The sequence below is a fragment of the Moschus berezovskii genome, chromosome 10, assembly GCF_049115385.1.
Source record: "Moschus berezovskii isolate FMDL1 chromosome 10, NW_MosBer_1.0, whole genome shotgun sequence".
Classification (NCBI taxonomy): domain Eukaryota; kingdom Metazoa; phylum Chordata; class Mammalia; order Artiodactyla; family Moschidae; genus Moschus; species Moschus berezovskii.
Window position 1 is genome coordinate 71,145,415 of NC_142469.1, and position 72,089 is coordinate 71,217,503.

At 40.4% G+C, this 72,089-nt stretch overlaps 1 protein-coding gene across 1 annotated transcript; it reads left to right on the plus strand.

Annotated features, from left to right (window-relative positions):
• Positions 1-11,466: 11,466 nt before the first annotated feature.
• Positions 11,467-41,975, plus strand: TBX18 (T-box transcription factor 18). The gene is made up of 8 exons (XM_055433518.2): positions 11,467-12,040; positions 13,184-13,388; positions 15,680-15,781; positions 18,852-19,023; positions 25,115-25,282; positions 29,923-29,987; positions 36,721-36,815; positions 38,376-41,975. Exons 1-8 carry the CDS (start codon positions 11,734-11,736, stop codon positions 39,098-39,100), a joined length of 1,839 nt encoding a protein of 612 aa, XP_055289493.1. The 5' UTR covers positions 11,467-11,733; the 3' UTR covers positions 39,101-41,975.
• Positions 41,976-72,089: the final 30,114 nt, after the last annotated feature.

Below are 72,089 nucleotides of genomic sequence, written 5' to 3' on the forward strand. Positions count from 1 at the left end.
TCCCAGAGCCCATAGTCATCTTAGCTTACTACCCCATATACAGGTTATTTTGTATTCATTGATTGGTGTGTTATGTGATTCAAGACGGGACAGTTTGAAACAATCTAACCTACTTTTAAACTAGTGAAATGTGCCTTTTTAAACAACAGAACAACAACAACAACAAAACCCAAGAAAACCTCACTAATGAGAGAAGTCAAGAAAGTTCATCAGTGGAGTGCCCTGAAGTTTTAAACGTAAATGACAATGAGAAGCTCATTCCTTGACCATCTGTATCTAGGGTACTGATAATGGTAACAGGTCACTGCAACTGGCCTGGGAACTATGCTAGCAGGCCCAGGGCCTGGTTGGACATATTTAAGTCTTTTGTCAGAGGATTCTTTGGTTTATACCATTAAAACTATGGGGTTAACCTAAACTCAGGTGCAAAGAAAATACATATTAATATTCCTTTTAAGTTCCTCCTTCTATTTACCTTGTAATTCTCAACTGTCTCCCTCCATCCATGTAGCTGTTTTTTCTTCTAAACAGTTTTATAGCTTTGTAAAAAGTATGGGGATGTCTTCAACTGAGACTCTCCCAGGAGGTTTGATCATCAGAAGCGAATCTCTTCTCTGGGCTTGATCTTTCGATGAAACCCGGGGTCTCCTTCACCGTGTCCACAGTTCAGGACAATCTAGAAGGGTTCCCTTTCAACCTGGGTTTTGGATGACACTCAGCTTCTGCTCCAGCCAGGAGTTTCAGAGTCTCTCGCTGCGGCAGCTGCCCATGGTGAGATGGTGAGGTCGACCAAGAGCCTAGTACAGGGTTCCAGGAAGGCTGCTCTGCTCTAGGCAGGGCTCAGGGACAGTGCGGCCCGACGGTCCCCAAGGGCATCATGTGTCCTGGCCTGAAGCGTGACGGGCTTCGTGGTACCTAAAAGACCACTAGCCCCCTTCCACTGAGAGGTAGCAGGCCGGGACCTGAAACCCCCTCACTTCACCACCCTTCAATCTGGGAGGGCTGTGAACTGCAACCCGGCGGGATAGTTGACAAGTCTCTGCCAGCCGGAATATATATCATCCCACCACCACATGGTGGGTGAGCCGGCAAAGACTATTATCCCCGTTGTATGGTGCTGGAGAAGACTCTTGAGAGTACCTTGGACTGCAAGGAGATCCAGCCAGTTCATTCTAGAGGAGATCAAGCCTGGGTGTTCATTGGAATGACTGATGCTAAAGCTGAAACTCCAATACTTTGGCCACCTCATGCGACGAGTTGACTCACTGGAAGAGTCTGATGCTAGGAGGGATTGGGGGTGGGAGGAGACGGGGACCTCAGAGAATGAGATGGCTGGATAACATCACCGACTCGATGGACATGATTTTGAGTGAACTCCGGGAGTCGGTGATGGCCAGGGAGGCCTGGCGTGCTGTGATTCATAGGGTCGTGGAGAGTCGGACACGACTGAGCGACTGAACTGAACTGAAAGCTGAGGAGGTTAAGGCCGGGGTCCCGAAACAAATGCGTGCGGAATCACTTCAGGAGACGAGCTCGGTCCGCTTGACCCCGCCCTGAAACTTCGGAGCCTGGCGGGCCGCGGGCCAGGGAGCTGGCCGAGGCCCGAGTGAATTAGGGTTTACGCCCTTGGGGAAGGAAGCGGTGGGCGGCGCGGCTGGCGAGGTCAGGGGCCCGGAACCGCCGAGCCAAGGGCGAAGAGGAGGCCTGCGCCGCGGAGCCCAGATGCCACAGAGGCCCAGGCTCCCCAGGACGCAGCCGCCCGACCTCAGCAGCGGACGCGGTGGGCGCCCAACTCCCACGCGCTGTCCCGGAACCAGAGCTCTCCGCCGGGCGTGTATGTGTGTCGGGGGGGAGGGCTTAGGTTTCCGCTCACTTCGCTCTTTAAGCCTTTTTTAAAAGGTGAGGCTTCACTGGCAGCTACAAGGGACGAACACAGCTTCCGCTCCCCGCTCCAGAGCCTCGCAGTCTCCCGCAGCCACCGGGCCTAACGGCCCGCGCCGTCACCGCACGCACACGCACGCACACGCACGCACACATGCGCACACCCCGCGCACGCCAGGTCTGGGCTCTGCGGCGCCAGTCTAGGGGCTCCCGCCGATTGGGCGGAAGCCCGGGAAATCGGCGGCCGTGCGGTTGTGGGTGTTTCTGAGGGTTTTGAGGATCCTTAGTATTAGTTTCCCTCGGAGGAGCCAGCGCCGCGCTAGGCAAGGGGCGCGCGGCGGCCGGGGCAGCACTCCCTTTCAACCTATGAGCGGAGGCGCAAGCGCGTCGCGGGCGCCCCCGCTAATCAATAACCCTGGGCTGGCTCCGAACGGCAGGGGGCTGAGAGGCCTTTCCGAGAGAGCCGGCCCGGGAGATGATGTATTTATTCTTCGCATTTACTGTGCACTTAGCGCCAAGAGGGTTGTTCTTTGCTCTTCGCAACAGAAAGAAACCCTCGGCTCCGCATCCTTGACTCCCTGTGGCCGCTGAATGCGAGTCCACCTGGGGTCGTGGAATCATAGACTTGGTCTCTGCAACAGGTGGCGAGGGCTGGCGGCGACCGACCGGGACACCTTCCCCTCTGCCTGACCCACATCTCCTGGGTGTCGTGGCGGCCACTTGGCCCCGAAGAAGAGGCCGAGGACTCTTGTACACTGGGGAGTGAAAATACTGGCGGGCCACGGGCTCCAAGCAGTTCTAGCGCCGACGCAGAGAGCTTTCCAGGCTCCTTTGATTTTCCGTAAAATAGATTTACTTAATGGCTGAGACGAATCTCGCTTTCAAGTGACTTGAACAATCAGAGAAACTCCTCTGGGATTCAGAGAGACTCGAGGAATTGTTACTCCCTGCTCAGTCCCTCACCCCTGAGTTTGCCTCCCTAGTCCTCCTGACCATTCACAGACAACCCACTGGACAACTCTCAGTGATAAATTAGGGAGCCGCTTAGGCGTGGCCATGCTTTTTTACACTACATGCCCCTTCCGCGGATGACTCTGAACTCGATGGAGTCCGATTCCAGTTCAGATCCCCGGAGCCGAGCCTCACTCACTCCAACCAGGCGAGCCCAGCGGCTGCTGGAACATCGTGGCTGCCGCGGGCGCGCGGCTTCGAGCGCGCTGCTCCCCGAAGCCGCCGCGATGCTGATTTATGCTCCAGCCGCTCGCGAGAACCCCAACGCTTTGGCTGGGTTAATTTTTGTCAATTGTTCCTCATCACACTGAGATAGTTTGCAGCTTGAGGCGGGTTTTATTTATCACCCTGCACATTTGAAATACAGTCAGACATAAAAATAACTGACTCTGGGACTCTGGCGCAATATTGGAGCCGTCGGGGAATAATTTGGCTAACTGACTTGGACGTTTCACCTTCTAAACAGAAATGCAACTCTCAGTCAAACTGTAAATCAAATTGTCTTCGGCAATGGAGAAAAAAAAAAAAGCACCAAACCCAGAAGAGAACGGAAACAAAAATGAAAGAAAACGCAGATATTGACCGAAGCAAAACGAGCTTCAGAAACCCAGACTGGATTTTAATTTTAGGCGTGGAACCTCGTCGAGAATGTGAATTAGTAAATGTTTTACCAGTCGGATCCGCCTTGGGGATTCTAGGGTGCCCTGGAAACTGGACTGATTTCTTTCTTTTACTGCTACTGCTGTTTTTGTTATTAAATAATAAATGCTATTGGGGGGGCGGAGGTCCCTTGAAGAGTTCCAGTTGTAAATGTTAAGGACAATGATCTGGGTAGGAACTCTGGGAACCACCTAAAACTTGGAGAAAGAGGTCAGAAATTTCCTGGCACTTTCCTGTTCCCAAATTTCTTGTGAATAGGTAGAAAAGAATCTGATAATCTTTACGGCTATTCCAGCATTCCTCTCCCACCCCCAGCACCTGTCTGGAAGCCCCCAGTAATGAAAGCTCAATTTCTTACCGCTGCACTTGGACCGAATGGTCTAAACCTTGGCCAGGACTGGCTTTCAGTAAGGCAGGAACTGGAAGAGAAAACCCACCCAAGCGACCACTCAACAATTGATCAATTAGAGGAACTAAAAACGCAACCAAATAAAAATTCTGCCACGGTGGGGAGCATCTGCTATTATTTTTGTATTATTTCACACAGCCCGAACTCCAGCAAGTAGATTTCATTCCTGCACAGCAAGGCGGAGATCAGCCTCCCGCATTTCCCAGGCTTCTACAAGGGAAATCTGAAGACCGTTTTCTTGACATGAAGACACAGCGACCTTAAATGTAGACACCTGCCCCTGTCATAGGTTATTAAACAAGTATATATTTGTTTAAACTTCTTTTTAACCAAGACCATTGACATAACTTGCTTCTAACATTTCTCCAAATAAACTGGAACAGGAGAGCTGTGACTCTTAAACTCCACAAATTAAAATTAAATTTCAAGATACCAAAGGGGGCTTCAGGTAGAAATTTGGCGGGATTATTTTCAAGTAACTTTGAAAGTTTAAGATACTTTTATAGTTGATAGTCCTTGGTATCTCTTCTGAATATATAATACTAAATTGCTGTTGCAATCGGAACGTGGTCTCAAAGGGATTAAATGAAATAAAATTAAATCTAATATTTTATGGGGGAAAAGATCGGCAAGTAGTTGGAAATTTTTCTCAAAAACAAATTTAATTGGTGTGGTTTTGACATTTGCATGATCCAGTTCTTAACCTGGTGGTTTTTATATCAACCCCAAACTGGTTTTGCTCAAGTTGACATCTCTGCTTCTTCAGACTGGGAACTCAGTAAGCTCAGTGTGCTCTGCTGACAGGCAACTCCTGTGTTGTGAGTATTCCTTTGCCAATACATGGTGTGATGTCCTTTTCAGTGTAACGAGTGGGGGAAATAAAAGAAAAATTTGCCTCTCCACACATTTATTTTTATTTGTTGTTTTTTCTTTACTTCTAACACATCAAGATGAGTTCTTTCTCTTAGAATCTCAAACCACAAATATCTCCTAAAAATGTATATTTCAAAAAAAAAAATTAAATCTACAGATGTAATACATACTGTGAACCCTATAAAATGCGTTTACAATGCTGACTTAAAGAAATTTATAACTTTCATATGTACCTTCCTTTTCCAATAGGCAACTGCCATATGTTTCCGACTTCCATAATTCAGTTTTTCCTGGACATCTGTAGCAGGTAGTGAGTGCTTCTTAAAGTACATTTTATGTAATTTGAGAAGGAACCCGAACCAAAGACTAAAGGTTAACATAAAAAAGCACAAGTCTTTCTAGAAATGTTAGTTATTCAAAATTTACATCACCTATTGTGCATGGCCTGAGTTACTTTTTTTCCCTCTTATTCTTTCTTCTTGAGACTGAATTTGGAAATGCAGTATTCTGTATGCTGAGAATTTTTCAAATGCAGCTTTTCCAAAATGTCTAAATGTTTTGGTAGAGTTCCTTTTGTTTTTACTGTTCTTTAGCCTTTTGCTTGAAGATTCTCATTCGGTTCTTTCTGAAAAACCAGGTTGGAAGTGTTTTCCAGTAAGATTATTTTGAGACACATTGTAATATTTTTATATCAAAAGAGGGAAATCATAAACTCTTTCATTTTTCCTCTATCTTAGCTGTTAATCTTATACTTGTTAAAGGATGGAAGAGTTTACACGATTAAAAATGAAAACAAAACCAAAAGTAATGTAGAAAAGCCAAAGCTTGTTTTCAGGTTTTTTTGACCGTGTGTTTAAATTCAGAGTTCATTATTAATGCTAATACTATATTTCAATAGCTCACTTCTTGTTGTGAATTTCCAGTGCTAGACTTAATCTGTCAAAATACCCTTCATTCAGCTGAAACTGAAATGTTTCATCTGTCAGTACAAAAATATGAATAAATTCTAACCACATTCTTTATTGTTCATACTTTCAACATTATATAAATGCACACAAAATATTCACTGTTTAATAATTGTAGGTATCTATAGATGTGGAGAAGGCAATGGCAACCCACTCCAGTATTCTTGCCTGGAGAATCCTGTGGACAGAGGAGCCTTTCAGGCTGCTGTCCATGGGGTCGCACAGAGTTGGACACGACTGAAGCGACTTAGCAGCAGCAGCAGCATAGATGTGAAATAGAACAGGGTCCAATTTATAGCCAATTAGATGGTGTAATAATTTGTATAAAAAGCTAAAAACCTTACCTAGTGATTCTTACATGGAAACTAAATAGGGACTCAGTTTTCTTTTCAATTCATTTTATTAAACAAGCAGACTCAAGATAATCCTCATTCATGGGGGAAAATAGCATTAAATATTTGGTTCTAAGTATATGAAGCTGCATATTTAAAATATAAATTTAAACATGATTTTATGAAGTATAAACTATTAAAATGCTCATCAACTATTGAGGGAATATTGTTTAATTTCCCCATTCTTTGTCCCAATTTGGTTTATGTCCAAACTGACCTGTTGCAATATTGGTATCAGCAATGTCCAGTTACCCACCTTTGGGTATTCATTTACATCTAGCTGTTAATTTTATTACCGCCTTCAAATCAACTAATACCTGATTAGTGATAGAGACAGACTTTGCTTCTTGGACTTTTCTGTTACTAACCCCTTACTGTAGTAGGATTATCAGAGTGTGGGTTAATGAATGAGGAAGTGAAGGGGGTGGTTTTTCACGCACAGGGTGAAAAATAATTCCAGCATCGGCTGAAAACACAGCCGATAACTGCTGGAAATTGGACATGAGTAGGGAAGCTCATTCCCCCCCCCCCGCCCCCCCAGCAGAGTGAGTTTCCTTCCGGATTCATTACAGGTTCTTTCCCTCCTCACCATCCCTCAACTTGGTGGGTTAGAGGACCCCTTTCTCCCTTCCTTTCCTTCCTTAAACTGGAGAACTTGGACATGGGAGGGAGGGAATAATGATGACAAACTTGCCATCAGAGTACACTCCTTTTGCTCTCCCCAAACTGCGCACTTCCCCTAAACCTCACTGAGAAATGAGCATTGACTGAAAAACCAACACTAGAAGGCGTCTCTTCAGGCTCTAAATCGAGTCTGGGCGCCTGGGAGCCCCGAAGAGCGCTTCCGTGGGCTGCGGCACTTCTTTGCTAGCGAGACTCGCTCTTAACTGACGAGAATATTTGAGAAACTGGTTGTTGGAAGAAGAGAATGGTAATCAATTGTCAGTCTGTAGGATGTGCTGTCTGTGTGTGCAAATCCGCGACAGAAGCCTCGAGGAACTGCGGTTCTGGATCGCTTTCTCTACAGGGCCTGGGTTTGCAGTTGGAGACTCGGCAGGGAGGAGGCCCGCGAGAGCCGAGATTGAATTTACTCTCTTAGTCTTTGTAAATTTATACAGGTTACATTTTATTATTTTTATTAACCCAGATCGCAGGAAGAGGCGAAAAGAAGAGCAGAGCAGAGAAGAAAGGAAGGAAGTGGGGGAAAAAGGGAGCCCCGTCCTTGAGTAAGGTGCTGCTGAATGACTCTTGGGGGGCTCTGAAGTCCACGCCCCCAATTAGGATGCGGCTTCTTTCCAGATTCACTTACAAATTAGGGCAGCCAAATAACTACTCAACTACTCCCTTGGTGCCCTTGTCACCCCCTCTCTCGAGTCTATTTCTGTATTTCTCACTATGTTACTCCTCTAGCTGATAATAAACTTTTTTTTTTTTTTTTTAACGCGTGAGAAGGAAGTCAGGATCCTGCCTGTTCCGAAGGTCGGGGACCATCTGATGCAACTCCCATTCAAAAACCGAGAACAAATTCTTGTGTGCCAGGGCTCACCTCCTGTGTCAGGTCTTGGTTGGGGAAAATTATCACAAGGGTTAGAAACTCATGACCATCGTCAAGTGTAAAAGTTTTTTTTTTTTTTAATTCTATTTAGAGAAGGAAATCCTCGCTAGAATTTTTAAATTTAAAATTTAAAAATATGCTCTTTATAAATATAATACAAGTAGATATGTTAAGTAAGCGTAAATGGCAAGCTGTCTCCAAACATGTATGTGTGTGTGCTCGGTTGCTAAGTCGTGTCTGGCTCTTTGCAACACGACGTACTGTAGCCCACCAGGCTCCTCCGTCCATGGGATTACCCAGGCACGAATACTGGAGTAGATTGCCCTTTCTTTCTCCAGGGGATCGTCCCCACCCAGGGATGGAACCCATATTTCCTACACTGGAAGGTGGAATCTATATATATTACACTATAGTGTAAATAGGCTCTAGGCTGAGAAAGCACAGTGGGAACCTACAGAAAGAATGCATTAAAAAAATATCTCTCAGAACTGTGCAATTTTAAAATGCACTGAGAAAAATAAAGAAGAGGAACCAACTTGTTTTTCAACGCCCACCGTCCTTGCTGCGTTAGTTTTGCTATCTGGCTGGACTTGGATTCCACTAGGTACAGTTCACAGCGCTGTTGTGTTCTTTGCTCTCCGTGCCCTCCGACCCAAGTTCTGGAGACAAGCCCACTGACAACGTTCTTGCCTGGATGACTTTTACTTGAGCACTGCTATTCTTGTCAGAGGCTTGAAGGTTTAATTCCGTTTTAATCGTTTCCTTAACATAGCTCATACTGGGAACAGACATTTTCTCTCTTCAAGTGACGAGAGGCACACGCTCCCCAGTCACACGCCCCCCACCCATGTTTGCACGCGCGCAGGTGCACACACGCGCACCCATGCCAAAATGCAAACACAGACACGTGCACGCGCGCACCGGGTTAAGTTTTTCTCCCGCCCATTCGCTCCCCGTGCCTGCTTCTTTTGCTCTCTTGACTCGCAAAATGCAAGGCCCTGGCTTGGTTCTGGCACGCGCATACCGTGCTTTGAGAAAACACAGCAATAAGATGTTAGCTTCGCCAGCACTTCGAAGGCCGAGACTCCGATGGCATGCCAAGCCAGCCTTCTTTCCCTCCCGACCCCGGGAGAAGTTCGGCGCACCCTCTCTGGAGCGAAAGTCGGGGGTGCACTGAGGTCTGCGGTCTTCTGCTTCCCGGCGGTTGGGGGCACTGGTCCCGCTGGGTCCTTGGGTCCAGGAGTCTGAGCCGGATTCAGCGCGAGGCCAAAGTGGAGAGCGGTGGTGCGGCTCCATGACTGTGGTTCCCAAAGCCCAGCCAGGACTCGGACTAGGCAGACCAGAGCCGAGGTTCTGTCCCGGGCGCCAGGGCACACCTGGATTATTTCTATGGGTCACGTTCCATCTGACATCCTGGGTGTGTGTGGGCCCCGGCTTTCCGGCTTGTCTAGGTGGACACAAGTCCTAGGTGCCCGCGCGTCCGGAAGGCTGCGTCCATCGCCGCCGGGGATAAAGGAGAAAGTGGTGTAGGACTTTCTCGACTGGGTGAACCTCAGAGTGCCCTGTAGGCCCGTGCAGTTCTCTCTGAATCAGTTTGAGCTGCGAGGCTTGTAAACGGACAAGAATCCGTCTACAAAGCAGGTTTAGCCTGGAAAACCCCAGGAGACCTGGGGTTGCTCCTTCCCCTGCAGTGGGGCCAGAGTTGGCCTGAGGGCCCCGGGGACTCCATCTCTGGGCCTCAGCGCTTCCACATCCCCAAGGCCGCAAGGGCGGCTTGAAGGAGCATAGCGTCGCTTCTCCTTGGGGTCGCCGAGGGACGGGGCCTAGCGCAGGGCATTCGGTCCCCGCAGGCTGCGGATGCTGGCTCCAGATGCCCCAGCCGCGCGGAGCTCGGTGCGCAGCCTCCTGCCACGTCTGCGGCCCTCCCACCACCGCATCCCCCTCCCCACCGCTTGCCCGAGCCTTCCGGGCGGCCTCCTTGCTCTCCCAGGCTCGCGTCCGTCTTAGGGCAGGCTTCAGAAACCGGATTTGCGCTTACTTTTAAAGCTATACTACCCGCCCAGGGCGCCGCGGAGTTTGGAGGTCCTCCGAAGATCGACCCGCTCCGGACTTTGCGCACAGCCTTCTTTTGCAAATGCAAAACACCTCCTCCAGGTTGAGTAGGGTTCTCAATCTTTTAAAAGAGGCCTCCTCCTCAGGTTGCTAGGGAGTCGTTTTTGACCCCGAGACTAATGGGCCCGCCGCAGGGCGGCGGGTGCCGGGACGCCTCTGAGCACCGCTTGCTCTGCTTTCTGCTCTCCCGGTTGCCTTGGAGGAACCGCGAGTTCCCCCTGGAGCTACGGTTAAAAAAAAAAAAAAAACCTCAGAAGCTACTTAGCCTGAATATCTGTACTGGAAACTACGAGAGAAGTAGGAGATAATGGGGCAGCGGACGGCGTGGAGGTTAAACAGAGCGAGGGGAAGAGAGAGAAACAAAACAACATAACCCTTTGTCCTGTATTTTACATCAAAAATTTAAGAGTAATATGCATCATGAATTTTATTCTACAAGAGACTTGCTCTATTTACACCACCTCCATTATTTTTGTTAATCCAGGGCAAAAATCGAGTAGAAAGTACAAAACAAACTGTGCAGATACGTGCTTAGTGTTATTCAATTAAAAAGCATTTTAGAATTTGTTTTAAAGAAACGTGTTGACTCTAATAAAAGTCTGAGAAAAGAAGTAGCAAATTGTCAAAAACAGGGAAAATATGAAGCTACGTTAAATCACAGAGACATTTTTAAAACTGCAATGGAAATCTTATTGCATCTTAAAACTTATTTCACTTTGCAAACTGTTTGGGAGTCTTAAAGCTACGTCCTTATCATTAAAAAATTAAAATCCTAGGTTTAAATTAACTATCACGGTATGAAAGAAATGGGAGGCTCCGGAAAGAGCGTGCTTTTTCTGACTAGTTCATAGAAAGAACTGAACTATAATGGGATAGAATTTTGCTTTCCTAAATATAAAGTATTTAAACATACCTTGAATTCTCCCGCCCTCCCCAAGAAAAATTCAGAGTAAAACAAATAAATACGTCTATGCCACTCCCGGTGCAGAATGGGTGTTACTAAAGGCAGGAATGTGTAGAGCAGAAAAGATGGGCCTGGTGGCTGTGAATTCTCTCCATTCAAAATGTTCTGAGTTGTGGCAATATTAAGCGATAAGGGAAAGGGACTGGAACTTTATGTTTACTGAAAGATTCTTGGTATTCTAATATGGTGATCACTTCGGTTCAAAGTCAGGAACTTCAGCCTTTCCAGGTCCCGGTGGGGAAAGCTGGAGACTCCTGGGCTGGACTGGGCTGTGGGAGGCAGGGAGACTGACCCAGTTCAGCGCCGGGGTTGGCACTTCCAAGCCAGATGGCGGCGCTTTCCACTCTAGGTTTTTTGCAACCTTGTAAGGAAGTGGGCGCGGGCTGAGCGGAGTCGGCGCCTTCTGACTGGCTGGCCATCTCAGTGATTGACAGGACCCCGGACTCCGCCCCCGCCCCTTTATTGACACTAATGAGCAAGTTCTTCCCACCGCTCTCCTGCCTGGAAGTGCTGACAGATCAAGGCAACAAATTTCAATTACAATCCCTAATTTGTGTCCGCAGAGTGTTTTTTACCCATGTTAGTTCTCTCTGGCGCATCAGTCGAGGCAGATCTTGGAGCAGCAGGAGGAGGTGGAGGGGGTGGGAGCGAAGGAGTCCATCAGTGAGAGAGCGCGCGAGAGAGACCGAGGGAAGGAAACTTGGCGGGCGCGTCGCTGGTTCCTCGGATCCCAACACAGTCGCGAGAGAGGAAACGCCAAATTTGTCTTTGCCCGCGGCGGGGAAGGGCGCTGATCTGGGCCTGCGGGAGGCCCCGAGAGTCCTTCAGATTTTGGTGGGGGAAGGAGAACGAGTGTGTGCGTGTGCCCGCGCGCGTGTATATGAGCGAGGGGCGGGCGCCGGGCGGCGGGGATGGCCGAGAAGCGGAGGGGCTCGCCGTGCAGCATGCTAAGCCTTAAGGCGCACGCCTTTTCGGTGGAGGCACTGATCGGCGCCGAGAAGCAGCAACAGCTTCAGAAGAAGCGGCGAAAGCTGGGCGCGGAGGAGGCGACCGGGGCCTTAGATGACGGAGGCTGCAGCCGCGGCGGCGGCGCCGGCGAAAAGGGCTCCTCCGAGGGAGATGAAGGTTCTGCGCTCCCGCCGCCGGCTGGGGCGGCTTCCGGGCCCACCCGGAGTTGCGCAGACCTGGAGCGGAGCTGCGGCTCCCGCGGAGCCGCGGGTGAGTCGGCCCCTCGCGCCTAAACTTCTTCCCTGCACGTCCCCTCCCGGTCCCGCGGGCCCGTACCGCCGCGGAGAACCTGAACTTCTACGAGTTGTGAGCGTGCGAGCGCGCGGTGTCCCTACGCACCCAGGGCAACTCAGCCACAGGCGCAATAGCGGCGGCTGTCAGGGCTCAAAGCTCCCGCTGCCCTGGCCGCTCCTCCGCGCAACTCGGGTCACCGTCCAGACGGTTAAATGCCGCTTCCAGTCTGGCTTCTCAGGCGGCCGCCGCCCACTCGGTGAAGCTCACCCGTAGCAGCTGCAATTTGCGGCGCTCAGCGGTGCAGAGCTGTGCTTTCCGCATCTGCCTCCCTTGGGCTTCTAGCCGCTGGGTGCCCTTTTTATTTCCTAACTTTTCAAAGCTAGAGATGGGGTGAGCGACGGCGTACCCCCCCGAAACTGAAACAAATGCGTAAACCGTTTGGGCAAACCAGGAAGAGGGCGGTGTATTTGCAAACGTGGTTTCCCAAGGGTTAGCTGAGCGGTTCCCTTGCCTCCCTCCACCCTTGGTTCCCGCTGCCAAGGCCGACGGCGATCTTGGGCTTGTTTTTCGCGCTCTTCTCTTGCCTATGCTGCTTTGCTAAGACGCTCAGGACGGCCGGGGAGTTTGGCGAGAGCGGTGTTTGGAGAGATTTCTAGAGGATGCCTCCGGTCGGGCCCTAGGCAAGGACGCCGATTGCGAAGCGAGGCCCAAGCATCTGAGACCGGGAACCCGAGCGCCAGGCGCTTTTGCTCTGTGCTCTCCATGGCTCGGGTGTATCGGGCATGGATCCCAGACTCCGGCTGCGGCACAAAACTTATTTTGGGGCCTTGACCGACCGGAAATAGGGAGGGTGGGGTGGACTTGGGCCGCACGCCTCTTCGGGACTTGAGACTCGGGGGCCAAGAGGGCCCTACTTGAGCGTCGAGTGTCCGTCCCTTCGGCGGGCGGAGCAGGTATTTACCCACCCGTGGGCCTGTTACAAGGGCCGGATGGCAGGAAAACTTCCGTTTCTCCCGTGGCCCTTTTCTCTCCCCAGCCGCCCTCGAGAGGTTTATCGCCCCACTAGGCTTCCCATCTCGTGCCCTCACCGGTACCCCCTCTCTGCCCTTTGCTGCCCAGGCGGCTGTGAGGATGGCTTCCTGCAGGGCGCTTCCCCGCTGGCATCCCCAGGAGGCTCCCCGACGGGGTCCCCGGCGCCCACCCTGGCCCGGCCCGGGACCCCGCTGCCCTCGCCGCAGGCCCCGCGGGTGGATCTGCAAGGAGCTGAACTCTGGAAGCGCTTTCACGAGATCGGCACGGAGATGATCATCACCAAGGCGGGCAGGTAAAGGGCAAGCTGACGCGAACGGCCCGGGCCCTGGCCTCACCCCACGCCTTGGTGGGTGAGGGAAAACGATCTGCAGAACGGTGAGGTCTCTGGTTAGCAGTTCGTACAGATAAGACGAGGCCCTCGGTAGTGGTTCAATTTTGAGAACGACTTTGCCTACCTAACCCGGCGTGCAGTCGCCGCGGGGCACAGCCCAGCAGTCCTCTGTCGTTGGAGGAAATGCTGTGGAGAAATCACTGTGGGCGTCGAGGCGGTGACGGTGACTACTGATATTCCGTGTGTAGGGAGGGGTGTTAAAGATTCGTGATCCGATTTAGCATCTGTTCAGGTATTTAGTTAGACTTTCGTTATGTTTCTGAAACTGTGGACAGATTATCCACCACCACCACTACCCCTTTTTTAAAAAAGGCAGTTTACTCTTTAGCAAAACTGTCGTTTGCTTTTATAGACTGAAACTTCCAATTGCTTCTTTATTCAAAGATTCGCTGGCAGTATGAGAATGTGCTGTGTTATGCTATCTTGATATTAGATTAGAATGACAGTTACTGGAATCATCGGTAAACCATGTTTAATCCCTGCAAAAACAACTGGTCTGATTTTTAAAAACCATTCTTTCTATAGATTCACAGTTACTATATATATTTTTTTTCTAAGTGAAGTCCAACAAATTAGCCTAAATTTGCTGAGGAATACCAAAACAAAACTTGTAAGTTTTATCTATTTTTTGAAAGTGTGAAATTTCCACATCCATCAGTTAGTAAAATAAATAGATTTGTTGCACAGATCATGTTAATTCGAAGGCGCACAGAAGTATTTCCGTTTTTAAGTTTTCAGTTCATTTAGTACAGTGAAATCTATGACTACTATCTTCCTCAAAAGAAACTTTTAACACACACACACAACTCTTTCAGGGAATACACATGGCAAAAACCTGGATAGTATAAAAGTATCCAAACTTAATTAGAAATTACAAAAACATATTTTATTGAATCCATATGCTACCTTCTACATTTTCACAGAGCTTTTATTAATGATCCAAATTCAGTCTTCAACAACACAAAGCAACAGTTGTCTTATAAAGGATGTAGTTAAACACCTTTACTCTTTATCTTACAGGTGCAGTGAGAAAACCACTTAAACAGCCAGCGTATTAAACTGTTCTCATGCCTAGTTAGGAATAGTGGACTTTCTTTTCTCTGGAAGTGGTCTTTAATGGCATTATTGTTATGGAAACATTTTTTGGTAAATAACAGTACTAAAATTTGTGTTATAAGGTTAAATTAGCAAAAGTTAGATTACCTGGAAGGGTCCTAGACATAAATCAGTAGATGAAAGTTTTTTGGTTTTTCTTAAAGAGGGAACTGCTCATATACATACATATATATATATTTTGGTTTTTCTTAAAGAGGGAACTGCTCATATACATACACACATATATATATATACACACACACATAGATATACAATAATTTGCTGTTGTATTTCTTGCTACTGTGCCTCTTTAAAAGATAGATGCATTTACTTTAGTATCTCCTTTGATAAGCATCTCTGGAAAGCTAAAAGAAATGTGGGTTTCACTTGTTTTAATTAGCAAAGTTGTGAGTAAGTGTGGTTAAATAAAGTATTTTCAGGGCATGGTGGGGGAAGGAATGATTTGGTAAATATACATTGTGTTTAGTTTCTGCTTTCAATAAAGAAGTTTTACTATACCTTTCAAATTTAGAGCAACTTTTGCACTTCACCTTTACCATGCAGCAGACAGGAAGTCCTGTCTCAATAAAGAACATATTGTTTGGTTATGGCATGGCACATTGGCTCCTTGTGCTTTTTTATAACCCTTTTAAAATTTCACATTATGATATATTTTATCACTTTTAGAAATTCAAATTTTGTATTTCTACTATTTGGAACCGTTTATTATTTGTTTTATTAAAGTCAGCCTGCTTACTGATTTTTAAGAAATAAAATGCTTTCTGTACTATTATTTCTTCAGTATATATATGTGTGTGTGTGTGTATTTGGCTTTTAGGTATACTAACATTTCAGTAAACAGAATGCAAGTACAGGTATAACAAATTACATTTAAATGATTCAGTTTTGATACATCCTGTGATCAGATTCTTTAGATTGCATTTGCCAAAATGAATGCTATAAATTTGTCCACATGAAAAATAGATTCAAGAGCTTTCTTTGCTTATTCATTCTTCAAGCATAATCATAACCCAAAACATAATCCAAAATCATAACCCAAAACCCAAACTGTCTTTCTTCCCCTCTCTTATCCATAGGCGCATGTTTCCAGCAATGAGAGTGAAGATCTCAGGATTAGATCCTCACCAGCAGTATTATATTGCCATGGATATTGTGCCAGTGGACAACAAAAGATACAGGTACAGTGATCAGATGGGTGCAGAGGATAAGAAAGCCCCAGAATTTCACGGGCTGTGCGGAACTCATCTGTACTGACTATATTTGTTTCCAGAGGGCTATAGGATGATCGGATCCACAGTCCAACCCCAGTCACTTGTAGTAGTCTAGATGGTGCCTTCTCTTGCAGTAAATGTGAACATTTATTTTTTGTTTTGCTTTTAATAGATACAGAAATGTCTTTAAGTACTGAGGAATTTTAATAAGCGGCCAGTTTAGCGTAGGTAAACTAAGTATGTCTTTTAAATTAATCACATTTTGATTAGGATTTTGAGAGGAAATATGAAGTAAAATTTGTATGTGTACATAATAGTTAATAAACTGTTTCAATTTCTTCCTGATTATTTTGTGACCTTTAAATAAATTCCCTTTGTTTTGTTATGTACAAAATCATAACTGTTTGCAGGCTTTTTTCCCTTTAATATGAGAAAATTATTGAAGATTTTTTATAATTTGGGAAAACAAAATCATAATTCATTATGATATCAAGACATTTTTAAGCTGGTAATGAATTTGTTATCTTATTGTTGGTTTTTTGTGGCTGGTAGTTAACAGAGAATTTTTAAAAATTATTGTAATATTTGGGTTTTGAGAAAATATAATTATCTAGATATCAAGTAAACTGGATTCCAGTAAAGCTGGAAAAGATACTTTCTTCAGTACCCAAAGCAAACTTTGCTTTTCCTTCTGTGAGTAAACAAATCAACAATCTTCAATGACAATTATTTTTATTTTCCTGGGGAGTTGAAAATGCTAACATTTAAAAAAGGGAAATTCTGAGTGGCATGTTGGAAGACCTTGCTTTAAATTTTGGTCTTTTTTGTTTCTGTCTTTAAATAAACACCTACAGCATTTAGTAAGTTTTTTAAATGAAATCAGATTTGGTTTTTATTACTTTTAAGATTTAGGGAGTCACTTTTTGGAAACAGGTTTATGGTGTCAAAAGTATACAGATTTAATTAGTAGAAGCACATATGGAATACTAAAAATATGGGTAGTAAAAAGGACAGTTTTATGATTTGCATTTTGTGTATAAGTTGTATCACTTATTTTAATTAAATAATTCATTAGGGAGTTTCGTTAAAATTGTCTACTACATGATAGAAGCAAGAAGTGCCTTGAAGTTTATTCTTTACGTGTACTTGGTTTAAAATCCATATTCTAATTTGGGTTTGTGCAGAGGAAAACAGTGTAATTCTAATGAGTTTAGAAATCTTTCCTTTCTCTTCTAAGTTTGTCTTCCATTTCTTCCTCCAAATCTCTTCCATATATTTTGGCTTATTTAATTGATCCTTACTAGTCACATATAAAACAAGAAAATTTTCAAGTATTAGTACTAAGATTTTCCAGATTTTAAAAGATCAACTTCTAAAACATAAATTTGCTTTCAGTTAAATTGCGTCTCAAGAAAAATTTGTTTTTAGCATTTGTGTTTAGAAAGTTTCACAAAGAATATGTAACATGTAGCATTTGTTCTCTTAGTGGGTATGGATTTTTGAACTGTTCAGTATGCATACTTTTCAAAATTTTGACAGAGCATATTGTTCTATTTATTTTGGCAATAGCTCTGTATTCATTGTGCTGCTTTTTCTTGCATTTCTAAGATTTATTTTCCAACTTTTTCAGCAATAATAGAAATAAATATTTTGGCTCATTCTCTGCTATCAAAGAATGGTATTTGGTCAAATGAAAAGTGATTGTGATTTATTAAAATGTAAAATTCATATTCACAAAAGCCCATGCACAGAGCTTATTTATTGAAATTGCACTGTATCAATTAAGGGAAATTGTTTTTACTGTTATTCTTAATTTTGTGATAATGTATTTTTTCCCAAGAAAAGGAATTAGAGAATAGAAGGCATACTGAATTCAAGAGAATGAAATGTGTGAACATAGTTGAAACAGTAGGCCTCACTAGGGATATTATGAAAATATTTCATGCTATTTTAAAAAGAAAATTTCATACTATACTGGTAGAATTCTTTGAGACTATTCATAAATTGTTGCTTTAAATTGTATGCCATATTTTAAAACAAAAGGAAGACAAGTGTCCAAATATATAATTTCATTTTCTATCCTTTTCTAAATTAATCATTGATATACTAGTTTCTAGTTTTTGAGTTTATTTTAAACTAACAATAAGTGATAGTCTGAATATAAGATTAAACATTATTATCTTATATACTACTTGAAACATTGTTATTTAACTGTTATTTTTGTAGAGTCAGTGTAGTTGACAGACATAAACAAGCAGAATAGGATGTTTTGCCTCTTAATTAGAAAGGTAATATTAATTAGATAAATCATAATTTTAAAAGTTTGATGTATATTTTAATTAGTGGTATAAAAATTTAAAGATTTTCTGACAATAGTCAAAAAAGAGAATTAGAGGAGCTAAAAGCCTATGTTTTATGATTATACAAACTTTTAAATCAGACTGAATATCCTCAGTTAGTGTAATGGAGTTAGAAAAAAATAATTCTAAATAATAGATGGGACTTTATTCCCTATGAAAATAAATTTACTGTACATTCTGACAATTTCCCCTTGACTTTCTACCATGTCTCTCATAAGTTTGAACATAAGCCTAAAATGGGGAGTGATAAAGTTAGACCATTGAAGTTATAACTCTCAACTATTTTTGAGATTTCCTTAAAGCAGAGCTTGACAACTTAATAGTTTCTTCATGTCAATTGCATATCCAGAAGAAAAATGGAAAACATCAGAATACAGACAGAATGTCTAACGTGAATAAGTGTGATTTATCCAAATTGAAATTCTTGCATTTATGGTGGAAATAGTGTGCATATTTTTCACTAAATCCTTAACATATCACCTTGGGTGGTCAGCAGGCTACCACTGCTTCAGAGAATTTTTTAAAAGTGTTCGAATTCTTATTTTATACACATTGAATCTAAAGAGCAAATCCTTGAATTTTAGATTTATAAGGGTGCCCATTTTGTCTGCGTCTACAGAGTTGGAAATTCCAAGAAAGCAACAATCCACAAATGGAACCTTGTCCTTGCCTTCTAGGTATGTTTATCACAGCTCTAAATGGATGGTGGCAGGCAATGCTGACTCCCCTGTGCCACCCCGTGTATACATTCATCCGGACTCACCTGCCTCGGGGGAGACTTGGATGAGACAAGTGATCAGTTTCGACAAGCTGAAGCTCACCAACAACGAGCTGGACGACCAAGGCCATGTGAGTAAAGGGCCTCCCTAATTCGCCTCCATTGGATGACACAACCATTATATACTGTGTCTGCCTGAAGGAAATGAACTTTTCTAAGATCATGACATTCCTCTCCTGGTTGACTAGAGTGTGCACAGCTGTGCAACGTCAAGGTTACATTTTCATCAGAGGCTATGCCTGTGGCCAGAGTATTCTATGAAGCTTTTAGTAGGTAAAACTGGATACTGAATTTCTTTTGTGTTGGAAGACATTTTTAGCCAACACATTTGTTTGAAATTTCATAAAGTGATAATTATTATACTTTGAATATGAATTCTTGAAGTTGAGTGAACAGGGATAATGATTTATGGTGTCCTGCTTGTATCCTCTTCTTTTCCCAGCTGTAGCTCATTGCTTGTCAATAATGGCCCAGGCTTATGTTATCTGTGTGTTCCGTCTGCAAGCTCCCAATTGTTTTGTAATGACATCTAATGTGTCAAAATATGTTGTAATAATAATTCCTTTTCATCTTAAAACTGAAATATGAAATGTATGCTAAAGTCAGTCGTTTCAATAATATAGTCATTTTTAACACTTTAATGATTTTCACACAGTGTTGTTTGTAGGTGAGATATCTACCTTATTATCAATGTTTTAATAAATAGGTAACTCTGGATATGTGTTGATTTCCACTCAGTGCTAGCATGTCTGTTAGATTTCTGTTATTTGAGAGAGTTTTGACTGAAAGCAGGATTGAAGTGCCTTTTGAAGAGTATATCGTACATAAAAGGAATACCAATTCATTCATTTCTCAAAGGGGTGACATGAAGATAGCTTATTTATGGGCCAATCTTTTAAAACAAAAAATGCAAACTGTCCTAAGATGGTAATACAGTGATGACAGGATGTGATTTGTAAGTTGCTAGACAATATCTTAAGCAATTGACCTTAATGAAGACATTCAAGTACACATTTCATTGTGGTACAAATGCAGTATCTGGATTTGTAAGACTCATCTCTCAAACTGCCAGTGCTTTTTATTTGTTGCCTTTTGTAATTTGAAGCCTAGTACATTTCACTTCTGAATAATACAACTTCATGTCCTGAATTTTAGTACATTAGTTTCTCTTCTTTTGTTTATGTACATAGTCAGATTGTAATAGTTCTTTTTCACTTGACTTCAGCGAAAGAACAGTAGTTTCTTCTATCTCAATGAGGGAGCTAAGTGTGAAATTTTGCCAGTGTGTCCACTGAAGAGTCTTTACCTTTATTTTAGAATAAAAAATTGAAAAATAAATGGCACTAAATGTTGATGATTTTCAAAAGTTTAAATATACTCTATTTTTTAGAGTTCTATAGTTTGAGTGTATATATGTATTTTTTGAGTACATATCTTTTAAAGATATAATGGATCTAAAAACTATATACTGTCCTAGATTAGATACAAATGCCTTTAAATTAAATAAATATGGTGATTTTATAATTCTAATTCTGATCAAATTACTGGCTTTAGACCTAATACCTAATATAGCTACAGTATTAGAGGTAGTAATTTATCTATCTGTCTATATGATTTTAGCTTCATAATTTCACTAGATTCTATTTAAAACAGCATTCTCTAGGAAAACAGAACCAATAGATTGTATTACACACACACACACACACGAGAGATTTATTTTAGGAAACTGACTAACACAGATGTAGGGCTGGTAGGTCCAAAATTTGCAGGGTGGATTGGCAAAGACCCAGGGAAGACCTGATAGTACAACTTGAGTCTGGAGGCAGTCTGGAAGCAGAATTTCCTTTTCCTCAGTGGACCTCAATTTTTTTTCTTAAGTATTTCAACTAATTGGATGAGGCCCACCCATATTACAGAGAATAATATGCTTTACTCAGATGTCTACTGATTTAAATCACACAGCATTTGTTTAAAAACACAAAATAATAGATTGCCAATTGAACGCCAGTTGTTTATACCTGAATAATTATAATATTTCACTATTAAGAAAAATAAATCTCAGAAAACAAGTAATATCTATAAACGTGTGTAATCTTCCAAATTTTTTTTTCTTTTAAGGCAGGATGTAATACTTTAAAAAAAATGTCGTGTGTGGGAGGAATGGAGAGAGAAAAATATGTACCTATGCATTTTGGAAGCAAGAAAATTGCCTTTGCTATTAGTAGAAATCATCTATTGCTTGATACTAGAGGAGGAGGTAGAAGGGAGAGTACTCTTGTCTGTTATTTATTTAAAAACAAAAGTTTTGAAGACTTTGTAAAATGAAGAGATCAAAAGCCATAGTCTCTGGCTTCAGTGATCTTCTAACCTAGACAAAAGAGAAGGCTAGCACACAGACTCGGAGAAGGCACTGGCACCCCACTCCAGTACTCTAGTCTGGAGAATCCCATGGACGGAGGAGTCTGGTGGGCTGCAGTCCATGGGGTCTCTAGGAGTCAGACACGACTGAGTGACTTCACTTTCACGTTTCCCTTTCATGCATTGGAGAAGGAAGTGGCAATCCACTCCAGTGTTCCTTCCTGGAGAATCCCAGGGACGGGGGAGCCTGGTGGGCTGCCGTCTATCACAGAGTCGGACACGACTGAAGCGACTTAGCAGCATCACGAGCACACAGATTATCACGCCGTCAGAGCAGCGCAGTACGGCAGCCATTTTGTTCCAGCCAAGAGAGATTGGGAAGGCTCTGCGAAGAAGGTGTCTGTTATGTTTTTATTTTTGCTCAGCTTTATCACACTGAATAAGGTTAAACTAGAGATTAGGAAGTCATATTCTACTGTTAATGTGATTCAGGGTCTGAAAGACAACAGTACTAATGTGATGGGACTAACTCAGTCGCTTTCTTGATGCAGGGACCTTGCAGGGACTCAACCCTCTGCCCTCATATGATAGGCAGCATCAGAACTAAGTAATATGCTTCTTTTGATTCAAATCTAGTGTCTTTTTAACAAAGTAATTTATTCTGCTCTATAAGAAGTAAAGAAATTGAAGGAGAGTCAGAATTGTGAAGAATATATGAGAAGGAAATTGGAAGACTAGTAATGGCTAAATTTTAAAATATTAGTTATCCCACCAATGTCAAACCTAATGTCCTTAACATGGGAAAAATGGGTATTAACCTACACATGGGAAAGCATCCTGTTTTTATGGACAGAGATTTATGTTACTATCTGTGCTAATAGATAGTATCCAAAAGAAAAAATACCCTCCATCTAAACAGAACAGAGAATATAGAACATGCAGATCAGATTATAATTATTTGAGTTTCAGTAATGGGTATTATCATTGTGGTCTTTTTGTTCATAAGGGCAGTGGTTCTCCTAGTTCTACTTGTTCTGATACAAAGCAAATTATTCATGACCATTTGTCATTATAACTTTGATAGTTCATTAAAAAACAAATAACACTATTTTATATAGAGGAACTGAGGCTTATTTAGCATTCCCTAAAAATTTGTAGGGATATACTAAATTCCTATAGGTAATACTGAGAATACGTTATGTTTTTGAATAATTTTCAAGTTACTGTTGTCAGTTACCCTTTAATGTGCAAACATAGGCATGCCTCAGCTATTTCTATACCCTGCTTCCAGTATCAGTTCAGTTCAGTCGCTCAGTCATGTCTGACTCTTTGTGACCCCATGAATCACAGCACGCCAGGCCTCCCTGTCTATCACCAACTCCCGGAGTTCACTCAAACTCTTGTCCATCGAGTCAGTGATGCCATCCAGCCATCTCATTCTCTGTCGTCCCCTTCTCCTCCTGCCCCCAATCACTCCCAGCATCAGAGTCTTTTCCAGTGAGTCAACTCTTCGCATGAGGTGGCCAAAGTATTGCAGTTTCAGCTTTAGCATCAGTCCTTCCAATGAACACCCAGGACTGATCTCCTTTAGAATGGACTGGTTGGATCTCCTTGAAGTCCAAGGGATTCTCAAGAGTCTTCTCCAACACCACAGTTCAAAAGCATCAATTCTTCAGTGAATCATTTTGGAGATTGCGTAAGGATATAAACAAATAAATACTATTACAATATATAGAGCTGTATGGAGAAATCTGCTTGAGAGAAAAAAGATTTCATAAAACAAGAATTTACTTTTCATTGACTAGTAAACAGAAACCTGAACAACTTTTTATTTCCTTCACTTCAAGTCAGTTAACTCTCGTCTTTTAAACTGACCATGCCTTTTTTGTTTAACGTAAAGTGACTTTTTCCAATTTTTCTCCAACTCTGGATTTTATGAATCATTAGAATTAAATCTTGCTTTTTCAGACTTTTAATCTGATTACAGACAGACATACATTTTATGTTTAGTATATACGCACACACCCCCCAACAGGCAGTGTTTTGCAAAACAGAACTTATCCTTACTATATACAGCACGTTCTATTTTTCTACTTTATTTGCTAATTTTACTTATCTAAAGATTTCCAGTTGTAACCCTTTAAATTGACTTTGTGAGTCATGAATAGGTTGAAATTCTGTCCTTTTATATATCTGGAAAAAACTTTTCCAGAGGTTGCTGATTTGTGTTGTGTCCCCCCAGATGGCAAAGAGGGCTATTGTCCCCTCTTGTCCTTTATTCAGACTCATGCTATCCCTCCATCAGGCATGTGTGGTGAGTCTCATCATTAGATTTACTCTCCATGCATTTCCTCCACTGATAGAAGGAAATTTTTAGGGTTAGAAAAACCTCACAATTGTTGGTTACTAATGGAAGGTAAACACATTCTTCTGGGACAGCAAACACACTCTATAAGTAGAGAGATGTTTGGGTTGACCAGTGATTCTGAATTTGGTTTATTAAACTGTGCACGTTCTGAAAAGCATGAGGCAGGTCAACCAACCGCTGTGTTTTTTTTTTCCTCAGACTTTTGTTTAAGCATTTCTCCAAATTTCTAACACTTCAAGCTTGAATTCAAGTTGTATTGCTCAGGAAAGATATAGATTTGTTAATTAAACTCATTAGTGAATAGTTGAATTTGGATTTCCAGCAGCACATAGAAAATCTCATTGGATGAAGCCATTTCTTTACCTACCTCCTCTACCTTGAAAGTGTAAAACAAATTAAGAAGAAAACATTCATCCACAATTCCATCAGCTAGAGATGACCACTTTTCATATCTTTGTATGGGTCATTTTACTGTCTATTTTTATGTAGTTATGGTAAGTTTAAGAACAACTCGGGATCCTTTATTCTACTTTAGGATTTAAAAAGAAGTGTTTCATTATGTGGCTAAAAATGTTCTAAAAGCGTTAGTAATGGCTGAATAATGCTGTAACCATTGTGTGGATTTTCATTTACCTAACCAATCTATTCATGTCAGTGGTTTATAGTTTTTCCACTGTTATAAATGGTGCATTGCACATCTTTGTACATGAAACACTTTTTGGGATTTGGAATATTTCCTTAGGATAAATTCTCAGAAGTGGAATCATTGGGCAGAAGGCAGTTGAACCATATCATCAGATTCCCCAAGCTGAGTCTGAGAGCTTTTTCATCCCCGGGCGTCTGGGTTTTTGGAAGCCTTGTTGTGATGGAAGCACGAATGCTGGGCTCTCCAGGCAAACCAGAGACTTTGTAAACCACACATAAGGCAGACCCTGGGGTATCCTTAAAATCCCTTTGCCCTTGAGTAGACATGTTGTAGTCACCAACAGAGGAAAAATGTTCTCTGAAGAACATCTTGGTGTGCAAATACTTATTTTTAGGGGATGGGTGTGGTGGAATTAAAATAATCATTTCAATCTCATTTTTAGTTTTATTGTTTTGGACTCTGTGTTCCATTAGGTTCATTATAAATAAAAATGCTGATGAATTTATTCTTGTGTTTTCAGAAACAGAAAATGTGATGCTACATTCATATGGTTGCACCCAGGGCTTTAACCAAAATAAACTTGCCTTTTTTTCTTTTTGTATGCACACTTTCCAAACAGCTTCCTAATTGTCTCACTCCAGTTTTGATACACTTAATTAAATTGGGACTTTCACAGCCTTGGGTATCTTTATTTCTAACTGGGATTTGTTTTACACATTCAATATTTAGTCAAGGGGTTGAGGTTGGGTAGAAGTTGCTGACAAATTTGTCTTCTCTTTCCTTGATGTAGATTATACTTCATTCTATGCACAAATACCAACCGCGAGTCCACATCATACGTAAAGACTGTGGGGACGACCTTTCTCCCATCAAGCCTGTTCCATCTGGAGAGGGAGTGAAGGCATTTTCCTTTCCAGAAACTGTTTTCACCACTGTCACTGCCTATCAGAACCAGCAGGTATTGTTTTCAGACTTGGAATCTTTCTAGACTTTTAATTTCATGTGCAGATGAAAAGCTAGCTCTCTTTTTCACTCTATCTGAAAGTTAAGAATTGTCATAAAGTGCTTGCCATGTATGATATCCAGAATGTATATATGTATATATACACACCCACCTGTCAATGCAGAAGACATAACAAAAGGGGTTTGATCACCCACTCCAGTATTCTTGACTGGAGAATCCCATGGACAGAGAAGCCTGGTGGGCTATGGTCAATAGGATTGCAAAGAGTTGGACATGATTGAGGTGACTTAGCATGCATACATATGTAGTAAAAATAATTATTTATCCAAGATGCCCATGTGAAGCTACTCTAGTGAAGATTTCTTTAGACCAGAATGTCTCTTATGACTGGCAATATAGGTTTACTTTCCATTTTGAGACATTGAATCCTGATGTCATAATTAAAATTAGAAAGCATGTGTACTGACTAGGAAATAGACCTGTAGAATATGAAAGTGAGTTGTATCACAGGACATGAGATTTGTCAGCTCACTTTATTTTAAAGCTGCCATCCATGTGTCATGGGAAATATTTCAGAATCATTTATCCTTCTTTTATGTACAAAAGGGCTATTTCTTTCATTGTGATAGAGGGTTATACATACACTTACTGTCTGAGAGATGAGCAATTGTGGAATAATCCTTTCATTAAATTAGAAATAATTTGAGAAGTGAAATATTTCTTTTTTCTATAAGTGAGCATTAATATATGTCATTATTTAAGGCTGTATCAAGCAGGTGTAAAATTGAATGGAGGCAGTTATTTGACCCATGCAATTTTCTGGCCAGTTTTCATGAGAAATAGCAATGTAGGGGAGCAATGTGGTCTGTGGTAGATTTTTTTAAATTTTCAAAGGTCAGCAGCATTATTTTAGATTTCCACTTTTCTTGACATTTATATACATCTCAGTCAATAATCTGAAGCTTTAAGCTCTCTGTTTTGTTTTCTTTTGTTTTAAATCTTCTTAGGAGATTTGAACCCTGCCCTATGAGTTCTCCCTTTGGGCTGAGAGACTCATCTGCTCTCATCCTTGGGTGACACCACCCAAGCTGTCCTGTCCTCTAACACTCACATTGTCATACTTTTATATAGGCTTTTAGGAAGGAACATGAAATTAACCTTTAAAAGGGCTGGAGATAATTAAGATTTTTTTTTTTAAGATATAGCCCCTTTTCAGGGCTTCTCAGGTGGCCCTAGTGATAAAGAACCCACCTGCCAATACAGGAAATGTAAGAGATGTGGGTTCAATCCCTGGGTCATGAAGATTACCTGGAGGAGGGAATGGCAATCCACTCCAGTATTCTTGCCTGGAGAATCCAGTGGACGAGGAGTCCATGGCAGTCTACAGTTCATAGGGTCACACAGAATTGGACACGACTGAAGCGACACATGTACGCTCCCTTTCAGTCTTTATTGACTTTGTTAAAATATTTTTTCTGTTTTGTGTTTTTCGCTGTGAGGCATGTGGGATCTTCTGTCTTCCACCGGGGATGGAACCCAAAGCCCCCTCATTAGAAGGCAAAGTATTAACAACTGGACCACCAGGAAGTCCCAGGAATATATTCTTAAAATATATCAGTCATAGAAAATGATTTTTTTCCCAGGAAAAATACAATGTATAAGGAGAAAAGAGGCATTTTGTACCTTTGGTACCTTTTAAACAACCCTGTTCATCTTTCTTCTCTGTCTGTCTCTCTCTGAATTAACACATCCAATTAACTGCGTGTTAAATGTTATTTTAAACGGGTATTTTCTCCAAGCCTCTGTTATAAAATAAACAAGATACAGTGGGTTTTTGATACATATTGGTGACTAACACCAATTCACAAATGCTGATAAATCAGTTAAGAGGATGGAAAAGTTGGAAGAAAGGAAATTGATCTTGAAAAATGCAGGCATTCTTTTTTTTTTTTTTAAACTTCCCCACTCTGTTTTGAAGAACTTATGGGAAATTGGTAGCCTTCCATGCCTGGTGGTTACCAGCATAAGCTCTGAAACTTGGGGTCCCAGTCCAGTTCTATGGCCGAGTAACCTTATAATCATAGAAAATTTAAACCAGTATAAAAGAAAACATAAAATTGGGATAATAACTACATCTAAGTTACTATGAGAATTAAATGAAATAGTATGTGCAAAGCTCATATTACAGCATATATGGTATGCACGTAATAGATGTGATGTCAGTATAATGATGCTGGTGATTGAAATGTACCTCTATTTAAACAACCTCCATGATATAAATCTGAACTCTTTTTATGTTTTTTTAATTTAAAAAATTTATTTATTTATTTATTTTAATTGGAGGCTAATTATTTTACAATATTGTGGTGGGTTTTGCCATACCTGAATCAGTACTTGTGTTCCCTATCCTGAACTCTCCTCCCATCTCCCTCCCCATCCCGTCCCTCAGGATCATCCCAGTGCACCAGCCCTGAGCACCCTGTCTCATGCATCAAACCTGGACTGGTGATCTATTTAACATATGATAATATGCGTGTTTCAATGCTATTCTGTCAAATCATCCCACCCTCGCCTTCTCCCACAGAATCCAAAAGTTTGTTCTTTACATCTGTGTCTCTTTTGCTGTCTCACATATAGGGTCATTGTTACCATCTTTCTAAATTCCATAATATGCATTAATATACTGTATTGGTGTTTTTCTTTCTGACTTACTTCACTCTGTATAACAGGCTCCAGTTTCATCCACCTCATTAGAACTGATTCAAATGCATTCTTTTTAATAGCTGTAAACTCTTTTTTAAAATACTATTTTTTTGCTTTTTCATTTATTTGTAGCTCAGAAATATTTTTTTAAACTTCTTCCTCTGCACTTTTTTTAAATTTTTAATTTCTTATTGGAGTGTAATTGCTTTTCAGTGTTGTGTTAGTTTCTGCTGTACAACAGTATGAATCAGTCATATGTATATGTGTATATCCCCTCTGTCTTGAACCTCCTTCCCACCCCATCCCAACGTCCCACCCCTCTAGGTCATCACAGAACCCCAAGGTGAACTTCCTGTGCTATATAGCAGCTTCCCATTAGCTATCTATTTTACACATGGTAGTTTATATATGTCAATATTACTCTCCCAATTTATTCCACCCTCCCCTTTCTCACTGTGTTAAAATACTGTTTTAAATGAATGTTTAAGTTATTAAGTGTTCTTTAAGCATTATTTAAATTAACAGATAATTGAGCTATAATGAATTATAAAGAATTCTTTCAATGGCAGAGTGGTAGACATAGGGAATTACTTAGCAGACCCTTACATTATCTTGTTTATAATGTAGTTTCATCCACAAACTTGGAGAAGGAAATGGCAACCCACTCCGGTATTCTTGCCTAGAGAATCCTGTGGATGGAGGAGCCTGGTGGGCTGCTGTCCATGGGGTTGCACAGAGTCGGACACGACTGAAGTGACTTAGCAGCAGCAGCAGCATCCACAGACTAAGACAGTAGCATATGGAATACACCTGCCTTAGGAGTTGCAAAGCTGATTGGCAGATGGCTGAAAGTGCACACAACACGATATAGGGGGATTTCAGGTGACTCTCCAAAGATGCCTTTCTTTGCCTTAGTGTCATTCAGCAGTGTTCATTTGTCCTTGACCAAAATGGCACAATTAGAACTTAGTAGATTCTACTAAACCAAGGAAGACAGAAAAAAAAAACAAACAAACATGATGTGCTTCTTAGAAAATAGACTATAAACTTCTCTGGGCAAGATGGAAATATGGTCAGAAACAGATGGGAAGTTGTTTATTAGTGTCAATTTCAAGATGGTATAACTAAAAAAAAAATTGTTTTTAATGGAGATGATTAGATCTCCATTAAAAATTATAAAAAAAATTTCCCTCAAACCTTGGGATCTTCCTGAATAAAAATCTAGTTATAAGTCAACAAATTACAGCTGTAGTTAAAATGAAGCTATTATTTATTTCTCCTATGTGTATAAGATTGAATCCTATTAAAACCTTCAAGTCATGGTTACCTTTGGTTAGACATTCACTGTAGCTCTGACCAGGTCAGGACTCCACAGATGAAAGAGGTGAGAGCTGTAAAGATGATTTGAGGAGAGACGAAGAAAAACGGAAGGCAGGAACGTTCAAGGAGTATATATTGTCTATTTCTGAAGAACATTAACAACATTTAAGTGTATAAGTGGCTGTTAAATAGAGGTTGGATATTAGCTGTTCTCCATCACCACTACTGCAAGAGAAGCAGACACATTTCACAGAGTTAATAAAGGGAAGAATTTTAAAGAGATTGTCAAACGAAGGGCAGTTATCAGCAGATGATTCAGAATCCCCTTCTCTAGGGATTTTAATAGCAAAGCAAACTTTATTACAGTGCTTGGATAGAAGTAGGAGAATGTTCTTTTCATAGCAAATGAATGTCTAGATGACTTCTGAAATATTCTTGTAGCTTTGCTACTAAGATAATAAAATACCCGAGAAACAGGGGAGAAGAACACAGTAGAATCCTCTGACAGTTGATTCTGGAGTTTCTTATAGTTCTTCCATCACTACCATTTTTGATAACCTTCCTTGGCTTTTATCTTAAGATTTGATGTGATTTTTTTTTCTACTCTGCAGATTACTCGCCTGAAGATAGATAGGAATCCCTTTGCCAAAGGCTTCCGAGACTCTGGGCGTAATAGGTGAGTCTTAGTTAAAAACATTCTGCTGTGATAAATACATTTGATTTTTATGGTGAATTTTCCACTATTTAAAGTAAACAGTTAAATTTACTTATGTGGTTTTAAAATCATTTCTGATGAAGTTTAAATTTGTTAATATCATTGTGGCATGAATATAACTTATTTTGGGCGCATCATTGTGGCTTACTCATTTCTAAGCTGAATGTTGATGTGAAATGCTGGGGTGAAAAAGGAAGTTCTCAGGGTATACAGTGCATGCTGCCTCTGAAGGGGCTTTGTAGAAACCTGTGCCTCCAGACCCAGGGTCTTTAATATCCCAAGTCAAAATACTGTCTGCATCTGCTCTTGGTTTAGAATTTGCTTAGCAAATCACAACTATGTATTGATCTCTCTTCGAAATATGACAGAGACTCTTTCTTGTTCACTCAGATTTTCAACTAGAATTTGAAACTACTCACCACCGCCAAGACAGCTGATGTTCTTTAGTTTCCAAATTTGTCTTGGCTCTACTGACAGCCACACACTTGTTTATTTTTTCTGTGTTGTGTTTTATGGTGTTTGTACTAAGTGGGAGAGCTACAGTAATGAATTCCACTCTATTACTCTTTATCAAAAAGCAGATCTCCTTAGTCTGTGTGCCAAGAGTTTTTTAATTTATTGATATGATTCTATTCCAGTAGAGTTGGTGTGACATTTTCTAAAATATTTTATAACTGTTGATAGTAATAATAGACTAACGTTCTCCAGATGCCCTCTCTGGGTAAGACTTTGACTTAAATGTTTTGAAAAGCATTTTGTTTTTAAAAAGTATTTGAGACACTTTTATCACTTTATTCCAGGCATTATTCTAATACTTCTTAAAAACTTGGTATTGATAGGCTGTGGCTATATGAGGTCAAAACCCTTGATTATCTTATTTTAGGAACAATTTCACTTAAAATTGTAGAGAGAAAACAATCACATGGTAGTCCAGACTTTTAGTTCTTTCAGATGATTGGCTGAGCAAGGTAAGCATATTCAGAGATCTTTTCTCGGAATAAACTTATGTGCCTGCAGAAAGACTTGATTTCATCTTCATGTGCAATGGTTATTTATTTTTTTTCTTTTTCAGATTATTTTCCATTGTGGTTTATTATAAGATATTGAATATAGTTCCCTGTGGTATACAGTAGGACACTGTGGTTTATCTATTTTATATATAATACTTTGTATCTGCTAATCACTGGAGTTGGTGATGGACAGGGAGGCCTGGCGTGCTGTGATTCATGGGGTCGCAAAGAGTCGGATACGACTGAGCAACTGAACTGAACTGAATCACTAATTTATCCCTCCCCCTTTGGTAATGCAGTGGTTCTTTTAAACACCAGGTACTGTGAGGACTGGGCATCACCGACCTGATGGACATGAGTTTGAGTAGGCTCCGGGAGTTGGTGATGGACAGGGAAGCCTTGGCGTGCTGCAGTTCCATGGGGTCACAAAGAGTCGGACACGACCGAGTGACTGAACTGACTGAATATGAGGACTAAAATGTTTGAGAGTAGAATAGCCGCTAATTTTATGCAGGCAGATCAATAAGACTGACTAATAATGCAGCGTCCCTCTGAAATCCTTTGCTCTGTAGGAAGATTTCCGGGTGTTCCTACCATACGTCTGCTGTACTGAGATTATTCTATTGTTTTAGATGTCTCTTTCCACGTGGAGAAAGACTGCTTGGCTTTTGTTACATCATTGCGTTAGCTCCTGGTTAACATTGCTTTTCAGAGGAGTTTCTGAAAGCTGAATAAATCAGTAACTGAGGTGCTTATTGGTGAGGTGATTGAAGGAGCCCCTGGGATGACTCTTTTCGACCTTGACAAATACTTTGATGAAATCTTCTTGTGACTTTTCTGATAGCAGAATATTTATCTATTTAAGAACTTTGCATTGCTTTCAGTTCTTTTTGTTTTTTTAAGCAGAGAATGAATTTATTGAAACTCATTGAAACTCCAGGAAGGCAGTACTGATACTTGAGATTATACTGTGCTCTGCTTAGTCATTCAATCATGTCCAACTCTTTGCTACTCCATGAACTGTAGCCTGCCAGGATCCTCTGTCCATTTAGATTCTCCAGGCAGGAATACTGGAGTAGGTTGCCATGCCCTCCTCCAGGGGACCTTCCCAGCCCTTCTTCGACCCAGGGGATCGAACCCAGGTCTCCTGTGTTGCAGGCAGATTCTTTACTGACTGAGCCACCAGGGGAGCCATGAGACTGTACTGCCAGGACTAATTCCAGCTTCTCCTGTAGGATGTCTCTAGCAAAGACCTCACTGCTGTTGACATTGTGGGGTCACATGGCTTGAACACTATTTTTTCCTTCTACTTTTATTGAGATGTCATTGACATACAGTACTGCTAAAGTTTAAGGTGTACCACATAATGATTTAACTCACGTACATCATGAAACGATTATCACAATAAGTTTAGTGAACATGCATCATCTCATATAGGCATAAATTAAAGAAATAGAAAAAGTTTTTTTCCTCGTGATAAGAACACTTAGAATTAACTTTCTTATGTAACATAGAGAAGTGTTAATTATATTTATCATTTTGTACATTACTGTCAGTTCTTTTTTGAACTGATAAACATTTTAAAAGATGTATTTTGGGTAGTATTTATAGTGGATAAGCCTGTAAATGGGTGTGAGATTATAGACACATATTTGGTTGGCCAAAAAGTTCATTCAGAATAATTTTCCATAAGATGTAATGGAGAAACCCAAACGAACTTTTTGGCCAACCCAATATTGCAAGGCTTCAAAAAGAATTTTAGGTAAGTTGGCACAATTAAAAGGTGTTTTTTTTTTTTTTTTTTGATCAGTTAAAAAAAAATCAGAGGCATTGGTCAAAATAAACCACTAAGTTTCTTGTTTGGTATCATGAGGTCAAAATGCTAGGTTCAATAGAAATTTTTCTTTCCTTTCACTGTTGAAGGAGTGTAAGCCATTGCAGTCATGGTGCTGGCTACTGTTTATTTCCTGATTCTACACCTTTTAAAGTTTTTAATAGATATGAAAAAAATAATGAATTATATCTTAACACTTTTTAAAAGGTTGTTAAACTTTCAAATTTTTATTTTACTCCAACTGTTTAAATAATACCTTAGTATAGGAAAAATCCTACTGAGCTTATACATAAGCTTATACATGAGCTTTCCCTGTTGGTGAAATGAATAGTTTCACCTTTTTTCTGATTAAAATGAATTCTCCTTCTTATGACAGACAAACTCTTCAGTCCTTATTTTTGAATGCTAAATATCTATGATTCAATATTAAATATCTGTGAATCAATATTAAATACTTTAACATTTTCCACTGATAAATATGAAAGACACTTTTATGGAAAAGAGAGAATGTGGTAAGCTTTAAAGATTTCTAACTTACGTGTTATTTTCCTTAAAAAAAAAGAGCCCAAGTTATCTATAAGATAAGAAGGGTACATTGGTGCTGAGGACTTGGGGAAGGGGTGATATATTTTCATATATTAACAGAGAAAAAAGCCCATGAGAAAAAGTACAAAATATTTCTTTAATACCCCTGATTTTTTTGTACTGTTATTACTTTTTAGTATACATTCTGTTTCTTTTTTTTCCCTATACATGAAATAAACAAATTATGCAGGACAAGAAATAAACTTGGACTTGTGATTTTTTAAACTTTATAAAACAATTTGCTTTAATTAAAAATTATACCTTCCTGGCTATTTATGGTCCTACAGCGTATTTTATAGAAATCAGTAGCTTCAGCCCTTAAAAGCTCTCCTGCAGGACATTTGTTACGTGAAGGAGAATTTATGTGCTGAGAATAGTTTCATTCTTCAGTTAGGCCTTAGGGTTGACCCTATAAAATCTTTTACTCAGGAAGGTACAAAAATTTCTTCTCTTTAAATACTTTAGGAAAAAACATAACCATTTTACTAAATAAACTCGGCCATTTGATAGCATAAATTAGGGGGGTGATAAAATGTGGAAATTGTTCAAAGGCATCTTGTATAAATTATCGCCTTGGCTACACTCCTGCAGGAGGTGCCTTTTATCTTTTCTTTAACTAGACGGGAAAAGTCTCCATTACTGGGGAAAATGAAGACTTTTTTTTTTTTTTAAAGTCCAGATTCAGCTAATAAATGTTTTATAACTGTTTCCTGCAAAATATCTGAAATCCTTTCTGGAACTTGCAGTGTGAAACAGCAGCCTCAAGACAAATATCAATAGGTCCAAAACAGACCACTTGTAGATCTGTAACTTTCCGAGCATCTCTTTAAGGCTTAGGGTTACCCATTTGTGAGGATTAGTAACTTCTCCCTAAGAATTTGGAGTATGGGTTTGTATTTGAAACATAGTCAAGTTTACACCGCTAAAGCAAATAATGCACTGATGCTCATCTCCACAGTTAATAAATTTCTAAGTCCTGTAGATATTCATTAATTGCCTCTTAGTAAATTTCCTTTGAGGCCTCTCCAGGACTACTTACGTATCCTGAATATTTAAAACTGTAATTACAAAAATTCATCTGTGTTTAACAAAGCAGTTTAGGACAAAACTGTGTCCTAAATTCTTTAACTTAAAAAAGCTTGTTTCTAGAAAGTCATAAAACTTGAGTATTAGTACAACCTAAAATAAAGTAATGGAATAAACAGCAGCCAGCATTCATGGTAATTCATGGTAAAGAACCTGCCTGACAATGCAAGAGATGTAAGAGATGTGGGTTCAATCCCTGGGTCAGGAAGATCCCCTGGAGGACGGCATGGCAACCCACTGCACTATTCTTGCCTGGGGAATCCTATGGACAGAGGAACCTAGTGGGCTACAGTCCATGGGTCAAAAAGAGTTGGATACAACTGAAGCGACTTAGCATGCATGCATGCACAGCATTCATGAGTCTAGTATTAAATGCATCCTGCAGATTACGTGGAGCTTTGAGATTGATCCGGCTGCCAAACTTCTCCCCAGTCAATACTTTACATAAAATGTTGTTGAGTAGAGTGTTCTTAGACCTGGTTTGTAGTCAGCCACAGATACAATGTCTGGTTTGTAAATTGCTTAGCGGTAAACTTTAGGGCTAGGAGAGGACTCAGAACTTTGTATTCCAGTCCTCACTTTGTGGGAAATGGCAGTCCAGGCAGCTCCAAACATTTACTCAGTGTTAGAGGGTTGTAGTCACAGTCCAGTTCTCCTGACCCCAATCCAGTGTCCTGAGCACTAACTAGTCCTCTGGGGCACAATGATTCCATCCAAAGCCAGACTCTGTCCTTCATGTCCAGTGCAGCCCAGGGCAAGTAAGGGAAGATGGTTTTATCTGTATGCCCAGGTCACTTACTCTGGGTCTCCCAGGAGTTTTCACCATGTTGTATAGGAGGTGTGACTCCGAAGGGGGTCTAGTCCTAGTTCATAGGTTATGACTTGGATATGCAGGGAATCTACAGCAGCTATCACATGGAATCTAAGCTGTTAATCATACTCCCTGTCTTTAAATTTGCATTAAACACAGATTATCTGTATTCACTAAAACTGTATCTGACAATCTCAAGAGGTGGCCTTGTATAGTGTGACACTCAGGAATCAGTCATTTTCTTCAGTGAACCTGTGCGTTTCATGGAAAGCATAATGTTACCTGAATTAACAGATTGATTAGGACTGAAATGGTTGGGGGAAAAGTGGAAAGGCCTTGAGAAGGTGCTAGTTGAGTGAAGGGACTCATTTCTAGAACCTGGAGGACTTAATTATCTGATATACAGTAGGGAAGACTCTGAATCACTTACGGTAGGAGATGAATACATTTTTGTGTGTATTTAGAGTAGTCAACCATGTTTTAAAATTTATAGATATCATATGAATAGTTCGTTATGAAGTTATCCTATCTCTTTATATCCATTCATTAAGTGTATGTATAAGGAGAAGGAAATGGCAACCCACTCCAGTGTTCTTGCCTGGAGAGTCCCAGGGACGGGGGAGCCTGGTGGGCTCCCGTCTATGGGGTCACACAGAGTCGGACATGACTGAAGTGACTTAGCAGCAGTAGCAGCAGCAGAGGCTTTACCATAATGTCTGATGCTAATACTAAGTCTATGTACCTTAGTGCCCTGTGAGATCACCTTGCTGTGGTCCTCCTGGAGGCTGAGTTGAGAAGTCAGGGCTACTGCCCTGAGTCCGCCCTGGCTGTCCTGGGTGTGGTGATCATGCCTCGGAGAGAGAAGTCAATTTTCCTTGGATGACTGCTCTTCTCGGCTGGCGGTCAAGGCACTGAATGATGGGTAGAAATGCCTCTTTGCAGGAGCACACTTTTGTGGCAGAGTCTTACTCTTCAGAGGGGTAGTAATGTATCAGGGAGAGAGGGTGGTTCCAGATCACACAGAGCCTTGGACTCAGGGCAGCCAGGATGGATGGTCTTCACGTCATCTTCCTAGCGCAGGGGGCAGCTTTTGTATCCCCTGAGATCAGCTTATTTTTCAGAGAATATTAACAGGACCTGCTGGGTGATTTCTATCCTCTTGTGCTCTTGGTGACAGAATAGTAACTCATCTCCAAACCATTTTTTTTTTTTTTTTGGTGTGTGTTTGTGCCAAGCTTTTAACCTGCCAATGAGGGAGGCACTGTCAATACCAGTGGTGTTTCCTGAGCAGCTTATTACTGGTGAAAACTTCAACTGCTCCTAACTTGGCCTCTTGTGTTCATTCCCTGTCCTGACCCTTCCATTTAGAATGGGTTTGGAAGCCCTTGTGGAGTCATATGCCTTCTGGAGACCTTCACTACGAACCCTCACCTTTGAAGATATCCCTGGCATTCCCAAGCAAGGTAAATCATGAAGTCTCTTGGGTCATACCTGTGGTCAGTTCCTACCTAGATGCTCAGGCACTGAAAAATGCCCAAGTCATTACTATTGTCTTATGGCTACCTCATTACCAACATCCTTCTATTACAAGATCCCTCCCTTTTGTGTCTGGTACAGGTATGGGCCAGGAAAATGGCTAGTGTGGTCATAAGTTAAGTTTTGGATGTTTTAGGCTGTTTATCTATTTCATGACCTTTATTTCACCTTTAATTTATTTTTCTTCAAATTAGAGGTAGACTAGTTGGCCCTGGTACCAGGTGTACTTCACAAGAAATTGCAGATACTGGTCATCTTTTTTTGCCCCCTTCTTTCTTCACTTCCTTCAACTGAATCGCCTCTAGGCACGTTTCTCCTGCTGATTTATGATGAGAAGTTCAGGTACACTGAGGCAGCCTTCCCTGAGATCACCGTTGAGCATTTCCAACAAGCCCAGGGCTAGTGTTTCCTCAAAGAGGCTTCATGGAACAGGATGATGCTTCCTTCTCTACTGGGTACCTAGGACTCACAGCCCAATCCTGCACTCAGTCCTGCACTTAATGCCTGGCATCCCCATGAGAATTTAGCATGCTCGGTTTTTAGATAATTATCCTTGGGTGGATCGGGCTTTTAGATTATTTTGAGAAGCTATATAAAACACTGTCCCTAGAGCAATGAAGGTTTTACAACCTGTCCAGCCCATTGGAATTCTCTTCTCTCCCTAAGTTCCATCAAGTTGCAGACATATATCTGCCAGCAAATCTGGGGGGTGAGGGGCGATCAGCTGCCACCACTGTTATTGATTGGAGGCAGGGTTAAATACCCTCTCTATTTCACAGGACTGTTTATCTGCATGTGATTCACCAAACCACTTTCTGTTTAGAAGTGAGATTTTTGAAGTTCGAGACTGTTGCCTTATTGTAATAGCCCTGCATGCGTGGTAGTCATTGACCCACAGAAGCATTCAGTGGGAGGTTGCCAGTTCGTTTGAGATAGGATGGGTCTGGCCAGTTTGGATCTTTCCTTTGAATTCCTTCTTTTTTCTTGCAAGAAAATATATTGATCCTGAGCAAACTCTGCTGAAAAAAAAGAGTAAAAAGTGGGTAGAAGTGAGGTGATGGTTATACTTCTGGAAAAAAATTACAGAGTAAGATGAAATTTATGTTTTCTTAAGTTGCTGGGAAAGTCAGTATTTGTAATGTTTATTACAAAATAATGAGAAAACTCAGAAAACTAATTGAGGAAGAAAATGTGAAAATTTGATGTGGTAGAGTTCTAATACCTTTTGCAAACAAACAAACAAAAACAACAAAAAGCAAACAAATAAACAAAAAAGATCATCCCTTGGGGAGATAATTTTTCTTGAAAATTTTGAGAATATCTGTGTTTAAAGTCATTCAGTCTAAATTCAATTACATTACAATTCCTGAGAGCGGAGACCATCTCCTTTTTGTCTTTGTACCTGCCCTGTGTAACAAGTTGCGTCTTGCTCATGTTTACAAAATTGAAAGGTAAAGAGGCTCTTTACATTTCAACCTCTTTTGTAGGAAATACAAGTTCCTCTACCTTACTCCAAGGTTCTGGGAATGGTGTTGCGGCCACCCACCCTCATCTTTTGTCCAGCTCCCCTTGCTCATCTCCTGCCTTCCATCTGGGACCCAACACCAGCCAGCTGTGTGGTCTGTCCCCAGCTGACTATTCCGCCTGTGCCCGCTCTGGCCTCACCCTCAACCGATACAGCACATCCTTGGCTGAGACCTACAACAGGCTCACCAACCAGACTGGGGAGACGTTCGCCCCTCCCAGGACTCCCTCCTACGTGGGCGTCAGCAGCAGCGCCTCGGTGAACATGTCCATGGGCGGCACGGATGGGGACACCTTCAGCTGCCCACAGACCAGCTTGTCCATGCAGATTTCAGGGATGTCTCCCCAGCTCCAGTACATCATGCCTTCACCCCCCAGCAATGCCTTTGCTGCTAACCAGACCCACCAGGGTTCCTACAACACGTTCAGATTACACAGCCCCTGTGCCTTGTATGGGTATAACTTCTCCACATCCCCTAAACTGGCTGCCAGTCCTGAGAAAATTGTTTCTTCCCAAGGAAGTTTCTTGGGGTCCTCACCGAGTGGGACCATGACGGATCGGCAGATGTTGCCCCCCGTGGAAGGCGTACACCTGCTTAGCAGTGGGGGTCAACAGAGTTTCTTTGACTCTAGGACCCTAGGAAGCTTAACTCTCTCATCATCTCAAGTATCTGCACATATGGTCTGATGAAGCCTTTAAGTTAAACTACATTCGAATCCAGCTAATGTATTTTCTTTCTTTGTTACCTTTTATTATTTTTTCTTTCTCTTTGGCAAGCAGTATGAAAAGAAACTTATCAAGTAGCTTGTAAAATGTATATATAATAGAAAATGAAGGCTCACTGAGGTTTTTGACTTCCTCATGGTGAGATTGTGATTAACTATGGTATGTATGTATACTGTATGTGGCATGTGGAGTTTGCAGCCTACAAAACCACATCCTCCCTCTATTTTTCTCCCCAGTTGCACAGAGTATTGGCATCATGTAGTATGTTCAACCAAAGCTCTTATACTTAAAAAATAAAACAAACAGCAAACTTAAAACTTGGCAATGATACTAAGCAGACTAAGACGTATAACTTAATTTATCAGGAAAATGCTCTACACAGTTTCCTACTTGAGTGTTGATAACCAGCAGTAACCAGCACACAAAGTCTTGCGATTTGTTATTCTTGGGCACAGTGTAAGAACCTAAGATGCAAAAGCCAGTTGAAGTCTTAGCAGTAGTTCTGAGGTATTTGTAATCATGAAGGATTAGCTTCTGTGTTCCTGCTTGCTCTTATTTATCACATCTATTAGGTGACTTTGGTCCTGTAAAAATTCATAATCCATAATAATTATTTCCCTAAAGAAGATAGAGAGGCTTGTAATTTTTTCACTTTCTGTCGGACATATGAGAGGTATTTATTCATATGCAGAGAAGAAATTTCCAGTGTTTTGGACTTTCTTAGTACATTTTATTTAGTATCAAGTAGACCAATAAATATTTTAAATTCCAGTTTTCACCAGGAAAGGAATATATGATATGACTGGAATGGCAAAAAGAAAATAAATCCACCTCAAATACTTTGATTCCAATGAAAGATATCTGACTTTTTAAATCAAGAGGAATAATATTTTCTGCTTTCCCTTAGGTTTTTATAGTGTGGATTTTTTCATTCAGGTTTCTTTTTCCATCTCGTTTTGAGATTCCTGACCCATGATCTAGAAGTAAAGAGAAAAGGCACTTACACTACTTATTTATGTCTCGAAAATTCCTGCAAATTGAATCCTCCCCCGTCCCTGAACCTTGTCCCTTTGTCTGTGTCTTTCTCAAAACAGATAGATTCTAGGCCTTCATGGTGTTAAATAGCACTGTAAGGAATTTCAGGGGGTTATCTCCAGCAATCTGTCTTTTGGGGGTTGCAGTGCAAAGGCCAAAACCCATTACTATAAAGTCCTTCTTGGAAGACTAAGGAGGAAGATACCAATTATGATAAAGGAGCTGTAAAACTTTTAACCTCAACATCATTTTTAGCCTTGAAGCTGGAAGAAAAAAAAAAACAGCATTTTTTAAAAATCCCCCAAATAATGTGTACATGGTTTCAAAACAAGTAGTAACTTTGATAGTACAAAAGAGATGAATAGGAAAAGTTAAGAATGCAAGGTGAAGAGCATTACCATATATTTGTTGAGAATAAAATTATGTGTCTGGACATTGACTCATTACATTTCATATATTTGTCAAGCGACAGCAGTGGGGTTTCCTTTCAGTGCTAAACAGAATGGCATTATCCTATACCTAGTTTGTGGGTAAAGAATGTAGTTCCTGATTTGCTTCTTTACTTTAAAGCAGCATGGATGATATATATTTAGGGGGATTACTATTTGAACAGTATTTTTACGCAATGTGGCTCTGTTTATACATACTGATAAATTTCCTCATGGATGCTCTAACAGTTCGTCAAGTGAGTATTGATCTTAAAATTTAAAATTAGTGTGAAGGTACATGACATATTTCTAATAGGTAGATCTATGTAACATGTTTGTGTATGGTATTAATAGCTTGATAAAGATTTGGGAAAAGTCCTTATTATGAACATATCCCAGCCTCAGAGTCTGGCATAACTTCAGGAGAACAAGAGAGTTTTCCATCTTGAGAAAACATGGAAAGTAATGATATATTCCTATCTATATTAATAAGATAAGAATTTTCCTTTTTGCTCTTTGTGATTCGAGATGATACCACAATATGAGGAGAATTTTTAATCTTTTCCTTTTGATCAGCAATATTGTACAAGTGCTATTTCCTTTAGGTTTTACTGTAAATATTAATCATCATGTCACTTCAAAGACTAGCCTTTTATAGTTATATTAAATGACATACATGCATTGATAATTATAATTATATATCTGTATTTTATTAAAAATGCTTAAGAAATTATATATTAAAGTGTGTTACTAAACCCTTTTATGGCTTTGAAGAGGAATCATTTAAAGTGTCTATAAACATTGTTCCAAGAATAGGCACACACATACAGACTCCAAACACAAATTTTGTAGCTTACAATTACAAGGCATGAGGAAATGGACCTGGTATTCATTTTTCATGTGTTAAATATAATTTCTTGGTGCCTTGACCATGTCATTGAAGGTGAAGCCCTGACAAATGGTGAACACGTGAAAATTCAAATGTGAGAAGAAGAGGAGGGCAGACTGGGATGTTTTGTTTTGGGTCCGATGGGGAAGGGCAAGGATGTAAGAATAAGCTACTTGTACCACTGACCAGTGATGACAGATCACTTTTAGACCCCTTGCCCAGAAAACATTCCAAGGGACATTGTGATGAGGTGAGGTTGCTGCTATCACAACCAGTCACATTTTGAAAATTAACACTTGCTTCCACATAAGCTCCATCCCAGAGGTCAACAGCTTTTCTCTAGCAGGGCACCCAGTTGCTGACCCCTGGTTTCTGGAATGTAGGGAGGTCAGGAGACTTTGGTGGCCCCCAGAGGAGGTTGGGGCATAGTACTACTGATATGGCAGTGGATCACACACTTTACATTAGTGGAATTTTGAACAGAATGCACCCCACTTTTAAAATGTGAATTTTTCTTGAGACCTCACTCCCTAGATATAAAGTGAAGTCACTCAGTCATGTCCGACTCTTTGTGACCCCATGAAGTGTAGCCTGCCACCTTCTCTGTCCGTGGGATTTTCCAGGCAAGAGTACTGGAGTGGGTTGCCATTTCCTTAGCAACTCACACCTTAGTATGAAATAGATAACACAGAAGTTTTGGAGATAACTGGAGGTTTGATTAAGAGAAAAGAGTAAATTTTGGAGTAGGGCAGTTCTGAGAAGATTTGGCTGTGAAGGAGAAGGTGCAAGAAGAGTGATCACTAACCAAGTCTGGTGTAAAGCCATTAAAAATAATTTCTTAAGTTTTTTTCAGGAGTCATGGTAGAGTTGGTGGATGCTATGCTGATGCTATCCTTATTAGACAGGTTTGTAAAGAATCCTCTATTTCAAAGTGTAACTCTGCCAGGTGTCCTTATGGTGAGTTTATTGACTCATCTACATGGAGAGTTTCTTCCACTGGAAATTAAATCATTTATTAAATCATTACCACATTGTGTTTTAATCTCATTGATCATCATTCCTTAAAATAGGTGCTCAAGAGAAGTTGCAGGTGAAGTTGACTATGTGAAGAGTAAAGTAGACATACATGATTACATCCTTCTAGGAGCTCAAAGCTTAAAAACATTGTCAGGGGAAATGAACAAGTATATATGTATATATATGTGTGTGTGTGTGTGTATTTCAAGTATAGAAGCATCCAACAGAGGTTGATAAGCCTTAATATCTATCTACATGCTGATAGATTTTCAAATCATGAATTTTCTTTTTTTTTGGAATTTTGAAGGAGATCATCACTTCCTTGAGAATGAGGGAACCTGATTTCAAACCATGGGTTTCCCAGTTATGGTTTTAGGCAAAATGTAACCACTTTAAATCTCAGTTTTTTACGTGTTAAAGGAGTGTCTGTGATGAGAAATTTTACTAGTCCTTTCAGTTTCAAATTTATACAACCTTGGTGTATAAATAATATTCAGCTTAATAACAGAAAAATAGTTTTATAAAAATGAATGATATATATATTTCCAAAAGATATCTTTTTATAAACATATTTAGGTATATATCTTTATAAAGAGCATTACACTACTAGGATTTAAAAAAAATTATTGGATTACTTACAACTTTTAAAAATGGAATTGTGCTTTATTTAGTTATAATATGTAAGACATACTTTTATATATTACTATTTGAAGGAAGCTGAACTTAATAATGCATGTGCTATTTTATAGTGAACAGAAAAAGATGTTAATAAAATTTCCTTTTCATGCTCTTAATTGCATGGTATAAAATTGTTTCAGTTTGGAAATAAGTTAAATAATTATCAGTTCAGTTCAGTTGCTCAGTCGTGTCCGACCCTTTGTGACCCCATGGACTGCAGCATGCCAGGCTTCCCTGTCCATCACCAACCCCCGGAGTTTACTCAAACTCATGTCCTTCAAGTCGGTGATGCCATCCAACCATCTCATCTTCTGTCATCCCATTTTCCTCCCGCCCTTAATCTTTCCCAGCATCAGGGTCTTTTCAAATGAGTCAGTTCTTCACATCAGGTGGCCAAAGTATTGGAATTTCAGGCTCACCATCAGTCCTTCCAATGAATATTCAGGACTGATTTCCTTTAGGATGGACTGGTTGGATCTCCTATCAGTCCAACGGACTCTCAAGAGTCTTCTCCAACACACAGTTCAAAAGCATCAATTCTTCTGTGCTCAGTTTTCTTTATAGTCCAACTCTCACATCCACACATGACTACTGGAGAAACCATAGCTTTGACTAGATGGACCTTTGTTGGCAAAGTATAATGTCTCTGCTTTTTAATATGCTGTCTAGGTTGGTCATAACTTTTCTTCCAAGGAGCAAGTGTCTTTTAATTTTATGGCTGAAGTCACAATCTGCAGTGATTTTGGAGCCCCCCAAAATAAAGTCTGTCACTGTTTCCATTGTTTCCCCATCTATTTGCATCAGTAAAACAGTTAGAGATTATTCCAATTTGAATTCCAAGACATTCAAAGTTCATTTAAATTTAATGAAATTAAACTTTCATTTAAATGAAAATGAAGATAAATTTAAAATATTAAATTTTCATTAACAAAAAACCTGAACTTGTCTTTTTGAAATGTTTTATTCATGCTGAATTAAATACAAAACAGCTGATTACTCTGCAATTCACTGAGTTTACACGAGGTTGGATCAACATACCTATTGTTTATTTATTAGAAGAATTATATTAATTTTTAAATTATATTTTAAAATATTTTTAAAATTACATTATTATTTTTTATTTTTTTAATTTATTTTTAATTGAAGGGTAATTGCTTTACAGTATTATGTTGGTTTCTATCAAACATCAACATGAATCAATCATAGGTTTACCCATGTACCCTTGCACTTGAACATCCTTCCCTCCTCCCCTCCCATCCCACCTCTCTAGGTTATTACTGAGCCCTGGTTTGAGTTTCCTGAATCATACAGCAAATTTCCATTGGTTATCTATTTTACATATGGTAATGTATGTTTTCATAATTTCAAAATTATATTAATCAAGTCACTAGAATAACTTAATAATAAAGCAAAGATATTTCTCTCAATAACAGCTTTATTGAGATATAGTTCACAAACCATACAATTCACTTGTTTGAAGTGAACAATTCTGGGAATTCTCTGGCAATCTAGTGGTTAGGACTCTTGAGCTTCCACTGCAGGGGGCACGAGTTTGATCCCTGGTTGGGGAACTAAGATCCCTGCAAGCTGCACTGATGTGGCCTAAATAAACTGAACAATTCAGTAGTTTTCGGTGTAAGTGTGCAACCCTCACCACAATTTTAAAACACTCTCATCACCCTGCAAAAAACTCCATACCCATCAAATGTCACTCACTTTTCCCTCTACTCTTTTTTTACCCCAAACTCCTAGGCAACCACTAATCTACTTTCAGTTTATAGATTTGCCCACTTCTCATTGTCAGTGGAACAATAGAATATGTGGTCCTTTGTAACATAATGCATTCAAGGTTCATTCAAGTTGTGGCATGTATCAGTATACAATTCCTTTTTCTTGCTGAATATTATTACATTGTAGGTATGCACTAAGTGAGTGAAGTTGCTCAGTCGTGTCCGACTCTTTGTGACCCCATCGACTGTAGCCCACCATGCTCCTCTGTCCATGGGATTTTCCAGGCAAGAGTACTTGAGTGGGTTGCCATTTCCTTCTCCAGAAGGTATACACTACATTTTATTAATCCATTCATTGATGGACATTTCGATTGTTTTCATTCTTTGCTGTTATGAATAATGCTGATAAAAACTGGTGTACATGTTTTTGTGTGAATATGTTTTCATTTCTGTTGAGTATATGCCTAAGAATGAATCCTGTCATCATATTTTGTGGATCCTGTCGTAATATTTTGTGGAACTTCCAGACTGTCTCCCAAGTGGTTGCACCATTATACATTCTTAACAGCACTGTGTGAAGGTTCTGATTTTTCCATAGCCTCACTAACAGTTGTTATTATCAGCTTTTTTTGTATATAGCCATCCTAGTGGTGTGAGTGATATTTCACTGTGGTTTGGATTTTCATTCCCTGATGACTGATGATATTGAATGTGTTTTCCTGTGCTTTATTGGTCATTTTTAGAACTTTAGAGAAATGTCTGTTCAGATCCTTCACCCATCTTTAATTGGGTTGTCTTTTAATTATTGAGGTATAAGATTTCTTTATATATTCTAGATATAAACCTCATCAGATATATTGTTTGCAAATATTTTCTCCCATTTGGTGGGCTGTGTTTTGACCTTATTAAGTTGATGTCCTCTGCTTCACAAAGTTTTTTATTTTGAAGAGATTTGATTTACTTATTTCTTTCCATCATTGCTTGTACCTTTGGTATGAGGCCAAAGACAATGGATGAATTTTTAAAAAATCTGCCTTTTCACATTCTTAGTAAAAGTAGTAGTAACAGAAGTGCATTTTAAAGTTCTTTTTGAGTGTATATATCTGCTGCTAAGTAGCTTCAGTCGTGTCCAACTCTGTGTGACCCCATAGATGGCAGCCCAACAGACTCACCCATCCCTGGGATTCTCCAGGCAAGAACACTGGAGTGGGTTGCCATTTCCTTCTCCAATGCATGAAAGTGAAAAGTCAAAGTGAAGTCGCTCAGTCGTGTCCGACCCTTAGCGACCCCATGGACTGCAGCTTACCAGACTCCTTCATCCATGGCATTTTCCAGACAAGAGTACTGGAGTGGGTTGCCATTTCCTTCTCCAATATATCTGCTCAGTTCAGTCGCTCAGTCCTGTCTGACTCTTTGCGACCCCATGAATCACAGCACGCCAGGCCTCCCTGTCCACCACCAACTCCCGGAGTTCACTCAAACTCATGTCCATCGAGTTGGTGATACCATCCATCCATCTCATTCTCTGTCGTCCCCGTCTCCTTCCACCCCCAATTCCTCCCAGCATCAGTCTTTTCCAGTGAGTCAACTCGTCTCATGAGGTAGCCAAAGTATTGGAGTTTCAGCTTTAGCATCAGTCCTTCCAAAGAACATCCAGGATTGATCTCCTTTAGAATGGACTGGTTTGATCTCCTTGCAGTCCAAGGGACTCTCAAGAGTCTTCTCCAACACCACAGTTCAAAAGCATCAATTCTTCGGCGATCAGCTTTCTTCACAGTCCAACTCTCACATCTATACATGACCACTGGAAAAACCATAGCCTTGACTAGATGGACCTTTGTTGGCAAAGTAATGTCTCTGCTTTTTAATATGGACAGGGGAGCCTGGAAGGCTGCAGTCCATGGGGTCTCGAAGAGTTGGACATGACTGAGCGACTTCACTTTTACTTTTCACTTTCATGCATTGGAGAAGGAAATGGCAACCCACTCTAGTGTTCTTGCCTGGAGAATCCCAGGGACGGGGGAGCCTGGTGGGCTGCCGTCTTTGGGGTCGCCCAGAGTCGGACACGACTGAAGTGACTTAGCAGCAGCAGCAGCAGCAGTAGGTTGGTCATAAATTTCCTTCCAAAGAGTAAGTGTCTTTTAATTTCATGGCTGCAATCAGCATCTGCAGTGATTTTGGAGCCCCAAAAAATAAAGTCTGACACTGCTTCCACTGTTTCCCCATCTATTTCCCATGAAGTGATGGGATTAGATGCCATGATCTTTGTTTTCTGAATGTTGAGCTTCAAGCCAACCTTTTCACTCTCCTCTTTCACTTTCATCAAGAGGCTTTTGAGTTCCTCTTCACTTTCTGCCATAAGGGTGGTGTCTTCTGCATATCTGAGGTTATTGATATTTCTCCCAGCAATCTTGATTCCAGCTTGTGCTTCTTCCAGCCCAGCATTCCTCATGATGTACTCTGCATATAAGTTAAATAAGCAGGGTGACAATATACAACCTTGACGTACTCCTTTTCCTATTTGGAACCAGTCTGTTGTTCCATGTCCAGTTCTAACTGTAGCTTCTGCTAGTACTTGATAAACTATCCCTCCTCCCAACTCACCTGAAATTTTGTCATTGGGTAAATAGTTTCATGGGTTTCCCAGGTTGTTCAGTGGTAAAGGATCTGCCTGCCAGTGCAGGAGTTGCAAGAGACACACTGATCCCTGGGTTGGGAAGATCACCTGGAAGAGGAAATGGCAAACCACTCCAATATTCTTGCCTGGAAAATTCCATGAACAGAGGAGCCTGGCAGGCTACAATCCATGTGGTCACGAAGAATTGGACACGACTCGGTGACAGAGTGCACATGAAAATAATTATACACCCTTCAGTGTCTTAAAAGGAAAGTGAAAGGATCCCAAAACATCATGACACTTTTATTACCCTAGAAAAAGGTTGGCACTTTCAATATTTATTCAATCAGTAAGTATTTACTGAGCATCTGCTGCTGCTGCTGTTAAGTCGCTTCAGTCATGTCCGACTCTGTGCGACCCCATACACGGCAGCCCACCAGGCTCCCCCGTCCCTGGGATTCTCCAGGCAAGAACACTGGAGTGGGTTGCCATTTTTGGCATTATTTTAGACATTTGGCGTCAGTCAGTTCAGTCGCTCAGTTGTGTCCGACTCTGCGACCCCATGAATCACAGCACACCAGGCCTCCCTGTCCATTACCAACTCCCGGAGTTTACTCAAACTCGTGTCCATCAAGTCAGTGATGCCATCCAGCCATCTCATTCTCTGTCGTCCCCTTCTCCTCTGGCCCCGAATCCCTCCCAGCATCAGGGTCTTTTAAAATGAGTCAGTTCTTCACATCAGGTCGCCAAATTATTGGAGTTTCAGGCTCACCATCAGTCCTTCCAATGAATATTCAAGAATGATTTCCTTTAGGATAGACTGGTTAGATCTCCTATCAGTCCAAGGGACTCTCGAGTCTTCTCCAACACCACAGTTGAAAAGCATCAGTTCTTCGGTGATCAGCTTTTGGGGTAATACAGTGAAAAAAACTTTCGGAGTCTTCCAATGCCCTGTAAAAGCTGAAATGCTGGTTTCCTAGGGAGAAGCCTCCATACTGCAACATATCACGGGTGGCAGGAAGCAAGTGTTGCCTTTGGCATCTCTGTGTGTTGGTGCCCTCGCCCTTATTATGATATTGCACATCCCAGACGGTCACTGCAGAATGCCTGCTCCTGTGCCCGGGCACAACAGGGATGCATGATCGCCTTAATTCTGAGTCTGTTTTGTGGTTTTCTTTGGAAACCCTAACATCATTAAAATGCAGTTTCTTCAATTTGGCTCTGTTTACAGAACTGTAATAAGATATTTCTCTATTAATAACAGGAAGGGAAAAACTTACTAATTTCGGGTTTTGGAAAACTCCTACACATTTTTCTTAAAGGTATTTGGTGAAATGGCTTGGCAGAGATTTGCAGATTTCTTTTTATTAATTTGCCTAATTGAATTTCAAGGGAAAATTACTTGAACTGTTTTTGTTTTTTTTTTCCCAACAAAATAGAAGCTCTCACTCAGCAATGATAAAGACAATTTCAAAAGTCATTTCTATCAAGGAATGTCACAAAGTTCTGGTAGTCCTTTGCCTTGGGGCTAAGTAATGAATCAATATCATGGTGGGTGCCTTGAAGCTTCTGCTTACTTAATTTTTCTGAATTTGATGAACTTGGTGTGTAGAGAAGAGAGGAAATAGAAATTGTATATGTTTACATGTCTGCTGTGCACTCAATTTTACCTTGGGAAAGCATGGTGGGGAGACAGAAATATAAAAATTAGAGCTAGAAGATCCTGAGAGGTCAAGTAGGAGAGTAATATGTAGAGTAGCAAGTGACCTTCAGAATAACAATGTTGACCTGTCTGCAAGCTTCAAACAAGGTATTCAAAAAATTCAGTGATAGCCTCCATCAATGGCATTAAACACTTTCAAGCTTCTTTGTCTTTTTTCATGTTTTCCCCTCAGCCTTGAATGTCCTTCAAGCCTACATTCTCATTTTTCAAGGAATTACTTTCTCTTTCCTCAGTGAAACCTTTCCAGTTCCCATTCTTTCTGTCTTCCTTTCCCCAGAAGAAATACCCACCACCCCAGAATGTCACCACAGTACTCTATGTGTACTTCTCTTAAAAGAAAGTACCTCAATATATGCTTTTCATGTAGGTCAACCAACCCAGCCACAATGGGAGATCCAGAAGGGAGGGTGCTGTATTTCATTTATTTTTGCACAGCATGTGGTGAAAATTTTTTAAAAAAGTGATTAATGAAGAAGTGGGTACATGAATAAGTATGTGAATAAATTAATGAACACTTGAATTAATTTTGTAGACTTACAAAGGAATCTAAAACTTGGTAGGTTTGGAGGTTTTGTTTGGTGAGCTGCCAATTTGCTGTTATCAGCAAAGTCACAGAGATCAGTAGCTTCTCATAGAAAGAAAGGAAAAGAAAGACTTTCTTTCTTCTTCCCTTCCACCTTCCTTCCCTTCCTTCCTTCCTCCCTTTTTTCTTTCCTTCCTTCCTGACAGATAACACATGACATTACCAACATAGTCACTTCTAGGTTATTGTTGCACATTTGTGTGAGTGAGTTGATATTGCAATATCATTTCATCTAGAAAAAGTGCTTATTTTGCAATATGAAAAAATAAAATTACAGAAGAGGACCTAGAGAGCTTTCTAACTCTCATGGTTTAGGAGTGCTCTGTCAGGAAAAAATATATATATATATTCTCCATTGGTGGAGACCCAAGACTCCTTGGAGAAAATCTGTTTTGCTAGGAGGAAACTCATAACAATGGCTATTGACCTAGCATCTGGTGCTGTCTTCAGGATGAGCAGCTTAGATGAGTGAGGCACTGCGTATTGGGGCATAAAAGGAGCCTCTTCTTGCTACCTGCCTGTTCCCTTTTCTCTGATATATAGGAGAATATTTGGCTTGGCTTTTCTTCAGATTCTAGTGATAAGATCCACCTAAGAGATTAGGGGTGAAATGGGTATAAAACAAGAGAAGTGAGCATCCATAAAGAAGTGAGCATCCTCTGCTGTCACAAAGTAAATTTAACCATAGCTGTACTTTGGTGGGGGTTACCAGATATCTGCCCAGATTGATAAGACTGTATTTCATTTCTGTTTTCTCTGTTTTCTGCATGTGTGTGTGATGTACCTGTCAGAGCCCCGAAGAGAAGGCTGCAAAGGACACCCTGAGCTCCTAATACATGTGTTTTCTTATTTACATGCACTTCAATCATTTATTCATCCCTGTATTTAGTGTTGAACACTTGCCACATGCCAGTTGCTGTTGTTGGAGTTGAGATGAACAAGAAAATGTTCTTTGGGGGGTGCTCAATGGCAAGCCACTCCAGTGTTCTTGCCTGGAGAATCCCAGGGACGGGGGAGCCTGGTGGGCTTCCATCTATGGGGTCACACAGAGTCGGACACTACTGAAGTGACTTAGCAGCAGCAGCAGCAGCAGCAGCAGAGCCCCATAAGAGAGTAACGTGCAAAAACACAATGTAATAAATGTTACAATAGAGGTAGTTCCAAGAGCTGAAGGGATGAGGATGTGACTAAGGTTATAAGGGGACAAGGAGGGGGTCAAGTAAAGCTGTGAAGATAAGATGCTATTTGATAAAGTTCAAGGAAGGCTTGCGAGAGTAGGGAATGAATATTCTGGGGCAGAATTCTCCAGTAGTCCAATAGAGCTTTGTGCAACAGTGATAATATTCTCCATCTGCACTAACCATTACAGTTGCCACACATGGCTAATGAGCACTGCAAAATAAGGCTAGTGTGATTTAGGAACTGGATTTTTTATTTCATTGAATATTAATTATTTCAAATTTAAATAAAAAATAAAATCACCTGACTAGAGGCTACCACTATGGATACTGAAGCTTCAGACAGCTCTGTGAAGCAGAAAGACAAGTGTGGAATGGACAACAGTAAAAATAAAACTTCCTCAATACACGGTTCAGCCCCTGTGTGCATGATGCTTTGGAGGGTTATTACCAGCAGGTGGTGACTCTACTGTCACTGAAAACTTGACTAAGCTACAAGACTCTGCCTGGCAACCCAACCATGACATGAATGGGTCCAAGTGCTTTACTGAGCACCTGTGCAGTTCTCCTCTGTCCTCCACACAGCTGGGATGGTCACACAGTCATCCAGCAATGAGTCAGGCCTCAGGTCATTTCTCTTCTATCAGGGAGAAGCCAAGAAAGTTCTTTCAGGGGTCTTTACACGTTATAATTCCCTTTGACAAGGCTTGTTTTGGGGGAAAATTGTTATTAATTCTGAAGCAAAAAGGACTTTTTCTGGTATTAGTGGGTTCCTTCCTGGCTGAGGTGACTTAAAATACCTCAGGCCACTTCTCCTTGCTCTGCTCCTCCCCTCTCCCTGCAGTACTCTCTGATGAATAACAAGATGAAAGGTTGTCACTGTATTCCTTTGTCAAACCATGGTAAAGTCCAGGTAACTATTTATTAGTGAGTACATTACTTTGCCAACAAAGGTCCGTCTAGTCAAGGCCATGGTTTTTCCCGTGGTCATGTATGGATGTGAGAGTTGGACTGTGAAGAAAGCTGATCGCCGAAGAATTGATGCTTTTGAACTGTGGTGCTGGAGAAGACTCTTGAGAGTCCCTTGGACTGCAAGGAGATCCAACCAGTCCATTCTAAAGGAGATCAATCCTGGGTTTTCACTGGAAGGACTGATGCTAAAGCTGAAACTGCAATACTTTGGCCACCTCATGCGACGAGTTGACTCACTGGAGAAGACTCTGATGCTTGGAAAGGTTGGGGGCAGGAGGAGAAGGGGACGACAGAGAATGAGATGGCTGGATGGCATCACCGACTCTGTGGACATGAGTTTGAGTGAACTCCGGGAGTTGGTGATAGACAGGGAGGCCTGGCATGCTGTGATTCATGGGGTCGCAGAGAGTCGGACACGACTGAGCGACTGAACTGAACTGATGCTTCTTTCTCTTGCCTTAGCTCCATTAAATGAATTAGAAGACAATTCCTTCTAGGGGAAGGTGGGAGAAAATTAATGCAGACTATTCCTCATGTGAGCTATTTAAAAAATGACTAGTGTTTGAACAGCATTTTACAGAACATACTACATCAGTTCAGTTCAGTCGCTCAGTCATGTCCGACTCTTTGCGACCCCATGAATCACAGCATGCCAGGCCTCCGTGTCCATCACCAAATCCCATATATTATCCCATTTAGTCCTTACAACACTCTTGTGAGATGCTTTCATCCTCACTTTATAGGTGAGGAAATTGGGGTTCACGAAAATTAAGGACTTGCCCTCAAACGCTGGGCCATCGGCTGACAAACTGGGGTAAAGCCTGTTTTCTGATGCCTACATAGTGTCCGACGGTGCGGAAGGAAGGTGATTGGGGCAGTCATAATGGTTGAGGGGAAATCCTAACTGGTAGAGAAGGGAAGAGAAAAAAGGGAAGGAAAGTGCTCCTTGCTGATTCTGTACAATTAAAACATGAAGCTCCTTCCAGGAAAAGCAATTGGTTGGCAGGAATAATTCCCAGAATTCCCAGAATTATCAGTACAGATTCCCTTCTTTTTGTTACCTGCTTCCTTGGGAACAGTCCCTATCTTGTGTGGGTAGCTGAGGTATTCACAGCTAGCTCCAAGCCAGTGGGAAAATCTTAGTTATATTAAGAGTTGTTAAAAGATAAACTGAGGCATATTAAATGTTTTCAGAGTTTATTTGAGTTAAAAATTGGTTCTAACATGGCAGTACTAAACCGTAAGTGGTTAGGAGAGCTCCACGTAAAGGGAGGGAATTACTGCTTGACTATAGCTTGCAGTCCAGCCTAGTTGGCTGTTTGTGATGGGCTGTCCCTAGGATTTTGATTTTGGAAACTTGAACCATCTGCAGGCTGAAATTAGGGGTTGCTTTCACTGGTGGCCTCAGAGCCATCTCAGTCTAATGGCCTCAAAAATTAACTTAACGGGGTTTATTGTTAGGGATTGAGAAGAGAAAAAATGAAATGATCAGCTTTCCCTCTAATGATCCCCCTGGAAATATGTGGTGTTGTAGTTGCTCAGTTGCTTAGTCACATCCGACTCTTTTTCGACCCCATGGACTGAAGCCTGCCAGGTTCCTCTTTCCATGGGATTCTCCAGTCAAGAATACTGGAGTGGCTTGCCATTTTCTTCTTCAGGGGATCTTCCCAACCCCAGGATCAAACTCCCATCTCCTGCATTGGCAGGCAGATTCTTTACTGACCCACCAGGGAAGCCTAGAAATATATTTACCAAATGTCAAAATGCTATGGGAAGTTACTTCTGAAGCCAGGTATTCATATGAGAAAATCATTTTTCTATGCCTTTTAAACAAAGGGGCAAATATATGGAGATAGTGAAGAGTGAGAGGAGAAGAATGGCATCAACTCATTTCTTTAGAGCAAAATTTGACCTTGTAGCTGTATTGGCTCAAGGAAAACTGCACCAACTTCAAATTTAAACATTACAGTTGTTGATGTCATTCCCTGATATTCTTTTAACATGGATTATGATCTGCAAAATCATTTACATGGTTTGATCTACAAGATCCTAACAAGTATTATTTAGTACAATTTTATAAATAAGCAAGCTGAATCAAAATAAGGGTCTGATCTACCCAGGGCCAACCAGCTTGGAAAGGAACAAAATCAGGATTTGACCTCAAGTCCATCTGATTCCAGATTTGTTTTTGCCATAATCCCTGTGTTACAAAACATAATGCAAGGCAGCAAAAGATAGATAAATTGGACTTCATCAAAACTGAAACATGTGTGCATCAGAAACCACTATCAACAGAGTGAAAAGACAACCTATGGAATGGGAGAAAATACTTGCAAATATTTGATATTTGGAAATATCATATGTCTGATAAGGGATTAATATAATTTATTAATTAGCTTAATATATAATGCACAAAGTAAGCAAGTCCATGCAGATAACTATCTGTCATATACAATGTTGTGAAATAGCTATTAAAACAAATTTGAAAGGCAACCTGCTTAAAAAATGAGCAACCTGGGCCTCCTGCATTGCTGGAAGATTCTTTATAGTCTGAGCCACCAGGGAAGCCCAGAGAATGGGCAAGGGACTTGAAAGCACATATACAAATGTCCAATAGCCACATGAAAAGATGCTCAACATCACAAAGCATTAGGGAAATGTAAATGAAAATCACAGTGAGCTATCACTTCATAAAACAATAGAATGGATATTGGAACCCTTATGCATTGCAGGCGGCAATGGTGCAGCCTCTGTGGAAGAAGGTATGGTGGCTTCTTAAAAGATTAAGAATAGAACTCCCATATAACCCAGCTACTCACTTCTGGACATATATCCAAAAGAACTGAAAGCAGGGACTTGAACAAATATTTGTACAGCCACTTCACAGCAGCATTATTCACGGTATCCAGAAGGTAGAAGTGATCCCAGTGTCCGTCAACAAATAAGCAGATCAAGTGTGGCCTGTGTATACAATGCAATACTTTTCAGACTTAGAAGGAATGAAATTCTGGTCCATGCTACAACATTGATGAGCCTTGAAAGCATGCTAAGTGAAGCAAGCCAGACACAAAAAGACAATTCTTGCATGATTCCACGTATATGAGGTATCTGGGGTAGTCAAATTCAAAGAGACACAAAGTTGAGTGGTGGTTGGCAGGGGCTGGGGGAGATAGGAAAAGTGAATAAGTGTTTAATGATACAGAATTTCAGTTTGGGAAAACAAAATTGTGCTGGAGATGGATGGTGGTATTAGTTGTACAATGATGTCAATATATTTAATTCTATAGAACTGTACTCTTTAAAATGGGTAAATGGTATATTTTGTTATGTATATTTTACTAAAATAAAAGTTTAAAGCATAATGTTAGTACATTTATGGCACTGTGCTAATTCTAGTGAGAAAGACTAAAAATAATCATCATACCTACTAGAAAATAAATCTCACAATCATTTGGGTATTCATTATTTCAATCTTTAACAAATATTTATTGAGCATTATTTATGACTCAGGTCTCATTCTAGACATTGGAATACTGTCTAAGTATCAGAATAAGACACAGAGCTGCCTTGCACACATAAGAGTGTGTGATCCAGCAGAGGAAAGAGACACAATCAAATAATAACTCAAATAAATATAAAAGCACTATGGCATACATGTTCTCCATGAAAAGAGCATCCATGATGCTATGAGATTATAGACTAAGAAGCATATGATTGAAGAAAGGAATATTTAATCTTGATTTTAAGTTTAAAACAAGTACATACACTTGTACCATTTAACATGAGAGGCACTGGTTTCCCAAGTTCCTAATTTGCACGAGTCAAGTGTGTTTGTGAAACTGCTTTACTAAGGAAGAAAAGGGAATGTTTCTCGTGCAGCTGCCAGAGTACAGTATTGAAAACGCAAACCTGAAACACAAATGTGCCTACTACACAAATGAGAATGGCATGTGTTTGATTCTCATTTTCCATCTAACTAGGAAGCATTTGATTTTCCTGGCAATCAAAACATCCTATCAATATTATTTTGCAAATCTCTATAGTCATTCCTATTAGATCTTTAGCAAAGAAGTAGGGAAGATTTATTTTATTTTATTCATAAGCAACAGGGCACAGGGAAATTTTATCATTTTTATAGTTGAATGTTGCTCACTAACTAATGAAAAATTCAAGTGATTCATATTTTATTTATTTTTTTTTTAAATTTATTTTATTGGAAGCAAATTACCTTACATTAATATATTGGTTGGTTTTGCCATACATTGACATGAATCCGCCCCGGGTGTACATGTGTTCCCTTTCTTGAACCCCCCTCCCACCTCCCTCTTCCCCATATCCTCCCTCCAGGTCATCCCGGTGCACCAGCCCCAAGCATCCTGTATCATGCGTCGAACCTGGACTGGTCACTTATGATAATATACATGTTACAATGCCGTTCTCCCCAATCATCCCACCTTCACCCTCTCCCACAGAGTCCCAAAGACTGTTCTATATGCCTATGTCTCTTTTGCAGTCTCGTATTCAGGGTTAAGGTTACCATCTTTCTAAATTCCATATATATGCGTTAGTATACTGTATTGATGTTTTTCTTTCTGGCTTATTTCACTCTGTATAATTGGCTCCAATTTCATCCACCTCATTAGAACTGATTCAAATACATTCTTTTTGATGGCTGAAAAATACTCCATTGTGTATATGTACCAAAGCTTTCTTATCCATTCATCTGCAGATGGACATCTAGGTTGCTTCCATGTCCTGGCTATTATAAACAGTGCTGCAATGAACATTGGAGTACATGTGTCTCTTTCAATTCTGGTTTCCTCGGTGTGTATGCCCAGGAGTGCGATTGCTGGATCATATGGCAGTTCTATTTCCAGTTTTTTGAGGAATCTCCACACTGTTCTCCATAGTGGCTGTACTAGTTTGCATTCCCACCAACAGTGTAAGAGGGTTCCCTTTTCTCCACACCCTCTAAGTGACCCAATCAAAAAATGGGCCAAAGAACTGAACAGACATTTCTCCAAAGAAGACATAAAGATGGCTAACAAACACATGAAAAAATGCTCAACATCCCTCATAATCAGAGAAATGCAAATCAAAACCACAATGAGATACCATTTCACACCAGTCAGAATGGCTGCTATCCAAAAAAGATTCATATTTTAAAATAATCACTTTAGAAAGTAAATACATAAATTTTAACCAAGCATTGCCTATGTTAGAAGGGAGAACAGGGAACGACTTATTGTTTACCAGACACAAAGAAGTCTCTTAGGAGTGTATGAGTGAGGTCCAAAATAGGCTGAGGGCACAGTTTTTTAAGACTCTCTATCTGTATATTTACTTACACATTGAAGTTTTTGGAATATAAGCTGTGTTGTCATTTTTTAATTTTTTTTTTGAGCCACTAAGAAGAAAACATTTTGCTAGTTAAACTCGATACAAGGCCTTATCCATCATCCTGTGTAACACGTGATCAATCGCACCAGTTTCTTGTTTCTTTCCTATTTCTTCTGCCTTCCATTGCGTTGTTTGGCAGGCAATACAGTTTTTGCACATGTCTCCAATGAACTAGAGCACTTGGCTGTTGCTTTGTAAGAGAAGGTGGCATTGACATCATCCGGCCAATGATAACTTCACTAATGTCAGTTTATGCCCCATCTTCCTCTCTCTCTCATGCCTTTTTATGAGCACAATAGCCTTTGTTTTCAATTTTATATCCTGATGTAATCCTCTTAGAGACATTATATTTTGCCGCTAAACTCAACTCTTGTACCAACAGTGCAAAGAACTCAAAGAAAGTGATTAAAATAAGACCAGTATTATTGAATGGGCACACAGCATACAGGCAACAATGATTTCATCATAGCTGCTGCCTGGCCACAGAGACTGTAAGATGCCATCAACTCTAAGAAGCATTTCTGTTTGAAAGGTGTTAAAAATGTAGAAAAAGCTCCATACCCTCAGATATTTGTGATATGATCTACTATGCGGCGCTGGGCTTAGTCGCTCAGTCGTGTCTGACTCTTTGCGACCCCGTGGACAGTAGTCCGCCAGGCTCCTCTGTCCATGGGGGTTCTCCAGGCAAGAATACTGGAGGGGGTTGCCATGCCTTCCTCCAAGGGATCTTCCCTCCCAATCCAGGAATTGAACCCAGGTCCCCCACATGGCAGGCAGATTCTTTACAATTTGAGCCACCAGGGAAGCCCATGATTTACTACAAATTACTTCAAATTATTTCATAGAATCTTTATGGAAAGTTTTATATCTGATTGAAAGTTCAATGGAAGTGAAATTAAAAGTCAATGTGATCTCAATTTATTTGACCCACTATGTTCCATTTCCATCCTGTCTCTCAATCTCTCTAAGACTTTTCTCACCTTCAAAGAAAGCAGACACAATTTAGTGACTAAACAAGAAAGCAGAGGCTTTGCAGATACCTTTGAGGTGTTGTCATGAACTTAAACCTCTTGCAGATTTTTGACTAATCTTGGTGAGAGAGGCACCTACAGCAAAGGCTGAACAGCTTTCCTTCCTGCTCTGTGAACACTTGGCAAAAGCGTTGATGACAGTTGCAAGAACATGATGCACAGCAGTATTCTTTACAGCAGTTTAATCTGTGTCATCAAATCCCTAGAAACCATGATTAATAGCAGCACTTGAGTTTGTTCTCAAGTTGTATATTTGGCAGCGGTGAACTTTGATCTACGGTTTTACTTTAAAGAATCATTATGACACAAACTTTTCCTGTAATCCTTCCATCTAATCAAGCTCCAGACAGATACCGTGTAGAGGAACACAATGCCATTGCTGTAAGCTGTGTGTTTATTATATCATTTGAAGCACTTTATAAGGGGAGGGGGACGTGTCCTGTCCAGTCATTGAGCAGTTGGCATCACACAGAACAATCTCAGCACCCAGAAGTGGCCAGTGTAGCATTTTGGTTAGGAACACAGATTGGAAAATTAACCCTAAAGGGAATTATAAGCCAGTGGTTTTGTCTCAAATAAAATTACTTTCCTTTCATATAGTTGTGTGAAAAGTGAAAGCGTTAGTCATTCAGTCTTGTCCGACTCTGCAACCCCATGGACTGTCCACCACCAAGCTTCTCTGTCCATGGAATTCTCCTGGCAAGAATACTGGAGTGGGTTGCATTTCCTTCTTCAGGGGATCTTCCCCACCCAGGGATCAAACTCAAGTCTCCTGCATTGCAGGCAGAGTATGTACAGTCTGAACCACCAGGGAAGGCTTTTCATATAGTTAGACAGGCTAAATTAATGGTTTCTTATTTTTCCCTCCTTTATCCATCTCCCCCTGCATTTCAATGTAGAAACTACACTTTCTATTCTTTTTATAATTCTTTTCTAGAACATTACTGCCCAATAGAAGTATAAAATGAGCCACATATGTTATATTTACATTTCCTAGTGAAATTATCGGAGAAGGCAATGGCAAGCCACTCCAGTACTATTGCCTAGAGAATCCCATGGATGGAGGAGCCTGGTAGGCTGCAGTCCGTGGGGTCGCTAAGGGTCGGACACGACTGAGTGACTTCACTTTTCACTTTCACACATTGGAGAAGGAAATGGCAACCCACTCCAGTGTTCTTGCCTGGAGAATCCCAGGGATGGGGGAGCCGAGTGGGCTTCTGTCTATGGGGTCACACAGAGTCGGACACGACTGAAGTGACTTAGCAGTAGCAGTAGCAGCAGTGAAATTATATATGTTAATATATATATGTTAATATGTATATATAATATATATATATTATATTTACATTTCCACACTGAAAATCAATAGGTGAAATTAATTTTCATTAAGTATTCTATTTAATCCAATCAATCCTAAATATTATCATTTAAAATGAAATTAACATAAAAATGGTTAATGGGAAATTTTCCATTATTTTTTGAACACCAGTATCTATTTTACACTAATAGCAGTATCAGTCTTTGAACACCAGTATCTATTTTACACTAATAGCACATCTCAATTTATATGCTAATTTTTCAGTGTAACCTTTCCAAAATCAAAGTTTTGTTTAATGGAAAAATATTTTACATTGCTTCTGTTTTAAAATTTAAGTTTAAATTAATTAAGATTGAGTAAAATTTAAAATCTAGTTCTGTTTTTTCATAAGCCACATTTCAAGTGTTCAATGGCCACAGGGGTTTAGTGGCTACCGTATTGGACAGCATAATCCTCAAGCTTCAGTGAGAGCCAGATCTCTGTGATTTGGGAAGTTAATTTCATGCTATTAAACACTTGAACATATGCAATATTATACCTGAGTTATTGGAAAAATAAGAAGTATGAGCATTGTGATCCCCAGGAAGGCTTCAGTGGGACTTCTCTTTAGGAGGTAAAGATTGAATTGTGGTTCTGGAGAAGACTCTTTAGAGTCCCTTGGACTGCAAGGAGATCAAGCCAGTCACTACTAAAGGAAATCGATCCTGAATATTCATTGGAAGGACTGATGCCGAAGTTCTAATACTTGGACCACCTGATGCGAAGAGCCAACTCATTGGAAAAGACCCTAATGCTGGGAAAGATTGAGGGCAGGAGCAGAAGGGAGTGACAGAGGATGTAATGGCTGGATGGCATCACCGACTCAATGGACATGAATTTGAGCAAACTCTGGGAGACAGTGAAGGACAGGGAAGCCTGGCATGCTGTAGTCCACAGGGTTGCAAAGAGTCGGACACAACTTAGTGACTAAACAACAGGCTGAAAAGAGAAACTCATAGAGGCATAACACAGGATCACTGCAAGTGCTTAAAAAGTGGTAACAATTAATATGAATTTGTTAGCCTTGTATTAACAATATGAATGTAAGATCCTTGAAGTCACAAAATGGAACTGACACATAATATGTATTTAGTAATCATTAACATACTTTCTTGCTTTCCTCATATCTGTTGTAGTAGCCATGTAAAACTTAATCAGTAAAATAACAGAAACAAGCCTATTTATCCTTAGGCATGAAACTCATAAAAACAACCACTGGATGATGAAGAAAAGAGGAGTTTCTTTTATACTCCATGGAAATAATTATTGGCTTATGATAAGCATTAAGTATACCTCGCATACTGGAGTTTTGTATATTTTGGAAAGAAAACATAGTTGAAACCGAGTTTTTTATTTATTTGCCACTGTAGTAGAAGTGGAGGGAGTCAAGATGGGGCAGTAGGTATGGAAGTAAGTAAAATTGCTCAGAGAAATGTGGAAACTTGTGGACTGGCCAATGGAGCAGTTCTGAATGTGGGTGATTTCCTATTATTTGGACAGTATAACTTTGTTCCCAGCCTAAATCTTCCCAGGACAGCCCATCTTTGGCTTCTTTCTTGCCACATGGTTTTAGATGAAATTCAGGCTTTCTGAGTGGGCATCATGCCAATGTTTCTAGGCTGGAGGACAAGATAACAACTTTTGATGGAAATGTGTCCAGCCTGTACGATGCAATGAGTTAATAATGTTTGAAGTACTAAACTACCCTCAGCTATAACAGTTATAAGAGCTGAGTCTCCATGAAGAACACTGAAGTCATAGAAATCTAATAACAAGTAGAGTTGAGTTGGCATTAGATAAGGGGGACAAGGGCTTCCCAGATGGCTCTAGTGGTAAATAACCCACCTGCCAATGCAGGAGACATAATAGATGTGGGTTTGATCTCTGGATCAGGGAAGATCCCCTGGAGGAGGAAATGACAACCTACTCCAGTATTCTTGCCTGAGAAATCTGATGGACAGGGGAGCCTGGCAGGCTACAGTTCATAGGATTGCAAAGAGTCGGACATGACCACAGTGATGAGCATGTATAAAGAGGAAAAGGCAGTTATCAAAAAAGAAAGTGGACTTCATGTTTGTTTAGGTAACCCATCATAAACTTCAAGAAAAATCTTCTGGGTCCCCACACCATCTTTCCTCCTGAAGTGAAAATAGGTTGGATTATCACTGTGGCTTCTAGAGATTTGATTTCTTCTGTTACTGAATTTGGAAGAAGAAGAGAAAAATGTGCTGTTCTCCAAGTGACTCATTTATGGGCTTCCACACTGGGATGATTCTGTAAGTCCCTGAAACGTGAACTTGAACTGTTCTACACTGATGAGTGTCCGTTTTTGAAAATGGAACAAATGTAATAGCTTGTGAAGATTATAATTTATTAAAATCATTCTTTAATTTTTCCTGATCTGTTGGCATATTTGGCTTGGGTTGTTTTTTTTTTTTTCTTTTTTGTTTCAGGCACAAAGAACTATTCAGTTCAGTTCAGTTGCTCAGTCGTGTCTGACTTTTTGTGACCCATGAATCACAGCACGCCAGGCCTCCCTGTCTATCACCAACTCCCGGAGTTCACTCATGTCCATCGAGTCGGTGATGCCATCCAGCCATCTCATTCTTTGTCGTCCCCTTCTCCTGTTCCCAATCCCTCCCAGCATCAGAGTCTTTTCCAGTGAGTCAACTCTTCGCATGAGGTGGCCAAAGTATTGGAGTTAAAGAACTCTTATTGGCCCCTAAATATATATATATATATATATATATTTTTTTTTTTCTCCTAAGTTCTTTGAAATTTGGTTTTCCTGTTGATTCTATTAAAGGTAAATATTTTCCTGGGCAAACAGCCTGTGGTTTTTCCTTAGCCCACTTCTTTTCTATCAAGAATGAGGAGAAGGCTTTTTCAGAAGCTTTGTTGTTGTTGTTTGGTTGCTAAGTTGTATCTGACTCTTTGTGACCCATGAACTGCAGCACCCCAGACTTCCCTGTCCTTCACCATCTCCCAGAGTTTGCTCAAACTCATGTATATTGAGTTGGTGATGCCATCCAACCATCTCATCCTCTGTCATCCACTTTTCTTGCCCTAGTCTTTCCCAGCATCAGGGTCTTTTCCAGTGAGTCAGCTCTTCCCAGCAGGTGGCCAAAGTATTGGGGCTTCATCTTCAGCATCAGTCCTCTGAAGGGAAGAAAGGCAGAGAGCTGGGAGGTTTCTTTTCTCTTCCTTCTTTCTGATAGAGGTGATGCCTTTCCCACACTCCTCCGTGACTAAGGGGCAGCTAGTGGTAATAGTCATAGCTGCTCTTACTTCTGTACTTTCTATGTTTCAGATACTCTATTAAGCCCTTCACCTAATTTATATTATATAATCTATGTAACTGTGCTAGGAGGGAGGTAATTTTATTACCCTGATTTTACAGATGAAGAAACTAAGACTCAGCCAAATAAATAATTTACCAAAGGTACACGGCTAGTGTATACTCAAGGCAAGACTCATACCAGGTCTGATTCTCCGCAAAGCCCACTTTATGAAGGGCTGTTAAATATTAGTAGGCATTAGTAAGTGAGAGTCTTAAGCCAGGCTCCTCAGCTCCAGTCCCTTCCTCTGCCTACTGACTTCTCTCCAGGCTCCCGCGCTTCCTTTTCCGTTTCTGATTTATATGTACAACATGCTCTTTGGGTTCTGCCTCTGCCTGTGTTTTGGGAATGGAAAGCTTCCAAAATTTAGAATGCATACAAAGTTGGCAAAGGAAGCTTACAGTGATTAAAACACACACATATACAAATTTGTAAAAACAAGGGAATCAGGAAATCCAGAATAAAATTTGGCCAAGTGAGGGGTGAAAAGAAAAGGATGCAGAAACAAGAAAGGGGAGTTTTGATTTTCTCATCTGATGGCTTCAGTTCTGAAATAATAGCTTTCGTGTGTGTGTGTGTGTGTGTGTGTGTACAAGCATGCAGATCTGTGTTTTAAAGAAGCAGTCACTTAATGAGGCTTCTCTGGTGGCTCAGTGGTAAAGAACCCACCTGCCAGTACAGGAGATGTGGGTTCAATTCCTGAGTAGGGAAGATCCCCTTGAGAAGGACATGGCAACCCACTTCAATATTCTTGCCTGGAAAATCCCACGGACATAGAAGCTTGACAGGCTACAGTCCAGAGGGTTACAAACAGACACAAGTGAAGCAACTGAGCATGCCTGCACATATTTCTGGCTCCAGAAATGATACTTTTCATCACCTCTGCTATGTTAAAGAATTGTAGGGCTTCCAAAGCATCTGAACAGTAATTGAGGTTCACAGAACCGGGTGCTGCAAGGCTGTGATTCAGTCCCAGATCTTGTACATGTTAAGGTCTCTGTATACTTTATGTCACACTGGGTTGTTTTCACAATAATATATGCTGAATAAATGAACACTCTAGAAAAGAGACAGGGAGAAAGAGGTGTTTTGAACATCATGATATTGGGAATAGATACTGGTATATGGTGATACTAGGGATGCAGTCTTAATTCTCAGCTGTAGGCAGGTCCTCATTCCCTCAACTACACTCACATATAGACAGTACACGATTTCATTTCCAACTGGCATACTATTCAAAACCAACTGATAGGTGTCAAGTTCTTGCACAAATGCATCCCTTGAGAGTTTCTTGCTGAGAAAGATTAAGTGTAATTTTCATGGATTGGTGAGAAGTATTTCTTATTCTATACGCCTTTTAAGGGTCAGTTGCCTGGATCCCAGCACAGACCCACAGAATAAGCAAAGTGGACAGAGGATGATGATCCAAGTGCATCCCTCATACTCCCGCTGAGTGGGGCCTGTCCCGGTGACCGAGGACACAACGTGTGAGCCAAAACACACGAGCTCTTGAAGGCAGCCTGTTTCTTTCCTCGCAGCTCTGTAAAATCAAAGTTTGAGGCACCACAGGAGCTCTTTTAAAACGTCCTGGCTGGGCGTGCTGCAGCCCAGATGTTGTTCCAGCCTCGCCGTGAGCTCCAATCAGCGCACAACTCGTGCCCCCGGGCTGCAGCCCGGCTCGCCTCCGCTGGCGCTGCGCCCTAGATGTTACAGATGCCACAACTCATTTCTTTGAAGTCAGTGTGTTTTTTTAAAAAACACCCCTTTCGACAGATTTGGCCCAACTTCTCATTATATAAGCTGATATGTTGGAACATCTGTCACCATGGCTGATTCGGCCCCCATCCTCCACTGAAGAATCAGAGCTTGACATTAATAAATAATGAGGCAGTGCTAGGTTGAATGCACAGATTAGGATGTATGGAGGCTAAAATGGCACCCTTTCATCTTTCAGGAAGAGGAAAGCTTAGATTAAGCAAACAAGGGAAACGCAGCTAGGGCCCGGATGAAAACTTCCAACTATCGCTCCCTTAAAACAAATGTTAATGTACCTCATGTGATTGTCTATGTCTTGCTAGTACAGATTGACACAAGGTTAATGGGAAGGACTAGGGCTTACTAGCTGGAGACATTAACACAGGAACATCCATTCTGCACCCTCTTGGTTACCACATCTCTGAATGCCCTCTTCTGCCCAGAGAAAGTATTTTCTTAGGAGAAATAGCTATTATAGTTTGGTCTCATATTGACATCTCCCATACAGAATAATGCCCTGGTGGTAATATGCACGTAGGTGCCACCAACACATGAGGAATCTCGTTGGTACTGCAAATGCCTGTCTTTATTTTTCTGTAGGGATCATTGTGTATATTTGCTATGTGAGTACCTTCTGGGAACACGGTAGTGAATGCCCTTTGGGCAAATAGAAAAGGAGACAGAATTTGGTTATGCTCTCCTATGAACTCCAATGCTTTGAAAATTTGAATGTATTTCCATATATTAATGGTCAAAGATAACCTAAAATCAAGGCAAACACATGGAGTTAGAAAGATGGCCAGTGGGATGTGTTTCCAGATTTTGTACTTCAGTGCACAAGCACACACACACACACACTCACACAAATCTGCACACTTTTGCCCTGTACTTAAGTGCCCATTTTCTGCCTGTGTTTTGCATCATGAAGCTACTTTAAAGCCAGGGATGGAGTCTGTCTGGTTTAGTCTGTACAGTTCCAACTTTATGTCATGCATGTGGATGCTTAATAAATATTTAATGACAAAGGAAACAGCTCTATAAGTGAGGACGGCTGCTATTATTCCCACTGCAGAGATGAGTGAATGGAAGGACAGAGATGAATTGCCTGAAGCCCACACGGTGAGTCAGTCACAGAGTACAGCTTGGAAGCTCAGTCCCTGGGCTGTGCCTGTGCTTCTTCAGTTCTGGATATGGAGCATTTATTCTTGGGATTAGTTTCGAAGCTTGCTAAAATTAAAACAAAATTTTTAAAAATACTGATTTCTGAGAGCTTATATTTTAGAGAGAAGATAGTGCAGAGGCCAGAATAAGAGTACCAATGAGAAAGACCAGCCCAAATTAGTAGATACTAGTGATGGAATGAAAGAAAGATGGGAAGGTTTCCTGGAACTTCTCTGGAGTTCCTTCAAGGAATACTTACAAATTGTTCAAGGTGGTTAAAAAAAACTCCATTTATTTTTCCTCCAGGCCACATTTTAACATCACGTACTATACAAGAATTGATGCTTTCATACTGTGGTGCTGGAGAAGACTCTTGAGCTGAGAAGACCCTTGGGCTGCAAGAAGATCAAACCAGTCAATCCTAAAGGAAATCAGTCCTGAATATTCATTAGAAGGACCTATACTGAAGCTCAAGCTCCAGTACTTTGGCCACCTGATGTGAAGGACTGACTCATTGGAAAATACGCTGATGCTGGGAAAGATTGAAGGCAAGAGGAGAAGGGGACAACAGAAGATGAGATAGCTAGATGGCATCAGCGACTCAATGGTCATGAGTCTGAGCAAACTCCAGGAGATAGTGAATGACAGGGAAGGCTTTAAGCAAGAGTTGCAAGCGTGTAGTGAAGTCTAGGGTCAGGGGTAGAGAGGGGAGATGCTACAGAATTCCAAGTCAGGGGCAGGAGCCTCAAGAGGCTGGGCCTTAATTAAAAAAAAAAAAAAAAACAAACCTCTAAACTAGGACCTTGAACTGTATTACGGTGAACATCTGAATCACTAACTAAAACTGGGTTAAGGTGCACTTGATGTAAAATTGATTGTTAGTAGAATCTGAAATCTGATATTTAGGTAAAGATGAACAATTTAACTGAATAGTCAGTATATACGTCTTTTATCCTTCCTGTTTTCTCCCTCTGTCCCTCACCTCTCTATTTATAGCTTTATTCCAACCCAGGAATGATCATCTTTGGGAGCCTAGAGGTTTCATTGTGTCTGTGTGTGTCTGTGTGTGTTCACACATGCACACGTTTAGTCATCAAGCTAGGGTAAAAAATTTTTTAAAATGGTGAGAGACTTCTCTGGCAAACCAGTGAAGTCTTTGACTTCTTAAGACTTTGCCTTCCAATGCAGTCAGTCAGTGTGGGTTCCATCCCTGGATGGGGGGCTAAGATCCCACATTCTTTGTGACCAAAAACCAAAACATAAGACAGAAACATATTGTAACAGATTCCATACTGACTTTATTTATTTTTTTGCTTATTATAGTTTTTAAATTTTATTTTATTATTGTTTCATTTTGTCTTATTTCATTTATTCTTTAAAAAATTATTGTCAAAGTCATCAGGTAATGTTTTCCAAGCGTCATAACAGACACCTGAATTTCCCAGACCATTTTCTGAAGATTTTAGTTCAGTAGATTGGACCCAGGCCTGAGAACTTACATTTAGGCTTTTCACACAATTCTTAATATTAGCTAGCATTTGGAATCCATGTTATAGGCAAAAAAACAACATGAAACAAACAAAAAAGCTCCCATTGTTATGTGGTGGTTGTTTAAAAATTATTATTAAATACGTTTAAAATTACAGAATGACTTTGAAAATAGCACAAAGAACTTCCACATGTCATTCACTGTATTTCTCAGTTTAACATTTTGCTACATTTGCTTTATCATTCTCTCTTCCTGTAGAAGGACATATTATTTTTTTCTGAACCATTTGAGCCAGTTGAAGATCTAATGGTCATTTAAAAATATTAACTTCAGTTCATTCCATATAAAATTTTCTTAAAGGTTAGCTAAAAATGGTCCATGTTAAAAAAAAAAATCTTTGTTAAAAAATCAATGAAGATGACATACGGAAGAGATACTGTCCAAGAGCAATAGTGGCTTATGTTATGCTATGTTCATTAACTTCAATTTACAGTTCTCAAATCTTCCTTCTTTGACTCCATGATGTTAGGAATGTCACTGTTCTCTGGAACCATAACCTCATGACCCCATGGTGGAGAAAGCTTGGCAAGCTAACTGGTAGATCTCGTGCTGTTTTCTAATGCAGCTCTTCAGTCTGGAGTGAGTTTTTGATGGGAAATAGCCTAGATGTGCATAAATTACACAGAACACTACTTCCTGCCCTCAGCCTTCTCCCTCTAGATTAAGGAAAACCACTGTTTTCTGGATTTTTTTTTTTTTTGGCCTGCAGGATATTTGGAAGGCATTCAGCCTGTTCATGGTGAGTATTCAGCTGATTGCTATTTGGGGGTGGGCTTGGAAAGTGAGAACATTGCTGTTGCCCTTTCTGTAGACAGTCAGAAACAAACAAACCAAGAAAATCTATAGACTCCTAACAGATGGGTTTTAAAAAGTAGGTCATGTTTTGAGCCCACCAACTTTGATGACATCCCTGTAACAGAAACTGGATTCCTAAGTGTCAGGATAATACAAATGAGGTTCTAAAATGGTCTCTGGATCTGTTACAGCTTCCAAGTGCAGCTGGGAAAAAAGTTGTGGAGGAAAGTCTCTAAAGATTCAGGAAAATAAAAACCATGCTGGGAAACCCTGAATCCACTGCTCTGTATGCCCCTCCCCCCACAAAAGAGATTGGGATTGACTAGGTCCTAAAGAAATTAAGATGATATGGAGATTTCAGGGAAAAAATTGTGTGTGTACGTGTGTGCAGTTTTCTCCTTTTCAGTGAGGAGCTTACTGAAACAAAGCATATGGAGGGGAAATAACTAGGCAAAGGGATTGTGGCTGTTTTATTTTAAGATGGTTTGTTTCTGGCAACTGAAAAGCTAAAAAGATGAGGTGTGTGGCCTTTGAAGAGGGAGACATTCACTCTTCTTCCTGGCCTCTGATGTGTGTACCGGGGATCCCTCTTGATAAGAGAATTATGTACAAATCAAGTCTATAAGCTTCAAGCTCAGAGGAAGAGGGTAATAGGCCTATGAGAACTCACAGGACTAAGATAAAATGCCCTTGTGTATTTTCCACTCTACAGTCCTGGAGGGGAAATAAAATGCCTTCTTATGTCCAAATATCTGTGGTTTCCCAGGCTTCATGCCTCATTGCTGAGTGAGAACAACAATTGGAAACCAGAAGGCTCATTTATACATCAACACGGTTTTGCCTCCAGTGGAATGAAGGACAAAGTGGCCTCCCCAGATTATGTCTTTTTGATTATTTGCCTGCTGCCCCCAAAGATAGTCCATCAGAAATCCATCTCCCAAGCTCAATTCCCTGAAAATATTAAGCTAGAAATATTTTTTCATTATTTTTTGTCTTGTCTAAAGAGTGTTTGCCCTTCGTCTTGTCCTCATGACCCATCTATGGCTGAGATCCATAAACAGGTCTCCTCTTACAGTTTATCATCTTGAATATACATGTTGACTGGTATAGAAATTCAGCAGCACAGACATTTAGTGGACATTGTCACATCTGATGCCTCTATGTTGACTTTGTACTCTTATTTTCCAACATTAATTCTTCAATAGTAAAGGTCCGCTTTTAAGAAGATGAACAGTTTTGTGTCCTCAATCTAGCCTTTCCTTTCCAGTCAATCTGATAGGTATCAGGCATTTCATGTTCACATTGGGTGAGGAAAGAAGGGGGCAAGACAATACAATGTTGGCAATAACAATATTTGGTAAAAAGCCTCTTTCCTCTTTTGGAAACACAACTTTTTTCCTCTTTCCTGTGTGACAGGTCTTTATCTGGTGTGTGGAAGCTATTGTTCAATTGGATGGATATATATTGATTCACCTCTGAAAATCCTAAAATATACCTACAATTAGGTTAATGTCCATACTTAGATTGCAGACTATAAAACTACTATTTATGTTAAAAATAATAGCAAGAGGAGGTCAGCAAGAAAATCACACACCTAGCATATAGATAGCTTTCAGGAAAACTCAAACTGTACAATCCATCACATGTCTTGTGACTTTTTAAGAAAATAAAGAACTTAGACTGAAGTTGTGAAGATTGGATATCCAACATTTTATGCATTGGGGGAAACTGTATGCTGTTCACATGCAATTATTCAGGACCTATTCTGAAATAGCTCTGTGGGAAGAATAACAATGATATAAGACATTTTATTTCATCTCAGCTTTCAACAGGGGATGCATATTTTGTTTTTAATTTTGTATGAATACTTTCAGCTTTCCTATTCTTATAAATAGAGAATGGAAGACCCTGTAAGAGAGAAATTCAAGGAAAGTTGATAGTCCACATAACTTAAATTCTCCTGAGATTTGACTTCTTTATCTGTCTTTAAAATGAACTCAGTTATCATGTTTTTCATCTGACATTCTTGGATAGTTCTTTGGGCTCTTTAGGTACAAAAAATATCACTTAGTTTCTGTATCACATTCTTGTGAAAGGGACCTGGACACATGCATGTCCAGGTCTTTACACTCCTAGCTTTAAGAACTTGCACAGGTTTCAGAATTCCTCTGAGTTTCTTTACCTGTAAAAAGAGGATAATAATAGTGTCTATTTCACAGAGATTTTGTAGAGTTAAATCATCTCATATATGTAAAGCAGTTAGAACAGTGCCTGGAAAAAATCAGCTTTGTGTAAACACAGCATCCCTAACTTAACTATTAACATATATTCTGACCAACAGAATTTCTATAGTGGAGAATTTGGATGTCATTAGACATGAAACATAGTTATCAAGTTTTTTAGGCTATTTTTGACTAACTAGAGTTGGTCAGGGGGGAAACTTGACAATAAACCAACTATACAGTATACAGTATGGAGATTATTATGTCTGAAACTACTGTATCTTCATTATAAAGGGGTATCATTTGCATACCAGTTTTCATCTGGGTCTTTAAAATAAAGAGTGTGCTTAAATATTGCCTAGGGTACCTTAGATTTTCAACATAGGCAGCTCTCAAACACAGGAGGTGGAGATATGCATTCAGGTAGCCATCTCTCTTACATATCCCATAGCAGATTTTCTTGGAGTCCAACAGGTATGTAGTGAAAAAAACCTCCACAGATAAATCTGATAGGTCCTTTTCTCATCATCTCTCACCCCTCCCTCCAACTTTAGTTGAGAATCCCCAGAAAAGTGGTATACCTATTAGATCTCACCAATCTGTCATCATCCATCACTCTACTCCACACTATTTAACATCAAAATTAAACCTGTGTTTTCAAAATAGAAAATCAGTGAATCAAAAAATGTTTGGCCTGCTTCCCAAATGGGTTTGTATTTAAACGTTCTGTCACGGTTGCTAACATTAGTACACAAGCTGAGATAACTTCAATTTTTACTTCAAAATTTATTTGACTACCTTACTTATTTTTTTAAATGGTGATTAATAATAATGCTCAATGAGCTGGACATTTTGGTGTGGAAAGGATTACACATCTTTTAAGAAATACACTCAAACATGACCATGAGCCATACTTATCAAGATGCTGAAATCAAACAGAGAATCTTTGTAGCATCAGAAACATGAATCTGTCACTACAGGATGTGATAGACAATATTTGGAGAGTTCTATTTATTAGGTTCAGCTTTTAATTACTTTCAATAGAAAGCAGAGGTTAAATGGGTCTATTCAGTAGCTCAACAAATCTATATGAATGAAGATTGACATTTAACTCAGTAAACATTTGTTAAAGTACATTCTTTGAAAAAATGACAGGCTCCCCTATTTCCTCCATTCAAAAAAAAACATTCAGTTAAGAAAACTGGCAACAAATAAGTTAAAGAAAGATTTGACAAAACAGGCAAAATACAGTAAATTCTGAACTTTAGAATTCATTTTGATCTTTTGGGAATTAGACCAGTCACTGTTTAGTTCATCTCACCAAGTTCCAATAGTTGCAAGCGTGTAGGTACTTTTATAATAAATAATTAGGTGGATTGTGACCCCTGGGAATGCAAATCTGGATGAAGTGGGAATCAATTTTCTCTCACTTGGATGCTCTCTTTTGTAAGATCTATGAACATTACAGATGATCACAATTCTAAATTTCATG

What these genes read in the sequence shown, in the direction of transcription:
- TBX18 (XM_055433518.2), top strand. Translation starts at nt 11,734, where the DNA reads ATGGCCGAGAAGCGGAGGGGCTCGCCGTGCAGCATGCTAAGCCTTAAG. An exon ending in GTGGACAACAAAAGATACAG is followed by an intron (nt 15,782 to 18,851) that starts GTACAGTGATCA and finishes CTTGCCTTCTAG; the next exon opens with GTATGTTTATCACAGCTCTA. An exon ending in CCCTGGCATTCCCAAGCAAG is followed by an intron (nt 36,816 to 38,375) that starts GTAAATCATGAA and finishes CCTCTTTTGTAG; the next exon opens with GAAATACAAGTTCCTCTACC.